Raw genomic sequence first — 60948 nt, forward strand, 5'->3', positions numbered from 1 at the left:
CGCGCGCTATTAACTTATGGCGCCATCTCCTGATAGGAGCAGCGGGCAGACAACTGAGGGCGTCGTCTGCCCACTGCGCCTACTGGGAGATGGCGCCACAAGTTCATAATGTCTAGGGTGCCTCCATCTGCCGGCCGCTTCCGCTGACAGGATGGAGACTGTGGAGACACCAATGGAGCGCCACAATATGGCGCCTGAGGTCAGTATTAGATCCACATTGGGTGTGGGTCCTGTAGAGTGTGTGTGACAAAGTCGTGGTGTCAAAACGTTGTGTTTAGCGAAACTTCTGGGAAGATAGACGAAATATGACGCCAGTGAGAGCATCGCAAAGTTCCACTGTCTCCACCCTGTCAGCGGAGCGGCAGGCAAATGGAGGCGCCCTAATAACGTCGCTATCTTCGTCCAGATCATGGTGGTCCAAACGCAACCGACGGTATACACCTTTCCAAGAAACACTCGACCCCAGGAGCAGCAAACCGTTTTCGAGCCCAGTCACTGGGTTTGAGGCTAGACGCTCACCGGCGTCCCTGCTAACCCTAACCGAGTGGACTGTGTTTCGATAGGCGCCACCTGCGTAGGCGCAGTTTCAAGCACTGCTAGCGGCTAAGTTCTCGTCTTTTCCCGCTGTATTTTGTGTTCCATGGTGCCTGTATTTTCCCGAAGTCACTGAGAAAGCATTGTACCACGTTTGAAAAAAAAACAAAAAAACGAAGCAATAAAAAAATCTATAAGCTATTTTTGTTGGGTACGCTCGCGACAGAATGAATGCGACCAAAATGTATACTTCTAGGTTTTCTTGTTTTTTTTTTACGATAAGTTTTGACGGCGCCGCGCGATTCGCCGCGTGTCAAACGACAAAGCGCTTAAATTTATAACAGAAGCTAGCCGCAAGGCATGCACTTTTCACGCTCACAAATAACGTATTTACCGATGGACAGGACACGGACATACAATTTAGCAAGTGTTAATATTCGAACAATATATTCTACGTATCACACAATGTAGCGTTATTTGAAAATTTATTTGAGAAAGATCTCAAATTACTGTCTCAGTCAACGACAGTCACATCTTGACGATCGGACGGAATCCAAGATTACTTCGTTTTGGGGGAGAGCTTCCTTTTTCACACCAGCACCAAGGCAAAGGAACGACCGCGACTGACCCGTTTCCCACCCCAACCTGAACAACTATTTTTGGAGATCACTGAGAAGGGCTCTGCGCGGATTGTCTCTGGGAGGGGTGAAAACAGTTGTCATTGTTGGCAAAATCGCGTCGAGGGACGTAGGGACGTTCGACGTCCTTTCCCTCCTTCGTTTTCTGTGAATGTCAAGCAGAAACGCTTGAATGGCCGGGCAGTTACCAGCCCTATTTCTCACAGTGGAAGATAACACAGAAAGGGTACGCAGCATGAATCAGAAAAATTAAGTAGAAGCTTTCAAGAGGGACCAGAAAACGTCGAATGCAAAACCGCAAAACGAGGGTAGAGAATCGCGCTGAGCGGGTTTTCACAGTCCAAGAGAGTGGCCGAAATTTTCTAGCTGATAGAGGGGGCGAGAGTCGCACCACCTGCGTCAGCATTGGCAACATGGCGGCGGCCTAGGACAACACCTCCTAGAAGAAAAGGCCGTGGCGCTCCGAGTGGTTACGTCACAATGTCAGAGAAGAAAGGCCATGGCGCACCCACGAGAGAAAATATCTGGTATCGACGTGAAAAAAAAAAAAAAAAAAAGTTTCTTGTCGGGCGGCGCGATGGTATTTGTGCGCGTTTATTCGACATTGATATACGTTTTAAAAGCGCAGTCTTGTGCAATTTATCATATATATGTAATATAAACGTAATATACAACGCCTTACCAAGGCTGAAAGTACCACATTTATATTTGTGATTACCCCCATAACCGCGGGACCACGTGCAGTCCCGCAGCTCCCCACACTTTTTGAATGAACCGGCCCAGGTGCGATATTTTCTTCCCTCAGACGGGCTCCGATTCTGGTAAATTTGCGTTGTGTGTGAGCTGCTGACTGTTTGAAAAGGAACGCTAAGACGTTTCAGTAAAGAAGGGAACCGAAAACAATGCAGTCATTGCAACAGGGAGCGCATACGAGTAAGGGACTGCTGCCGCTGCTCTCGTGTGTGGTTCTTTTGATACTTCTTCCCGTCATTTTTCTGTCGTCACCGCCAGACTTGTACGTAATCCGTTACAAGTAACGAAATTACTTGTAATCCTTTACATTTACCAGTAATTTGGTAACGAAATAATTACATATTTTCTAGAGTAATTTTAAAGTAATTCCCTTACATTTTTTACGTAACGGATTCCTTGCAATCCGTTACGTTTTTTTGTTTTTTTTTAAACCAACCAACCCCCCCCCCCCCCCCCCCCCCCGCTTTCTAAAGAAAGGAATGTTTTTATTTTGGTAAAGTCGAGCGCAGTGACACTGTCACGCGAGTTGATAAGCGCAAAGGTAGGATTGGCACTCTTCAGTTCCTCACGGCCTTTTTTTGCGACGCCAAGCCCCTGAATCTACGCCGCGTCCTGTCCAGTTCTCCCTTCGTTTTTTGTCCCTGTTGTTTTGGCGTATTACGCCATGATGCAAAACCAACTAGCCCAACTCGCCACCCTTACCCTGAATCTATTTTTTAGACCTTAACAACAATGTAAATAAAACCAAATGAGCATTTCTACAAACAAAAAGGGGGGGGGGGGGAGGGGGGGGGGGGCAAGTTATGTCCGCTTTTTTCGGTCCCTTTGTTTTTTCTTTGCGATCGAAGACGGGGATAGGAGGACACCAAGTTATTGTGTGCCTCTTCGAGAAGATTGAGGCGGTGAGTGCACCGACGAGAATTAACAATGTCCTTCTCAGTTAGAGTGACTACGACCATTTTCATAATGTCACAACACGAGACACCCCCCCCCCCCCCCCACCAACGCTCCCTCTACCCTAAAATTTACTAAAGGAGATGTGATAATATGTGAAGGTGTTATTGCACACTTACATTCTCTTAAAAAACAAGATGTATTTTTTTCTTATTCCTTCATCTTAATGTCCTTGCTTTATAAGTTACTTTTTTTCTTTTTTTTTTTGTAGTCCAACTTCTAGGGTTGGCCCACTTTATCTGTTAATTCCAGCCAGGTTATCTGCACCTCAGTCACCCTTTTTGTGAGTCAGTTTTTTGCGAGCACTTCGAAAATGGTAATAGTCTTCCTGTCTTCTTCTTGTTGTTTTTACCCCAGTAGGACAGATCATATCTAAAGCAGATATTTTTACAAATAAAACATAATGGTGGCTGACCTAGACTTGAGATTCTGGGCTTGAAGAGAGAGTGAAACTCCTCAGTGGGGCCATAGCACGGCTTACTTAGTACTCTGCCCCTCGCTGCCCGTGGCATCAGCGGACGTCTATATGGAGAACACAGGAGTAAACCGCAGTCGGTTCGTGCTCCGTGCGTTTTTGAACGGCACCGAGAAAGGTACACACGGCAAACATGCATTTACATTTCCTTGTTTTAACCGACGTTCTAATTAATTGTTGTTATGAGTGTCCTTTTTTTCGATTACTTATATTTATATGCTGGAAATTTTTTTTTATTCACCAACGTCTCAACAAAGGCTCGACCTGTTCAGAACCAAAAGAAAATTTATATCGAGCCAAACCTTATTTATTATTTAATTTTAACCTTGATGTTACAACTATGTTTTGCTAGTGTCTGGTAATATATGCCGGTATGGTAAGATGGACATAAATCAATTCTTATTCTAGTTTTGGCTAGATTAATGGTGACTTCTACAGCTTCGCGATTACGACAATGAAGAATTTTAGTAGATCGGTCCGATGACTCCGATAGCGATACCCGATACACTACCGCCGTCTTTGCGCATTCATCATATCGTTAGGGGGGGGGGGGGGGGGAAGCAGCGGAAGTATCGGAACGATCTATTAAAACCCTCAAGTATCATGCAACGGCTGCCACGAGGAAGCATTGCTCTATCTTCGAGGTAAATAGAACTTCCATTGCTTCGCTGAAAAAGCTCAGTGCAGAGCATAAAACATTCTTGAGGCACAATATGGCACTCCCATCCAGTGCCTGAGTTCAAATGGTGTTCAGCGTGCAGTCGACCTATTGAGTAAGAAATAACGAAAAATGTCTGACGAGACTTTCGAGAGTCAGCTGTTGCTCAAAATACTCAAGGTCATTAAATGAAGCAGATTGCAACAGTAAGAACTTGAATAACCCTCTTCCTTCTGTTTCTTAATTGAAGACAATAATGTTGAAAGTAACGCCAGGAAAGTAACGGATTACTTTTTGGGGTAGCGGTCACTTATTTTTATGGAAGGGTAATTGTAATTGTAATAAATTACAATTTAGCTTTGAGTAATTGTAAATGTAATTCCTTGCTATTTTTCAGTAACGTGTACAAGTCTGGTCACCGCAATCTCGGGTAGTTCTTTTTTTTTTTTTTGTATTTGGTTGATATTACGGCATTTACGTGGAATCGCGGAACAAGTCCTGCTACGGTTCGAGTGACGTGTGTGGCAACTAGTCAACGATGACACTGGTCGATTATCGATAGACCTCTCTTTCGACAGAGAGGGTCTTCTTGGAGTTCGTGTTTAAATGTTTGCGTGGCAAATATTGCGGGACGTATGGATACGACCGACAGGTGAAAAACAAGTTAGGTATTTACAGGCTTTCTTGGTCATGTGGGACGCAAATAAAGTGCCTAGTTTTTTTTGTGTTTTTTTTAAATTTTGTAATAGAATGGCATTTTGTTCTTCGCCGTTATCCGCGTGTAGTTGCGTCGACATTTGTAAATATGCGTGGTAATATTCTAGTTTTCACTGGAAGGTGAATAAACAGATTGTGTGAGTATTGAAAGTGCGTTGTTTGTGTTTTTTATACAGTTATTTTATTGACTTTACCACGTTTATGCTACCATATTAACTGTGTTAAGGTAATAGTATTATTGTATACAAAATAGATTATATTTTCTTCTAAGGCAGCTCGAGTCCATAGGGAGAACTAAATTAGTTGACGGTAAATAGTAAGTTTAGAACCCCTACTACACGGAAAGTTAATATATTTTAATTAAATGATATGGGATTTAATCAGCTCGCGGTCTTGAGTGATTATACGAGCGTCACAAGCTGACTTGTCGACCTCATTATGTCATTCGATCGAAATTACATTAATTTTACCATGTGGCCGGAGTATAATGCAAGAATTCAGTGACTGCACGGGATAACATCGCTAACATGATCGTAAGTGACACTTGTCTAGCGGTGTCCGCGTTGACTACGTCTACCTGATTTTTAACTGTGATCTGTTTTGCTGTGTCCAATAGTGAAAGCTCTTGTCCAAATAGTTTCACATGATTTATTCCATCCCGTCGTGTCGAGATACAACCTTCCGTCACCACGCCCGATCCCCAACCTAGCCAAAAAACGTGTGTGTGTGTGTGTTCGTCGTTTGGTTTTAATCGTCACCTAGGTTAACCTAGCACGGGGTAGCTGGCATGGGCAGGTAACGAAAAAAAAAATTTTAAAGTCGGGTTATGGTTTTTGTGTCTCGTAGAAATGCCAACATGGCTTTCAGGGTGTTCTGACACTTTCGTCCGGAACCGTCGGGTGCAAGGATGTCATTTGTTGTGAGGTCGCTCTTGCCAAGTCTTTTGCGCAGTGCTGCTCGTTGAGTTTCATATGCTGGAACACAGAATGTGTTCCACCGTCTCTGCGGAGTTACACTGGGAGCAAAGTGGGTGCTGCCCCTTACCTATCTTCGTAAGGAAAGCATTCGTGTAGGCCGTGTTTGTGCGCAGGCGTCGCACAAGAGTCTGCGCCGTCCGAGATAGGCCGGACAGCGCACCTCTTGGTAGCGCCGGTTTTGGCTTGCTGTCTTGAAGGTGCCAGTGGACGTTGAGTGCCGCCTGCTGTGGGTGTGGTGGTGTGGGGACAGTGCGAGGCGCTAGGTGAGCTTCACCGGCCAGACTGTCAGCCCGTTCGTTGCCCTTAATGCCAGTGTGTCCTGGGATCCACTGGAAACATACCGTAGATCCGTGGGTTAACAGGAACGATAGAGTTCGTCTCGCTGCAGTGGTCGCGGGATCCGCGCACTCTGCATTGGCCAGTTTCTGGAGGGCACAGCTTGAGTCGGTGAGGAGCACCATCCGGTGAGGTGACAGCTGGGCAGCCGCTTGGAGGGCCTTGTCAACAGCCACTAGCTCGGCCGTCGTGGAGGATGTAGGCGCCTGTAGCCTGCCGCACCATTCCAGGGCTAACTCCGGGATGTAGAAAGCTGCCGTGCTGGATGTTCTAGCCTTGTTTACAGAGCCGTCCGTGTATATCTGCAGCCAACCACCGTAGCGTTCTTCGATGTGTTTTTCCACAGCTTCTCTGAGAGCGTTGATCGGTCCAACTTTTTTGGCTCGCAGGCGCTTGATCCGTAGCTCGATGGATACCTTGGCAACTTCCCAGGGCGCTACCCTTGCTTCGCTCGTCATCGTCGGTAGCGGGCCGGCTATGTTAAGGAAATCTTCTACCGTGTCGTGCCATGACCCTTTGGTCCGAGCTTGGATTCGCTGCAGGAACCACCTGCCTGGGAGAGTCGTAGAGAGCCGGGCTAACTGGGAGAGTCTTCTGGCTCTGGCCTGGACTGTAAGCGGCTCTGCTCCCGCCTCCTGGAGTACCACAGCATTCTTGGCCGCGTTGGGAATTCCCAGTGCTGTACGTAGCCCGCGCCTGTGCCCTTGCTCCAGCCTCTCCATATCCGTCTGGGACGGGAACATGTAAGGAAGCCGGTACAGGATTCTAGACGTCACCAGCGCGGACTGGGCGCTAGTGATGGTCCGTTCTGTGCAACCCCATGTGGTACCCGTCATGTGGCGGACAGCGTTCATGGCCGGCCTGCATACGGCGGTTGTCGCTTTCACTGCTTGTGCCCAGCGCAACCGACTTGTGATGACAATTCCTAAAAAGCGTTGTTTGTTCACACACGTGAGGGGTTTTCCTGCCAGTCTGATGTCAGGGGGGCGAAAACGTCGACCATTTCCGCGTACCGGCATCCAGACAGTCTTATCCTGGGAGAGGGATAGCCCAGATTTGGTCAGGAAGGTGTCTACCGCTTGAACGGCGCTTTGTATGCTGCGGTGGATCTGCGTGGTGTAGATGCCCGTAACCCAGAGGCAGATATCGTCTGCGTAGATCGACACCTGAACCGGGAGAGGGGTCGAAGGAAGAGAGTGCCGTAGTGGTGCCATAACCATGTTGAAGAGAATCGGGCTTAGCGCGCTTCCCTGAGGCAGTCCTCTGTGAAGCAGTCTTGGCGAGGATGCCGCGCCTTCAGCTTGAATCTGGATCTTGCGTCCGGTAAGAAAATTGGCCAGGAAGACTTGAATTTTTCCGGTCAGTCCAATCTCAGTCAATCTCCGGAGTATTAGCCCCGAGAGCGAGCACAAGCGTCGCTGCGGTCGCCGCGCCCGGATTGGGTGAGGTCTACTGTGACGTCAGGGCGAGTACTCCGCTCCGCGATCTCCCATCGGCTCGCCTCCCAGCACCGGTTTCCTGTTTGGCGTTGTGTGCCGCAAGCTCTTCGAGGAGCTGGGCTTCGTTTACCTGGCGGTATTGACGTGCTTCCGTACATTTTATAAGTTTGCTTGTCCCTTTTACATTTAAAATTGGGTTACAAATCCCGAAAGCTATCGGCGGAGGCAATTCGATGTACCTCCCCGTCCGTCGACGCGACACAAGGCAATCTTGCGAGGGGTCGGTGAAGCGATGGCGCGTGCGTTTCAGACGCTGGAATTCTGTTCCTTGCACGTTCATGATTTAAGACGATATTAGATCCCGCTTTCAAGGCATTTGAAGTGGCATTTATATCATGGGCCTTTGGGTGGTCGGCAAATTAGCTCGCGACCCTGACTCTGCGCTGCCGCTCTGCATGCGCTGGTTCGCAGATGTTTTAATGGCCGTGCGTCCGATGATCTTGAAAGTGCTCGTGGAACAGGGTTGTTTTACATAAATGCAGCTTCTTCGCGAATTAATTATATAGTTTATACACGCATGAAGGCATATTTCTTAGAAGCTGCACAATCACTGGAAATTAGTTTGTATGGTAGCAGCAAAAACGGCCGAATTGCCCCCAGTTGTATGTATGATATGTATTGAACTGCCAAACTATGCACGGCAATAGTGCCGTAATATGAAATGTTTATACTTTTTCTTGACATTCTTTATTCCAGCCTATTCCGAAAATACACCGTTTAGTCTGAATTGTCATTTCCAATTAAAAGAGACACTGCTGCAGGTCCCCAAAAGCTTTCTCAGCCTCCAAACTCCCTACAGCTGGACTTTCTGACATCAGAGGAAAACAGGAGTAAAAGCAAGCATTCGAACGTCTGTCCAGTGGTAGACGCAGCACTAGCAGCAAAAAATGTGTAACATGTAAAGGGCGACAGTCTGCGTGAGAAAAGCTTCTGGTATTTTAGCTTCAGGACAATTCGATTTAAGTAAAATCTCAATTTTAGGGCTTAAGGGGCTAATAACGAGCTAGACACCTTCGCTTACGTTTGTTATACATTACTTGAGGGTTGATATAAACAAGTCCACAAATACCACCCGTGTAGTCCATTGAAATACTTTCCGAATCCAGCAAAGGTCAAATGCAAGCAGTGTATATAATAAATGTTCCTTGTTTGTATTTTTACTTTTCTCCTGCACTTGGGCTGTCTTACTTGTGATTCTTTCTTGATGGCCCAGACTGTATTTAACATGTTGCTCGAGCAGCATGCAGCTTTTCTGCTTCGGCGATCTTGTTTAAAAACAGGAATACAAAAAAAAAAAATAATATACATAACCTGCCAATTCATTCAGACCATCAGCAGAATTTATTGTGCGAGATGTAAATCTATAGTGATGCTCCTGCAATTGTGGCCATATTTCCTTATTTTCATATACCAGCTGTGATTCACGCGTTGCCTGCTCCGTCAAGCATGCTTCAAATGTTGGTTGAAGTTTCGCCTGTAGCTACAGGCCATACCTCAATAAAGGTTCATATAAAAATTTACACTTACTACGAAAAACACGCGAAAAAAAAATGAAATAGAAACGAGCGCGCCGACAGCTAGCGTCGTCACAGCCTCCACCGGGCGAGCGGGCCGAGTCGGGGAAAAATTCTCTCCTCGCCGTGACGTCACCCCGGTTCGCCGTAAGGGGGCGCCACGCGAACTTCTCGGGGCTAATAGTGGATGGCGGCACGCCGTCGTAGGCTCGTTCCACGTCGAGGAAGACTGCCACCGTGTTTCTCCGCCTGTTCTTGTTTTCCTCAAGGTCGCTCGTGAGGTCCAGGATGCTGTCTTGTGCTGCCAGCCCTCTCCTAAAGCCAGTCATGCACTCCGGGAGACACATGCGTTCTTCCAGGTACCACCGAAGGCGCCACTGCACAAGTCTTTCGAACAGCTTACTTATGCACGAGGTCAGCGAGATTGGGCGGTAAGACTCAGCTTTGTCTGGGGGCTTCCCTGGCTTCAGTAGTGGAACAACCGTTGCTACTTTCCATTCTTCTGGGACGTCGCCAGAGTCCCATATGGAGTTGAACCAGGTGAGGAGGGCCTCGAGTGCATCGTTCGTTAGGCTCGTGAGCGCCTGGTAAGGGATCCCGTCGGGCCCAGCTGCAGTCTTCTTACGACACTTCCGGAGGGCGCTTTGGAGTTCCGGTGCAGTAAAGGGGGCATCTAGGGGCCCAGGCGCAGCGTCGGGTGCCAGCGGTCGTTCCGTCGCTTCTGCGGGGGCGTAGAGTGCGCCTAGTCTCTCTGCTGCATCCACGAGTGTTACGTTAGCCGCAAGCGCTAGGACTTGCAAAGCGTGTCTTGTCCGACGTTTCCCGGTCATTGCCCCCAGTACCGCCCACAACTTCGCGAGGGAGGTGGGTGCGTTGACGTCTTTGCACATGAGCTTCCATCTATTTCTAACCAGCGCTTTAGCGTGTCTTCGCAGCTTGGCTGATATTCTGTTGAACTTGGACTTATCCGCTGGATTGTTTGTCCTGCGGTACTTCCTCTGCGCCCTGGTACGTGCCGCTTGGAGATTGAGGAAAGTAAGGTCCGGTTTGGGGAGCCATTCCGAGACACGGGACGTGCGCGTTGCCGCCTGCAGCGCGTGAACGATGGCTTCTGGGATGTCTGTTTGGGTGAGGTCCAAGGATGAACGGAAAACGTCCCAGTTCGTCACCTTTCGGGTCGTCACCTTTCGGGCCGCCTGGCACCCCTTTATCGTGATATGAATGGGGAAGTGGTCGCTTCCTCTGGTATCTGGTGCTGTTTCCCAAGTCAGCTCGAGCGATGGTGTGTGTGCTGTGACCATAACTCGGCAAATTCATTCATGAAATCGCTCATTCACCTTCATTCACATTCACGGCGTGAATCTGGATGGCATTGAATGAATTCTTAAAATTAAAAAAAATTATGATGTGATGGTGAATGACTTGGTGAATTTGAATGAATTCGTGATGTGATGGTGAATGACTTCGTGAATTTGAATAAATTCGTGATGTGTTGGTGAATGAAGCCATGAAGTCGTGATGTGATGATGAATGACTGTGAATTTTTTATGAATTCGTGATGTGATGGTGAATGAAGTCGTGATGTGATGGTGAATGAATTCGTGATGTGATGGTGAATGAAGTCGTGATGTGATGGTGAATGACTTCGTGAATTTGAATGAACTCATGATGTGTTGCGATTGTGAAGGACTTCGTGAATTGAATAGAATTCATTGTGATGTGAATGTCTCAATGAATTCGTGAAGTGATGGTGAATGGCTCGTGAACACGATGAATTTGTGATGTGAGTGGCTCTTGAACGTGATAAGTTTGTGATGGGAAGTAATATCGTGAACTTAATTCTCGACGTGATAGGGAGTACGGTTATGAATTCAGAATAGGCGGAAAATATGTTACGCAGGTGCTTGTTTGCTTGCTGGTTGTTTTCATCCTCCACCGCAAACGACAGGGACCCATTTGACTTTAGCGGTTTAGGCATCAGCCTCGCTGCGTAGCCGTGCGCGCCTCAGCGCGGTGGCCGTTTGTCGAGTCAGGTCCTGGTTTCAAGTGGCTGACACAAAAAGGCGCCACAGTCCTATTCCGCAAGAACTGCGAACTCGTGAAGGACTACCAGCAGCGAAGTTAAATTTAGTCAGCATGAACCTGAATGACTTCGTGAATTATGCGGATTTCATGATGTGATGGTGAATTCCGGTGAATTCGTGTTGACCGTGATGGTGAATAACTTCGTCAAGTGATGGTGAATTCAGATGAATTCGTGAAGTTATGGTGAATTCAGATGAATTCGTGAAGTGATGGTGAATTCGGATGAATTCATGATGTGATGGAGAATTCCGATGAATTCACGATGGTGAATTCCGATGAATTCGGGGTGATGGCGAATGAATTCGTGAATTGGTGATGTGATGGTGAATGCCTTTGTGAATTGGTGATGTGATGGTGAATGACTCCGTGAACTTGTAGGCGGCGGTGCTACGATGGGGATGAATTCTCAGCGCGGTTGAACAACGTGATGTGAAGGGGATGAATTCTCGGCGGAGATTGAAAGCCGTGATGTGAAGGGGATGAAGTTTTGGCGCGGTTGAACGCCGGGATGTGAAGGACCGCGACTCTGGGAGGTTGGAGTACCTTGTGACGTGAATGCGAATGAATTTGGAGACGTGATTTTGTTCGTGATGTGATGGTGAAGGAAGGGACTCTAAAATGCCGACCTATGGCTGTGACGTCGAGGACACTATACGTTCGAGGGGGCCTGAAGAAGGTAGGCGCACCGTTGTTCGCGACAACCAGTCCGAGCTCTTCTATCATTTGATTGAGAGCGTCTCCCCGCTTGTTGGTTTTCTGACTTCCCCATACATCGCAGTGCGCATTGAAGTCGCCGCACAGTAAAAGGTCTCCCTCAATGCCTTTACACCACTCTACAATGTCCTTCGTCGGCAGCGGCGTACCATCGGGACGTACGTATCCGACGAGTACATGCAGCGAGCGATTTCCGGGGCTGACTTTTGCGGCCACGAATTCCGCCGATAATGTACTATCGCGGACAATATGAGCTGAAACAGCGCTCCGGCCGGCGGACGGTACTACCTGCGCCGCCTGTCGCCTTGCTCCGCACACATGGCGCACCCTGAATCCGAGATATTTTCTCACTTGCGCTCGCTGCGCCACTGCGCTCTTCCGGCTGTCTGCAAGCGAGAGGGTAGGCGCGACAACTGTGGGCGCGACAGCGGGCATGTATAGTAGGGCGGCGGGGGGAACAAAAGATTACACTTGTCGTTCCCCTTTTGGGATTGATTTACTTTACTGTATCGCGTAAAATCCCGTAGAAAAAACGCTGACTGGTGAAGAAAAAATATTGAAGTGTCTTAATTTTCAACTGCGATTACCGTTTTTGAAAGTCATATCAAAATACGCTGCAGGTTGTTTTTGTTTGATTATAGGTGCATGCACAAAAGGGGACATCGTAAAATACAGGCCAAAATCTGTATGCCGGATTTAGTCCGGCTCCACTGTATTTATTCTTTTTTTCCCTTCCACTGATCACATATGTTCAAAAAACGGTAAGCATACAAGTTACTGAGAAGGTTTTGTAACCTTGATTAGTATGAAAAGGTATAAAAATATTATTTCTTCATTACTGGGCTCACGTGTTTGTTTCAAGCAAAACAAGTTGCTGACGAGATACCAGTTTTTTGTTTACGAATTCCTAGCCTTAATAAGGTGGGAAAAACAGTCATATATTTGTCAAGAGAAGGAGATTGAAACTTAATCGAAAAAAAATTTGTTTGAGGACATTGTCAGACACAAAAGATTAATAGTCGACGTAGAAGTTCAACTGCACTATACAATAAGATCGGGATGAAAGAGGCACCCCTCAAAAGTATGCGTGGTTAACGGCGTCAAACGGGGTGTCACAACCGTAGGATCAAGCTTTGTTCCAATCGGCAAAACTCCAGTTCAGGGGTCCCGAGGCGCAGTAAAACTTGCAAAATAATTTATTACCACGTCATTCTCCCTTGACTCCCGACCACGGCGCTCATCCTGTCTGGAAAGAAATCATAGAGCGCGGCCACGAAGTCTGGCTCAGCCCCGAAGCCACTCCTATTCACCTTTCATTGCTTTCCACAATTTGTAGGCAGTGGCGCGGTGGAGGGGATGCCGTGACATAGCTACCATGATGCGCCTCCAAATGTTTTCGATGATATTCAGATCGGCTCCTTTTATGGGCCAAGGCAGCTTCGTCAGGCAGCGCTCCTCGGGGAGATACGAGTGTGACAGCGCATTTTCCACTTCGGCGCTTTCTTGAATTAAACTGAAATTCATGGTAGCTGAAGACGTGAACATTGGGCTAGCAGACGGCCGGAAAAGCGCAGTGGCGCAGTGAGGGCAAGTGATAATTTATCTCGGCCTCAGCGTCCGCCGTGTTTCGGGAGCGATGCGACAGGCGGCGCAGGTAGTACCGTGCACAGGCCGGAGCGCTGTTTCAGCTCATATTGTCCACGATAGTACACAGTCGGCTGGTGTCAACTGGGACGTGAGGCACCCCTCGTCGAATAAAAAGAGCCGCGCTCCCATGGGGGAAACTTGGTATGGATTGGGTTGCAAGTTTCACGTATCCAGGTAAAGTTTGCTTCCCTGGTAACCCTGCTTCTGCGAGTGCCAGCACAGGGCTGGGATAGCGTTGCAGGTGCAGGCTGAGCTCACTGTGTTTGACGGAGAGGCCTCGGCAGTTCCACTGCAGCACAGTTGGTACGTCACTCCGCCCAGGGTGGGACTCTTCCTTAGGACAACGGGTTACTGTTGTGGGAGATTGGTGTTGTGGGCGCATGGTGGGTGCTCAGGCGGACTGTGGGGCGATAGCCTCGAGACTTTCGCTGACGGCGTCAAGAACTTCCAGTGCGAACTTTGCTTCTGGTGTGTGGCCCCGTGCTTGGGCCAGTTGCCTTACTGCGCGAAACAAGCGTGATACCATTCGGAGCAAGGCGACGTCAGCTGTCTCCATCGTCGCAGGAACTTTGCCCTGAGCCCTTCGTGCGACCTTGGCATAGCGGCAGCCCTTGTCCTCCATCGTAGTGTCGTCCGACCGGAGACCGCGGCTGTGATTCTTCTTTGGAGGGTGAGTGGTATCATGGTCCCTCCTTTTCTCCCTCCCTTCGGTCTGACTCCCTGGCAGCGGCGGGAAATCTGTTAAGGATAGCCTCTGTTGAGACCTCGCCTTGCGAAGTTCTGTGCCCGCTGCTTGCGCAGCGTTTCGGTGACCCTTGCCGGTGTTCTGCTTGCGTATAGCCGCTTTTGCTTCCGAGTGGGTGTACGCCGTTTTGGCGCGCATCTTGCACACACGGCGTTCTTTCCTCAGGACTGAACACTGGCCGGAAGTTGCTGCATGGCCCTTTCCGCAGTTGATGCAGCGAGAAGTTTCACTGTCACACGCTGTGGATTCATGCCCGTCCGAGCACTTGACGCACGTCTGCTCCTTTTGACAGGCCGCTGCCACGTGTCCGATTCTGTTGCATCGAAAGCACTGCAGTGGTCTTGCCACGTAGAGCGTGACTGGGTGACGCACGTACCCCATGTGGACGTAGTGCGGCAGGTCTTTGCCTGCGAAGGTGACTCGGATTGTGGAGCTCTTCCCCAGACGCCGCACGTCGAGGACTTGGTGATCTGGGGCCCGCAGGGCTTCGAGAATTTCTTTATCCGTCAGTGCCTGGTCTACATCACGGACGACTCCCGCGATGTGGCGGACCTTCCAGGGTACGCGTGCGTCGACAGGCGTCTCACAGATCTTTTGAATTTGAAGGAGCGCTGGCACAGCTTCTTCCGTCAGGACGTCGACTGCTATCAAATTTTTCCTGCCGTTGACCCTTATCTCCTTGACCTGTTGGGAAGCAATGGAGCCAAAGAGGGCATTCAAATGAGGTCTGCTGAGCGCCCGGACGCTGGTCTTGTCTGTCGGTCGGAACAGCACCGTGTGTCCATTGGCCGCGTTTTTAGATGACGTGCGAGACCCCCAGGAGACCACGGTGTCACCGCTGTTTGTCGAGGCTCGCCGACTTGTCTTGGACCTTACGGGGATGAAACCGTCGTCGGTGTCGTCCCTGTCACTGGTCAAGGGTATCGCCGCTTCTTCCATGCATGACTCGACGTCGGAGAAAGATGCATCCGACATGACCGACGAGGGTGGAGACCTGGCGTGGCAGTCCCTTTTCCGGTGCTGCCGTCCCGGAGTTACCGGTAAGGCCGGGATTTGATGTGTCCGGCCAGGTCTTGCAGACGCGCCTCCGGAAGCGGCGGCCATCCTCTTCCGCTCTTGATTGCGTTGCCTGCAGCTCTTTCAGCAAAAAAAAAAAAAAAAAAAAAAAAAAAAACTGCAGAGCGAAAAGAGACTTGAAGGACACGATGCGTCCGAACTGTTAAAGTGAAACAACTCGAAACCTGACTGAATCCCGTGACTTCGTTCGTAAACTGCGTCTAGAAAGTTCCAGACAAGCGCGAACGTCGGTGGTTGAATCGTAACTCCGTAGCCAAAAAACCCTTTTTTCGGCTTATTTATCAGCCTGTTCCATCCGCTATCAACATCACCCTCGTGACCGCTTGAGCTCGCTTCTGATAACCACTGATAGCACACCTACCAGTCATGCACGCCTAAGCGTGGCATGACATGTCTATCCTTCATCTGAAACCCTTTTTTTATATACATTATTAGGATAACAGAGGCCTACATACACAGCATCTACACAAATCACAATACATAGTAGAAGACATCCCAATGACGAGGAAAAATAAACAATAGTTACAAAAACAGAGTCACTTTACACTTTTTTTCCAACAAATACAATACATATAGTAGAAGAGACCCGAATAACGGGTAAAATAAACGATAGTTACAAAAACCGCGTCACTTTGCACTCTTTTTTTTTTTTCAGCAAGGCGCATCGAGTGACGATAGAGGTGTAGACTGGTTAACCCGACTGTTTCGTCTCGCTACACCCCCAAAATGCTCAGGCCCGACCCAGTCGAGATAGCGCTTATGGTCAAGAGGTCCAACGAGTTAAAAGGTCCAACGAGTCAAGAGATCCAATAGCCACGTGACAGACGAGTCAAAAGGTCCAATTCGAGTCAAGAGGTTCAACCAGTGAAAAGGTCCAATTTGTGTCAAGAGGTCCAACGCATCAAGAGGTCCATCGAGTCAAGAGGTCCAACGCGTCAAGAAGTCCATCGAGCCTTATTTTTATCTTCTCTGTTTATAATGATATTGCCATTAATGACTGCTTGTGACGGTTACTGACTGTTTGACCTATTTGAATCGTTTTGGAGAATACAAGTACTATATAGGCCATGGGAGACAAATAGACAGATACTATTTGCCACAATGTATATGTATTTCAGTGTTAAATAATGGATAGTGCCTGGCGACATATTTTGGACTTGTAGAACTTAATATTGGTGTTCCAGTCTCTCTGTCCTAGTACTCATTTATGCAATTTCTACGGAAGTGTCTCTCAAATTCCCAAGATATAAAATACAAATGCACCTCAGCCATCTCGCGTTTAGCCTTTCCTTTCATGTATCTCAGTATTTGTAATCGAAAATACTTCCTTGGGTAACTTTGTCCAGTCCTGGGTTCTCGTATGTTCTCTTAAAAATATGATGCACTACTATTTCATGCTTTAGTTTTTATTCACTGAGTTCACCGAATCACCAAAGAGGTAAATAACACAACATGGGAAGAAGCTCAAATAACATTGGAGGGTAAACGAGCCCAGATTATGCCACTTGGCGTCCAATAGAGTGTGGCAAATGAATGCGAGCCTTGTCTCCTTGAAACGTTATGACCGGTGCAAGCTATAGCGAGTTAATTTGGGCCGTTGGCTTACTCCAAAGCACGGAGCAGACAGAAATTCTTATGCTAGTGATATGTAACTCCTTTACTGCTCTTTATTCTTGAGAATGCTATAAAATAAACCATGAAACTGAACGTTTCATGATTAAGCATTCTTGACACGAATTACCGAACCGTTGTCTGTCGATATCATTTATTTTTATAGTTAAAATTACGCGATGTGTTATACTCCGCGACAACTTTTCTTGGCAATGCAGTGGAAGGTACAGGCCCGCGTCCCCTCTCCCATTTTGAGTGTGCGCGGGCTCTCCTCCTCTCCCCGGAAATGGGGAAGGAGGAGAGCCTGCGTACACTCAAAATGGGAGAGGGGACGCGGGCCTGTACCTTCCACTGCATTGCCAAGAAAAGTTGTTGCGGTGTATAGTCGGTTGGAATTGTAAGATGGTGGTTGCTCAATAACTTTTAGAAAATTGGATTATAAAGACTGAAGTTGATTGCAGGACTGTTCATGTCGGAAAGCACGTCGATCTTTGAAGCTGATAGATCAAGTGTGTCCAGTGCTAGGCCACGGCGAACGGAAAAAATGACTAACTTTACACGCCATGCTGCGCCAGGCCAAACTGTCTCTTCAAGCTCCTCGAAGACTAAGGACTTCAAAATATCAAGGTAGCTATTTTGACGGGACGCGAACAAATTAAAATAATTACTGCAGCTTTTAAAAATAATGACACAGAAATTTAAAAAAAAAAAGAACTATGTTCAGTTATGCTGACGTCAAACGCCGTAATAGTGCTTTAGTGTGATGGTAGACGTCGAAATAGCAAATAACTATGAACATATCTTTCGTATGTGATGAAAGATGTGTTCAAAATATATGCTTTACAATTATTTCGAACCCGGATGTCGAAGTAGTCACTTCCTAAAAAAAAAAAGAAAAGAAAAGGGCTTCTCAAATCGTGAAAGGTTAAAACCTTTCCGTTTACGTGTTTGATATTCGCGGGGGAGAGCAACACGGGAGATGCAGATTTACGGCTTTGTGGTCAGGGGTAGAAGAGAGAAGGCACACAGGTCCCCAACAAACGAATGTTGCTATAAGCTTGACAGTTTATAACAATGATTTCCGGTCTTTACAAATCCAGTGCCCAGCATGCGATCCCCACAGCCCAGCGCGCGCGTATCTGTCGCTTCAGAAACCAAGCAAATCACGGGTCATACGCACAAACACTGATAACATCACCGGCTAGAAACGATTTATCAAAGCCGTGTTCGTGAGATCCCCCCTGCCGTGTGGAAGTCTTCAGAGCTCCACTTTTTGCTCTTTTTCCAACATTTTTCTTCTCCGCCTTTATTGTTAGCATCTCTGTTGTCTGCTTTTTTTAATGCGTGAGCATTACCCGGCTCAGTCAGTGAAAAAGCCGTCGTCAAAATCCGTGACTTGTCCAACACAATCCAACATAATAATAATAAGAAAACTCTGGTTACGTGATATCTTTGGCCACGTGATCCCTCTGGTCACGTGACCTGTCTGGTCATGTGACAAACACCCCCTTCCCCCAAGAAAAAGGTCTGTGGTCACGTGACCAAAAAAGAAAAAAAAACTCTGGTCGCGTGACCTCCCTGGTTACGTGAGCACGAAACCATCCCCTGCCTGGTTGCGAACCTAGGCCCTATAGACCCCTTTCGGAATTTTGGCAACACAAAAAAAAAAATTTGCCGGAATAGTAAAACATAAAGCAACATTGGGTGATCGCCGCCATTACGCAGGGTTCGACTCGTTCGACCGGTCGGCGTGCAGTGTAGCCGCCGTAGCGTTTTGAGCTATGGCTTGTGCGGGTGTTTTCTTGATCACCTGTTGGTCTAATGATCCATCGATACTGCCACATATAAGCGACAGAGAGGTGGAGCACTATTACAGGAGCCGGTCAGGCGCAGACCGGTGCATGGAAAGAAGCTACAACTTCTTCGTCGAAGCATACGTGGTCCCCGCATCGATAAGGGCTGACTACTCACGGAACAGGCAAGTTCTTTCTTGTTTTGTAGTGATTTTTTAGTAACATTCCATAATTTTAATACAGTTGATCATAGTGATCGCGCTTTTAGCGTGGCCACTCTGAACGACCCGGTACGCTGCCCCCGTCGTGAGCTTGTCGTTCGGTGACAGCCGAGAACTCGCTCGTTTGGTTTTTCGTACCCCTCCAATAAACTTACGACCGCGTACCAGTAACTGCAAAAGGTGCCTCACGAGTCACAACCTTGAGTGTTCAAGAAATCGCAATCGCAAATCGTACAGAACAGCAGAAAAGGTTGAAGGGGTGGGTGGCAGGCAGCATTTTAAATTCCTTCCTCGGTAACCTTTTGAAGACTAAGAAGTTAAGCGGTTTGTGGCATTCCTCACGAAGCTACAGAGTATACTTTCCAGAACCACTGATGTATTGGGTTTATTTCACGGCGTTTGTAAACGTACCACGTTTGCTTGAACCCACTCAAAATGCGACATTGCAAAAAAAAAGTGTGCTGGAACTGATTTTTATTTGCACAGAAAATATGCACAGCTGTTTGGAGTGCAAAACCGGTATATATATATATCATGTTGGATATATATATATATATATATATATATTTTTTTTTTTATCCCATTCAGTGCAGGAAGTTTCTTCATCAAGGGTTCCTGCTACCGAAGCAAGAATAACAACCGTTGAACAGAATAACAATTGTTGAACATGCTCTAAACACACACTCTTTGGCTGCATTCTCACAAAGTTCCAAACTGATTAGTAGCGTAACGTGCCTAAACGTCTAGCGGTACGGTCATGGCACTCTGTTCAGGCCACCACTCCAAAAGTTCCCACGATCGCAAGGCGGGTTCGAGTGATCTTCAGATTTGGTGTGCTCTGCATTTAGTCTGTACACCCACTCCACCCGATGTCTGTTTTCTGGAAAACTCCTTACCGGCGCGAGTAAAGGAAACGAACTTGCGGAAGAAGTAATCTAATCTTGCATCTACACGCCGACCAAGTACCTAAAATGGCCTCGGTTGCAGCGAAGAAGCACTGAAGGAGGGAGCCCCTCGCGCATGCGAGCCGCGCACTGAACCGCGGCCGTACCACTCTAGTTAAAGACGCGACACACGGCCACACTACTACAACATAAAATCGTTTGCGATGCTTTCGCTTACGGATGATAAGAGCGTTTTCTTGTCTAACCCGCGAAAGTTTTGTAAACAACACGGCAACACAACTCGGGAAAAGGTAGCGCTCGCGCATTCTCACATCGTAAGAGAAAGCTTAGGTGCCCTCATAGTTGTTTTTTCTTTTTTCTTCTCTTTTTTGTCTGTACTTATTTCACACCCTTTGCCCGTACACCAAAAGATGCAACGGGTCAAGCTATCCAATATTCGACCTCTTGACGCGTTGGACTTCTTGAGACATCAAGGTACGAGTCAAGAGATCCAATATGGGTCAAGAGGTCCAACGCGTCAAGAGGTCCAACGAGTCAAGAGATCTACGGCGAGTCAAGAGGTCCAACGCGTCAGGAGGTCCAACGCGTCAAGAGGCCCAATATTGGATCTCTTGACTCGTTGGACCTCTTGACGCGTTGGACCTCTTGACGCGTTGGACCTCTTGACGCGTTGGACCTCTTGACGCGTTGGACCTCTTGACTCGGAATCTCGAGATAAAGCGTCTGCCGGCACATTTTTGGTCACGCTCCGTGCGGGACCTATAGGGGGCGCTTTGAAAAACGCGCGTAGCGCCGCTAGCGGAGGAGCTGGCGTTCGACAGTGAGGAGCGCTCAGCAGCCCGCGGCGCCTTTTCGCGTGCGAAGCTGTGGCGGCGGAAGCGCGCACGGACGGAACTTTTGCTTTTTAAGCCGATAAGTTGAGGGTGACGTTGCATGAGTGCTGGGAGAGATTTAAGATGAGCATTTAGCTGTTCTCCGCTTCTTATATATTGAGCTTGAGTCGTTATTAGGGGTAATTTCTTTAGTTGCGGTCGAAAAAGGGGTTTGAGCAATTTTCCGAAAAGCAAGATGGCCGCCCCCGCATAATTGCTCTCGGTGGGATATTTATTTCGCTCTTCGCTGTAAACGTAGGACTGCTGGGACGATGATATTTGGAGGCGAGTGAGATGTTCACTAAGTTTGTGCACTAAGTGGGCCAAGTTTTATTAAGACAGTGGGTGCGGAAGTTATGGTTCGAACGAATAAAGGAATAAAGCTGTCAGGAATGTCCCATATTGGACCTAAAATGTTGTGTTATAACCGGGCTGTGCGAAGTGAAAATTTGGATGCACAGGTTCTTGGACATGACCGTAACTCGACAGAACAGTTATAATACCAAAAATAGGTGGCATACGGAAACCAGGTGTAAATTTGGTTTGGGCGGCGTAACTGAGGGGAAACGGTTTTGACCGTGAAAGGGCTGTCAAGAGAATACCACTCGTCGTGGGAGATGGAGACTTTACAGGTAGGAAGGAACTAGTGCATTGTACTTCCAATAGAAACAACTTTACGAAAGATGGCTCCAAAGCCGAGAAAACCAAGTTGCCGGCCAACACACGGTTTGGCCGTCAAAGGCTTTTGCGTCAGCTGTTGTGTAGTAATCTGGTTGTGTGAAGTGCTGATTTCCGGCAGACAGGTACTTGGACAACCGTAACTTGACAAAACACTTATTATACCTAAAGAGGTACCATAGTTTAACCAGGTGGAAATATTTTTGGGCGGTGTAACTAAATAGGAACCGGTTTTGACCGTCAAAGGCTCTCAAGAGAATACCACTCATCATGGCCGGGAGGTGAACACTTTACAGGTGGGAAGGGACCAGTGGACGGTACTTCCAGTTCGAACAACTTTGCGATAGGTGGCTCTAAAGCCAAGAAACAAAATTGTTGCCTACAAGACCCGGGGTGTCAGCGTCTCCACATCCAAAAGAAGGCTGATCAAAAAAGAAAGCACATCACATAAGGTTCCATAGTCAAACATCGATTGTCCATTGATTCCAAGTTTCATTGTAGTTTTTCTTAGATTCATATTTGTAACTTTCTGTACCGTCCGAATCTTTCTTCATGAAGTACAGACTGCGTGCCATACTGGACCGGAAATATCATCGACACGTACGATGGGGACGAAACTTCCTTGGAGGGCATGCATTCCTTTAACGAAATTCGCACTGCATACCCGCGAGTGCGGGATGGCATTTCAGTTCGAGCTGAGATATGTAGGCGTTACTGGTACGAAAACAAACGCAGAGCGCAAAGCGGCAGAGTAGAATATGTCAGCCGTGCCAGACATGATCGGGAGACCAAATTTCTCGCGTCGTACGGCACGGGTCCATCGTTGTCGCTGTCCCGCAAAACATCGGCGAGGTGAAAACTGTGAAACTTCGTCCCCACGAGATACGACGCCTAACTATTGGAGCACTTAACGACGCAGCAGTTCATGCTATCAACCCAGCGCAACCACGCCGCTCCGACTTCAATGCGTACCAATGTACGCGGCGTGGTTTCGTCGTTTCGTTTCGCTGGGGCTCTCACTGCCTACCTTTGGTGACGGCCGCGCGGCGGCGCGCCGGTCGCGTCGCACGGAGTGTTACAAGTCAAGAAGGTAGCGGCAAATGCCCCTCAAAGGGAATCACATATCCCTCCGGCACCTCCGCACCCAATAGCGTCCCTTCGTTTCCGTGACGTCGCGGCCAACGCGCGAGGAGGGTTTGGCCTTTCTGTACATATTTGCTTTATCTTTCGACTTTGACTTAGCATTGTGGAAGCCACGAGAGGGAGATTAGAGTTTACCCCCTCCAGTGGAAACATACGACTTTCGGGGATTAGCTTCCCTCTCCGATGGATACAAAGGCTGCTTTCAAGGGCTCGGTTCCACCTCCGATGAATACAATGGTCGCTTTCTTAAAAAGTGGGTTCGGAGACAAGTTGGCATCACTCTGTAGCCAATATCTATTCATTGAAGCGGAACAAGGAGCGTTTCCAGTGAACTCTTCTTTCTACTGCGGAGGGATTTGAAACCGGCGCATCACGCTTGTGGGAGGAGCTTCTCCTACCTTCTTGACTTGTAACCGACTATATCTGTAAACTATACTTTTGCAGGAACAATGCCCAGCGTGTTAATCATGCGCTGTTTGGCGACGATGTTCCTACATACCGCAATGGATTGTGATAAGAGCGAACCAAAATTTTCGATCCGAACAACCAAGTTTCCAACTGTTCTAGTGCCCATACAATTGCAAATGCTTCTCTCTCGATTGTTGACCACCTACTCTGTGTACCACTCAACTTTCGGCTCAAGAACGCAACCGGCAGTTCTTTCCCGCCGTCGCTCTTTTGCGATAAGCACGCGGCGACCGCTTTCGCCGACGCGTCTGTCGACAGAATAAACCTCCGCGTCAACGATAAGGCTGCAAGTTTCGGCAGTTCCATCAATTTCCTCTTCGCCGTTTCAAAGGAGTCTTGTTCTTTGTCACCCCATGGGAGTGCATTCGGTACTTCCTTTCTCGTCAACACTGTCAGTGTGAGTACTATCTCTGAATACCCTTCAATATAGTCTCGATAATAGTTAATCAATCCTAAGAGACTCCTCAACTGTTTTTTGTTCTCTGGCAGTCTTAAGTTCTGAATCGCGGCAACCCTTTCTGGGTCTGGTGCGTGAAATCCAGAGCATATTTCATGGCCTGTACTTTACTCAACCTTGTCCGAACCGACATTTTTCCAGGTTGATTGTAAGCCAGGCAGCTTCTGTGGCTAGCATCTTGCCAAGCTTTTCCACGTGTTCTTGCCAACTGCTAGAAAGAACTGCGATTTCATCAATGTATGCGGAGGCATACATTGCGTGAGGTCTTAACACCTCGTTCATTGTTCTTTGGAACTTTCGCTGCTGAATTTTTAAGCCCATATGGCATTACAGTCCACGCGTACTGGCCTTGATCAGTTACGAACGCGGTACAGTGCTGAGACTTTTTTTCCATTTTGATTTGCCAGTACCCTCTGGTTAGGTCCAAGACCGAGATGAATTGGGCTTTTGCTACGCGCCACAACAGTTCTTTTACGTTTTGCATTGAAAAGACGTCCGTTTCAGTTACCGAGTTTAATTGCCTATAATCTATACACAACGTAACTTTCCCGTCCCTCTTGGCGACACATACAACCGGATGTGCAAAAGTGGACTCTGTTGGATAGATCAGTCCCCAACCTATCAACTGTTGTATCTGACGATCCACTTCTCGAAGTTTCATGGGGACCCGGTAGGGATAGATCCTTTTCTTTGTAGCATTTTCGATCAGCGTTATTTTGTGCCGTCCCACCGCGCTCCTTCCTGGCGTATTTGAAAATTCCGCTTTCCGTTCCTTTACCAAGTTGAGTACCAGTTGCCTCTGTCCCTCACTCAAGTTCGTTAGCTGGATACCCGTCTGACATACCGTGCTACTTTTCTTTTCTGTTTCGTCACATGGGTTCCTCCTCCACGCTCCCAAAGTCCCGATCTTCAAAAATCACCCCCACAGCGCTTGTTCTTGCATAGTAGGGACGCAACTTATTTGCATGTACCCACTTCCTCTGTCCTCCCTTTAGCTCAACAACGTAGCTGTTATCTCTCTTCCGTTCAAGAATCGTTATCGGACCCACCCACCTGGCCTCCATTTTGCTTGTAGCTTCTGTATTTAACATTAGCACCACTTCTCCTTTTTGAAATGACTTTGGCACTGCCCTTAGGTTGTACTGTGTGGCATATGCCCGTTGCTGTCCCTGCGCCCGTTCGTCCGCTATTTTTGCTAGACTCATCATTTGCCTCCTCAGGTCCAGGAGATATTTTTCTGCGCCTTGATTTAACGTCACTGGGGGGGTCCATTCTCCCGTCCAGGATTTTCTAAGAATAGCCAGAGGACCACTAGGGACACGACCATACATTAACTCGAATGGCGACACACCTGTCGTTTCGCTTGGTGCTTCTCGGTATGCCCACAGCAGGCAGGGTACATACCTGTCCCATCCTCTCCCATGTCCAGCAATTACCTGTCTCAACATTCCCTTGAACGTTTGGTTCCATCGTTCTACCAAACCATTACTCTCTGGATGACCCGGTGTAGAAAACCTTGGAGAAACCCCAAGCCGAGCAATCAGTTCTCGTGTCAATCCGGCTGTAAAGTTGCTACCTTGATCAGAAGAAATAACCTCTGGGGTACCCCATTCGAGAAAAAACTTCCAGTAAGGCATCGCAGGTTGCTTTAGCTGTGAGAGATCGCATGCATATGACTTCCGACCACCGGTTACACACATCAACAATACAGACAGCGTATTTGTAGCCTTTAGATGAGGGTGGATCTATGGGCCCCACGCAGTCCTTTACTACCGTCTGGAAAGGAACCTGTGGTCTTGTTAGTGGATGTATCGGTACCCGATCCTTTGTCCTCTCTCTTGCTGTCAGTTGACAGCTTTCACAGGTCCTGCAGTACTCCCGTATGTCCTCATCCATTCCCGGCCAATAAAACGAATTCTTTATTCTTTGTTTCGTCTTTTTGAAAGAGAAATGGGCCCCCTACCGGCAAGTCATGTGCTAACTGCAACACTTGTCTGTGCCTGTCTTTTGGCAGCACTACTTGCATGACTAACTGTTTATTCATTGACTCTTGCCCTGTTGGTAAATCTCGATGATGGAAAGACGATGAAAAAGGCTCATACAAGCATAACCGTAATATGGGACGTCCTATACAAGCGAAAAGGCGACTCCAGTATAGTGGATTAAGCCGTAACGATACAGGTTGCGGAACCATACAAGCGTGTCGTATTATGGGGCATCCTATACCAGCGTAGTGGATTAGGACGGAACCATACATGCGTAACGTAATATGGGACATCCTATACCAGCGAAAAGGCGATACCTCCATGGTGGAGCCATGTGGCTCCACCATGCCGGTATCGCCTTTTCACTGTTGTACAGGGCGATTTAGTTTTAAGCTTTACATATATGTTTAGAAAGGTTCGTGAACTCTAAATTAATGCGGTTTGTGCAGGCGAGTTGTACGGCCAGGCGTACGTAGTATAGGGACCTAATCGTAACGATCAGTCGGATAATTAAATACAATTTGTTAATCAACTTTTTAATTAGTGAAAATGAACACATGGTTTCAATTAGCAACTTGCTGAGTCATTGGAAACCACAAAATCAACTATTTTTAGGATATAATGCAGGGGTAGCATTGTACGTGCTCTGTAAAAACGCTTGATTTGGACAAGTATCTACGTTTCAGTTCCTTATCGGAGCGCATCTCTGCGACCACGGTCCTGTTCCCCAGGGGCTTAGACGCGCAACACACGTGCGCCTTGCTTCCCTCCATCCTATACGAGGGACGTGAGTGGGTGGCATTGCACTGCGGCCACCGGGCAGCAGAATCGCAGGCGCAAAGATGCGCTCTGGTAAGAAACCGAAGTCTGGAAACGCGTCCAAATTGACTATTTTTTTAGAACGCCGTAAAATGCTGCTCTTGTCTTATATCTTCAGAAAGAAAGTTGATTTTGTGTGTTTTGATGCTACTTAGTAAGTTTCTAATTGAAACCATGGATCTATTTTCACAAACTAAAATTTTAAGAAACATATTATACTTAAAGGGAGGCTGAAGCGGTTTTTCATTTAAGGAAACACATTAAAATCTTCCTTTTGACCTCCAGGATATCAAATATCAAAATTATTTCTCAATTTGGTTAATCGAGGCTGCATAGAATCATTTTTAAAGTACTGCTGGAGGCACTTCCCTGGAGAGCGACGGCACAAAAGCAGCTTTCGAAATCTTTGCTCACGCATCTTCAGCGCCTATCAAAGCTATGCACGCACATGCTATTTTTTAAAAGGGCAGAAAAATATGTCACGACTAGTGCCAGTTCGGGAGAATATACTTAGAAAACTTGTGATTGGACGCGCGGCCCTTAAGCGACACACTCTTGGCGGCAGAAAGGTCTTCTTAGGATGTCACTACTGGTAGGATGTTTTTTTTTTTTGTGTTTTCTCACGTTTAGTTATATCTTTGTGGAAAACGAATGGGATATTCAGATTCGCGGGATAAAACTACGCTAGAATGAACCTCCATCTAGTTTTCTGAAAGAAGTCTGGCACTTCTCTGTAATAATTAAGCCGACTGATCATTACGAATTAGCCTTTTATACTATGCCGCCCTGGCCATATAACTCACGTGCACAGACCGCGTAAATGTCGCTTTTACGGCTTTAAAAAAAAAAAAAATCTGTAAAACATACAAAAAACACCCTGTAGAATGTCCCCCAATACGGTATACGATTGTATGGTTCTTTCCCCACTTGTATCGTTCAAAGACTTGCGGACACCCAGCCTTTCATTGGAATGCTGGATGTCAGCGAGTCTCTATACCAGTGAGTGGTTTTAAACAAGCATGATGTTTGCACACCAGTAAGCTCTTACCGAGGCCCTCCAGGAGCACTAAAAGCAGAGGCGAAATGTAGTGACCCGGTAAATTTGGTTGCAGGTATTTATTTTTAGAAGAATCGCATGCAGCAAAGTTTAACTTTGCTCAAAAGAAGATAATTATAAATTCAATACTGAACAATGGTGTCCCTTGAGCTGTCAGACCGAACTCCCAGTCTTGCCACTCAGGAGTTCCTAACTTGTGCGTAAAGGATCAGCACGAGCCAGATTTGTGCTGCGAGCGCACCTGCAATATAAAGTTGAATAAACATGAGATGAAAAATGAGACGTTTACAATTCTCTGTAATGTGAAACTAGAGCACAGATCTTGAAAAGGAGGATGGGAGGGTATGCCCCTCCTCCTCTTCTGCTCCCTCCCATTTAGCGGGAAATTTCCCTTTAATTTAGCGGGAAAATTTCCCCGCTAAGTTTAGCGGGTTAAGTTTCCCACTAAATTTAGCGTGGAAATTGATGTCACGTGACCTCAACACCAATGCAGTTTTCCCGCTAAAAGTAGCGGGGAAAATGAAGTCCCATGACCGTGTCACGTCATACATAAAAAAAATCAGTTTCTCAGCTAGACTTAGCGGAAATATTAACGTCACATGACCTCAGCATTAATTCAATTTCCTGCTAAGTTTAGTGGAGCGGTTACGCCGACAGCGACGCCGCGAAATGCGGAAACAGGTGCCTAAGAGCTGCGCTCAAAAAACTAAATGCCTCAGGTGAAATAAAGTGAAAATTAGAGATAAGACAAAGAAAAGAGAATCTAAGATGCCATTCTCAGATCCTTCTTTTTGTCCGTTTTCAAATGTTTTGATTTCAAGAAATGTTTATCTCTTTATTCATACCCAGGGAACCCCTCCCAGTTTCAGCAGCATGAATGCAATAAATCAATGCAGACTAGACCTTGTGAACTATAATGCACATGAAAATGAATGTTTGCCACATAGTCATGTATAAGTCGGTGGCTCAGATCTCTAAATACATTTGTAGTGAGGAACATTCTTGAATAAAACTTCTAGCCTTCGAATTCAACAGTTTGAATTTCCATAAGGAACACTGTACGGCAGATTTTTTTTTTGTGACACATCAGAAACGGTACAGCATTCTCATCCTTGCATATACCTAACCAGAATTTGCATTTTTTTAGCATGGCATGTGCTATTCTAATGCCCATACAGCCCCCTTTAAAAAAAATTCCTTTGTAGAGCTTTTTATTGGTTCTTACTTAACTCGCACAACAGATTAAGTACCTTGAATTCTCACTCGGCATCAACAGTTTTATAAATTGATGTAATAGCGAAAGATAAGATGTATGAGCTTGAGTACGGCTGAACAAGCACAGACGTTTGAAAAAAGTACTGTCGAAAACTCAAATGTCAAAATAAAAATTGGGTAGAATGTGGATACAATTATGAATATGGTCATGAATGCAGTTAGCAGATTCAATATAAAGAATATGTGTTAGACGCACGCCCAAAGAAACCTGTTGCATCTATATTCATTCAAATTACTTCGCAGAACCCAGCGCTGCAGTCTCAGGTGGGAGTTCGCTCAATGAGTCTACCGAAAATGAGTGTAGACGGAAAAAGGAGTTTGATATGCGACAATGAGCATTACACAAGTGACATGCCATTATTACTGCTACAGTGCCGAATGTTTCAAATTGTCAGTCGCGTCATTCTGTGCGTTTCCTCCGTACATTACAGGGTTTGGCTCTCTCGAATGCTTTGCGAGAAAAATGATGAACTGGAAATATCTAGAGTAGTTCAAGAAAAACTATTTCCGGAATCTTATCTCAGCATCGTAAAGAATATAAAAACATTTCTATAGACAAGGTTAGTGCAGAAGTTGAATAAACTAAATACCTCGTTCTGCGAAACCATCTTGCCGTAGTAAACGTATAAAGGTCCCCAAGGTAGAGCTAGTCATTACGGATGATTGTGCTCATTGCGTACCATAAAAATTTAATTTGCGACCTACAATATTTACAGACTAAAGCAACTCTGAATAAGTGGACCACTTGGCATTATAGATTGGTCTCACCATGACAGTCTGCAAACAACTATATAATAATTTCCATGAACCTATGTATTTCAAGAAAATATTTGGTGCGAGCTGCTTAAAACACAACAGCACTTTTTAGCACTAATAGAAAGCCTGTAGTGGGCCACAACTTAAGCAGTTTTCACTTCATTATGAAGAGCAATTACACATATGTGAACCATGAATATAGGCCTGCACTGAATTGTTTTCTTAGGTTGAACGTGCTATGCTCTGTTTACTATATAAATCTTTGCAGAGCTGACAATATGCAAGTTCCTGTTTTTTTTATATTTCCCATCTCCCGACTGCTGGGTGTGATAGGTGCATAAGATTGATGACACCAACGTAACACAATGATTATTTTAAGAATTTTTTTGGGTATAGCACGAGCAAAGCGATCTGCGGAAAGTTATTTCTGTGACACCGACGAACCTACATCCACGGGCTTTAAGTTCACATGTTAATCATGTCTGCAGACTCTTTTTTCTAATTGGAACTCCATCCAACCCAAAGTTTGAATATGTTTTTTTGCATTTTAGGCTTATTAGTGCTTTTGCTGTTCTATTAATAGGTAAGAAGAATGCTTATTTTAACTGGCATACCTAACACCTGGTGGCACGAGGACTCCCCTGTCGTGACGCTGATCGAAAGTCACAGGCAGAGAGATACGGTGATGCTTTGTTGCTGGGATTACCTCCCCCATGGTCCTGGCCGGACCACAGAAGAAGATTGAGTCCCAGCTTGTGGCAACTAGGATCTCCAGATCTTGAGGCCACCCAAGTAGCTGACAATAAAAACAAATCACAATCAAGTACTTGGCAGAGCTACATCAGAATGGCTAGCATATTCTTTTGTGATCAGCACATAGATCCTTTTATTTTAGTCATAGTCACCCCCCAGGACAAGGCCACGTAGGCCTTAAAATGATGGGTACCGAATTAAGGCGAATGATCAAATGCATTTATTTAACCCACTTTCGCCACAACCTGAGAGATTTCTGTCAAATATTCACATTCAACTGTAAAGACTATAAAAAAGAAACAACTACTGCAATGCAGAGCCGTATAGTGGGAGAGTTTAGCCAGTGGGTGTGGCGACGAAGGCGCCGGAGAGGAGGAAAGGGAGCAGAACGCCGAAGGAGAGAGAGAGAAGGCAGCAAAGAGACAAAGAGGAGACGACCGCCATTTTGACGCAAAGCTGTCGGCACGGAGCACTGTTGAGGCTACGCGATCTGCTACCGGCTTATTTCTTTTTTTTTTTTTTTTTTCCTGAATAAAAGTTTGCGCTCAAACATGGAGGAACGTCTTTTTTTAGGTTTTTAAGCCACCGAGGAATAACACTATCATTTTATTGCCAGAGCCTGCCAAATAAAAGGAAAGAACCGAAATTCAGATATCGATCCCATGCCGGGCGAATGAATGAAAATGGCGGCCCTCCCCGCTCAGCTGGGAGCAGCGGGTCCATATCACAAGAGCGAATGACATTTTAGCGAACGGCGACATTTGAGCGAATGGTCGTTTTAGCGAATAACGGGGGCGCGCGTTAACCCATCCGTCGCGCTGCGCTTTACGCCGCTTCGCGGCGACAGTCTGCGGCAACTCATTACAAAAATATGAACTCATTTGGCCCACCCAAAAACGCCGCTTCGCGGCGTCCGACTATTCGCTAAAGTGTCGTTCGATGAAACGTGGGCGTTCGCTAAAACGTCATTCGATCAAGTGAGTGCCTCCCGGGAGCAGCCTAGAGTTCACGTGCATGCGCTCACGCCTCTCGCTCTGTGCCGCGGGCTGATTAGCTCACTCGGAAGGGAGACGTTACGGCAGCGAAATCATAGTCTGCCAGGCTCTCCCCATATATGGCCATACACGGCCCATATATGGCCGTGTGACTATTGTTAAGAATGGAACCTTCGGCGACCTTCTCCCGAGTTTCAACGCTGCGGAAACGAGTCAAGACGAGTCCGGGACCGTCGCCCGCTTGTCGGGGCCTGCGCGAAACGAGTCCCGACGAGTCTGGGACCGTCGCCTGCGTGACGGGGCCTGCGGCAACAAGTCTCAACGCGCCCGTGACGTTAGCGGGACGTGTGTGTGTGCGTGGTGGTTGGTGCGCTCGGGAAAGGGAGAGAGGCATGGCCTAACTGCGGAGAACTTTGGCTACGTCGCACTGGACGGCGGACTTCGCTGCATCGCACTTGACGGCGGGTTGCTGCATCGCACTGGCTGCCCTGGCAAGGAGTGAGGGAGAAACGGACCCTATATAAGGCGGAGCGCGAGGCTGCTCCGTTGTTTTCTCGGATTTGACGACTGTATCGCTACCATGTAATTAAACCGTTCGTTACGTTACCAATTCTCCCACCTCCACTGGACCCCTGGGTTCTTCACTTCGGGGAATGGACGTCGTCTCGAGCCAGGAAGCTTCCGGACGTGCGGCCTAAACCCCGCCTCGAACAACTGGTTGGCAGCAGTTGGGATCGGACCATGCGACATCGTGCTACATCTGTGGGTGAGCGTTTGGACTTTGCTTTGAGATTCGCCAGGCTTCAGATTATGGGTAATTAATTTTGAACTGCTGGGAATCCTTAGTGTTTGACTCGTGCGCTAGGTTTTTGTACAACCTCGCGACAAGTTTTATAGCAAAGCCAAGGCTAAAGAGCAACGATCATGGATCTAATGAGGTTACTGAGAACAGATTTACTCTGTTTATGTGAAGAATTGGGTGTGGAGGTGGAGCAAAAGATGAAGAAATCTGAGATCAGTAAAGCAATTTCAGAGAGCGCGGAAGCAGAGGATATTAAAATTGCGTGGGAATTACTTCAGAACGCTAAAAGTGAGGCTGCAGCAAGAGAGGAACGAGCGCAGGCTGCAGCGAAAGAGGAACGAGAACAGGAGCAGGCTGCAGCAAGAGAGGAACGAGCGCAGGCTGCAGCGAAAGAGGAACGAGAACAGGAGCAGGCTGCAGCGAGAGAGGAACGAGCGCAGGCTGCAGCGAAAGAGGAACGAGAACAGGAGCAGGCTGCTGCGAGAGAGGAACGAGCGCAGGCTGCAGCGAGAGAGGAACGAGCGCAGGCTGCAGCGAAAGAGGAACGAGAACAGGAGCAGGCTGCAGCAAGAGAGGAACGAGCGCAGGCTGCAGCGAGAGAGGAACGAGAACATGAGCAGGCTGCAGCAAGAGAGGAACGAGCGCAGGCTGCAGCGAAAGAGGAACGAGAACAGGAGCAGGCTGCAGCGAGAGAGGAACGAGCGCAGGCTGCAGCGAAAGAGGAACGAGAACAGGAGCAGGCTGCAGCGAGAGAGGAACGAGCGCAGGCTGCAGCGAAAGAGGAACGAGAACAGGAGCAGGCTGCAGCAAGAGAGGAACGAGCGCAGGCTGCAGCGAAAGAGGAACGAGAACAGGAGCAGGCTGCAGCGAGAGAGGAACGAGCGCAGGCTGCAGCGAAAGAGGAACGAGAACAGGAGCAGGCTGCTGCGAGAGAGGAACGAGCGCAGGCTGCAGCGAGAGAGGAACGAGCGCAGGCTGCAGCGAAAGAGGAACGAGAACAGGAGCAGGCTGCAGCAAGAGAGGAACGAGCGCAGGCTGCAGCGAGAGAGGAACGAGAACATGAGCAGGCTGCAGCAAGAGAGGAACGAGCGCAGGCTGCAGCGAAAGAGGAACGAGAACAGGAGCAGGCTGCAGCGAGAGAGGAACGAGCGCAGGCTGCAGCGAAAGAGGAACGAGAACAGGAGCAGGCTGCAGCAAGAGAGGAACGAGCGCAGGCTGCAGCGAAAGAGGAACGAGAACAGGAGCAGGCTGCAGCAAGAGAGGAACGAGCGCAGGCTGCAGCGAAAGAGGAACGAGAACAGGAGCAGGCTGCTGCGAGAGAGGAACGAGCGCAGGCTGCAGCAAGAGAGGAACGAGCGCAGGCTGCAGCGAGAGAGGAACGATAACAGGAGCAGGCTGCAGCAAGAGAGGAACGAGCGCAGGCTGCAGCGAAAGAGGAACGAGAACAGGAGCAGGCTGCAGCGAGAGAGGAACGAGCGCAGGCTGCAGCGAAAGAGGAACGAGAACAGGAGCAGGCTGCAGCGAGAGAGGAACGAGCGCAGGCTGCAGCGAAAGAGGAACGAGAACAGGAGCAGGCTGCTGCGAGAGAGGAACGAGCGCAGGCTGCAGCGAGAGAGGAACGAGCGCAGGCTGCAGCGAAAGAGGAACGAGAACAGGAGCAGGCTGCAGCAAGAGAGGAACGAGCGCAGGCTGCAGCGAAAGAGGAACGAGAACAGGAGCAGGCTGCAGCAAGAGAGGAACGAGCGCAGGCTGCAGCGAAAGAGGAACGAGAACAGGAGCAGGCTGCAGCAAGAGAGGAACGAGCGCAGGCTGCAGCGAAAGAGGAACGAGAACAGGAGCAGGCTGCAGCGAGAGAGGAACGAGCGCAGGCTGCAGCGAAAGAGGAACGAGAACAGGAGCAGGCTGCAGCGAGAGAGGAACGAGCGCAGGCTGCAGCGAAAGAGGAACGAGAACAGGAGCAGGCTGCAGCGAGAGAGGAACGAGCGCAGGCTGCAGCGAAAGAGGAACGAGAACAGGAGCAGGCTGCAGCAAGAGAGGAACGAGCGCAGGCTGCAGCGAAAGAGGAACGATAACAGGAGCAGGCTGCAGCAAGAGAGGAACGAGCGCAGGCTGCAGCGAAAGAGGAACGAGAACAGGAGCAGGCTGCAGCAAGAGAGGAACGAGCGCAGGCTGCAGCGAAAGAGGAACGAGAACAGGAGCAGGCTGCAGCAAGAGAGGAACGAGCGCAGGCTGCAGCGAGAGAGGAACGATAACAGGAGCAGGCTGCAGCAAGAGAGGAACGAGCGCAGGCTGCAGCGAAAGAGGAACGAGAACAGGAGCAGGCTGCAGCGAGAGAGGAACGAGCGCAGGCTGCAGCGAAAGAGGAACGAGAACAGGAGCAGGCTGCAGCGAGAGAGGAACGAGCGCAGGCTGCAGCGAAAGAGGAACGAGAACAGGAGCAGGCTGCAGCAAGAGAGGAACGAGCGCAGGCTGCAGCGAAAGAGGAACGAGAACAGGAGCAGGCTGCAGCAAGAGAGGAACGAGCGCAGGCTGCAGCGAAAGAGGAACGAGAACAGGAGCAGGCTGCAGCAAGAGAGGAACGAGCGCAGGCTGCAGCGAAAGAGGAACGAGAACAGGAGCAGGCTGCAGCGAGAGAGGAACGAGCGCAGGCTGCAGCGAAAGAGGAACGAGAACAGGAGCAGGCTGCAGCGAGAGAGGAACGAGCGCAGGCTGCAGCGAAAGAGGAACGAGAACAGGAGCAGGCTGCAGCAAGAGAGGAACGAGCGCAGGCTGCAGCGAAAGAGGAACGAGAACAGGAGCAGGCTGCAGCAAGAGAGGAACGAGCGCAGGCTGCAGCGAAAGAGGAACGAGAACAGGAGCAGGCTGCAGCAAGAGAGGAACGAGCGCAGGCTGCAGCGAAAGAGGAACGAGAACAGGAGCAGGCTGCAGCAAGAGAGGAACGAGCGCAGGCTGCAGCGAGAGAGGAACGATAACAGGAGCAGGCTGCAGCAAGAGAGGAACGAGCGCAGGCTGCAGCGAAAGAGGAACGAGAACAGGAGCAGGCTGCAGCAAGAGAGGAACGAGCGCAGGCTGCAGCGAAAGAGGAACGAGAACAGGAGCAGGCTGCAGCAAGAGAGGAACGAGCGCAGGCTGCAGCGAAAGAGGAACGAGAACAGGAGCAGGCTGCAGCAAGAGAGGAACGAGCGCAGGCTGCAGCGAAAGAGGAACGAGAACAGGAGCAGGCTGCAGCGAGAGAGGAACGAGCGCAGGCTGCAGCGAAAGAGGAACGAGAACAGGAGCAGGCTGCAGCGAGAGAGGAACGAGCGCAGGCTGCAGCGAAAGAGGAACGAGAACAGGAGCAGGCTGCAGCAAGAGAGGAACGAGCGCAGGCTGCAGCGAAAGAGGAACGAGAACAGGAGCAGGCTGCAGCAAGAGAGGAACGAGCGCAGGCTGCAGCGAAAGAGGAACGAGAACAGGAGCAGGCTGCAGCAAGAGAGGAACGAGCGCAGGCTGCAGCGAAAGAGGAACGAGAACAGGAGCAGGCTGCAGCGAGAGAGGAACGAGCGCAGGCTGCAGCGAAAGAGGAACGAGAACAGGAGCAGGCTGCAGCAAGAGAGGAACGAGCGCAGGCTGCAGCGAAAGAGGAACGAGAACAGGAGCAGGCTGCAGCGAGAGAGGAACGAGCGCAGGCTGCAGCGAAAGAGGAACGAGAACAGGAGCAGGCTGCAGCGAGAGAGGAACGAGCGCAGGCTGCAGCGAAAGAGGAACGAGAACAGGAGCAGGCTGCAGCAAGAGAGGAACGAGCGCAGGCTGCAGCGAGAGAGGAACGAGCGCAGGCTGCAGCGAAAGAGGAACGAGAACAGGAGCAGGCTGCAGCAAGAGAGGAACGAGCGCAGGCTGCAGCGAAAGAGGAACGAGAACAGGAGCAGGCTGCAGCAAGAGAGGAACGAGCGCAGGCTGCAGCGAAAGAGGAACGAGAACAGGAGCAGGCTGCTGCGAGAGAGGAACGAGCGCAGGCTGCAGCGAGAGAGGAACGAGCGCAGGCTGCAGCGAAAGAGGAACGAGAACAGGAGCAGGCTGCAGCAAGAGAGGAACGAGCGCAGGCTGCAGCGAAAGAGGAACGAGAACAGGAGCAGGCTGCAGCAAGAGAGGAACGAGCGCAGGCTGCAGCGAGAGAGGAACGAGAACAGGAGCAGGCTGCAGCAAGAGAGGAACGAGCGCAGGCTGCAGCGAGAGAGGAACGATAACAGGAGCAGGCTGCAGCAAGAGAGGAACGAGCGCAGGCTGCAGCGAAAGAGGAACGAGAACAGGAGCAGGCTGCAGCGAGAGAGGAACGAGCGCAGGCTGCAGCGAAAGAGGAACGAGAACAGGAGCAGGCTGCAGCAAGAGAGGAACGAGCGCAGGCTGCAGCGAAAGAGGAACGAGAACAGGAGCAGGCTGCAGCGAGAGAGGAACGAGCGCAGGCTGCAGCGAAAGAGGAACGAGAACAGGAGCAGGCTGCAGCGAGAGAGGAACGAGCGCAGGCTGCAGCGAAAGAGGAACGAGAACAGGAGCAGGCTGCAGCGAGAGAGGAACGAGCGCAGGCTGCAGCGAAAGAGGAACGAGAACAGGAGCAGGCTGCAGCGAGAGAGGAACGAGCGCAGGCTGCAGCGAAAGAGGAACGAGAACAGGAGCAGGCTGCAGCGAGAGAGGAACGAGCGCAGGCTGCAGCGAAAGAGGAACGAGAACAGGAGCAGGCTGCAGCGAGAGAGGAACGAGCGCAGGCTGCAGCGAAAGAGGAACGAGAACAGGAGCAGGCTGCAGCGAGAGAGGAACGAGCGCAGGCTGCAGCGAAAGAGGAACGAGAACAGGAGCAGGCTGCAGCAAGAGAGGAACGAGCGCAGGCTGCAGCGAAAGAGGAACGAGAACAGGAGCAGGCTGCAGCGAGAGAGGAACGAGCGCAGGCTGCAGCGAAAGAGGAACGAGAACAGGAGCAGGCTGCAGCGAGAGAGGAACGAGCGCAGGCTGCAGCGAAAGAGGAACGAGAACAGGAGCAGGCTGCAGCGAGAGAGGAACGAGCGCAGGCTGCAGCGAAAGAGGAACGAGAACAGGAGCAGGCTGCAGCGAGAGAGGAACGAGCGCAGGCTGCAGCGAAAGAGGAACGAGAACAGGAGCAGGCTGCAGCGAGAGAGGAACGAGCGCAGGCTGCAGCGAAAGAGGAACGAGAACAGGAGCAGGCTGCAGCGAGAGAGGAACGAGCGCAGGCTGCAGCGAAAGAGGAACGAGAACAGGAGCAGGCTGCAGCGAGAGAGGAACGAGCGCAGGCTGCAGCGAAAGAGGAACGAGAACAGGAGCAGGCTGCAGCGAGAGAGGAACGAGCGCAGGCTGCAGCGAAAGAGGAACGAGAACAGGAGCAGGCTGCAGCGAGAGAGGAACGAGCGCAGGCTGCAGCGAAAGAGGAACGAGAACAGGAGCAGGCTGCAGCGAGAGAGGAACGAGCGCAGGCTGCAGCGAAAGAGGAACGAGAACAGGAGCAGGCTGCAGCGAGAGAGGAACGAGCGCAGGCTGCAGCGAAAGAGGAACGAGAACAGGAGCAGGCTGCAGCGAGAGAGGAACGAGCGCAGGCTGCAGCGAAAGAGGAACGAGAACAGGAGCAGGCTGCAGCGAGAGAGGAACGAGCGCAGGCTGCAGCGAAAGAGGAACGAGAACAGGAGCAGGCTGCAGCGAGAGAGGAACGAGCGCAGGCTGCAGCGAAAGAGGAACGAGAACAGGAGCAGGCTGCAGCGAGAGAGGAACGAGCGCAGGCTGCAGCGAAAGAGGAACGAGAACAGGAGCAGGCTGCAGCGAGAGAGGAACGAGCGCAGGCTGCAGCGAAAGAGGAACGAGAACAGGAGCAGGCTGCAGCGAGAGAGGAACGAGCGCAGGCTGCAGCGAAAGAGGAACGAGAACAGGAGCAGGCTGCAGCGAGAGAGGAACGAGCGCAGGCTGCAGCGAAAGAGGAACGAGAACAGGAGCAGGCTGCAGCGAGAGAGGAACGAGCGCAGGCTGCAGCGAAAGAGGAACGAGAACAGGAGCAGGCTGCAGCGAGAGAGGAACGAGCGCAGGCTGCAGCGAAAGAGGAACGAGAACAGGAGCAGGCTGCAGCGAGAGAGGAACGAGCGCAGGCTGCAGCGAAAGAGGAACGAGAACAGGAGCAGGCTGCAGCGAGAGAGGAACGAGCGCAGGCTGCAGCGAAAGAGGAACGAGAACAGGAGCAGGCTGCAGCGAGAGAGGAACGAGCGCAGGCTGCAGCGAAAGAGGAACGAGAACAGGAGCAGGCTGCAGCGAGAGAGGAACGAGCGCAGGCTGCAGCGAAAGAGGAACGAGAACAGGAGCAGGCTGCAGCGAGAGAGGAACGAGCGCAGGCTGCAGCGAAAGAGGAACGAGAACAGGAGCAGGCTGCAGCAAGAGAGGAACGAGCGCAGGCTGCAGCGAAAGAGGAACGAGAACAGGAGCAGGCTGCAGCAAGAGAGGAACGAGCGCAGGCTGCAGCGAAAGAGGAACGAGAACAGGAGCAGGCTGCAGCGAGAGAGGAACGAGCGCAGGCTGCAGCGAAAGAGGAACGAGAACAGGAGCAGGCTGCAGCGAGAGAGGAACGAGCGCAGGCTGCAGCGAAAGAGGAACGAGAACAGGAGCAGGCTGCAGCAAGAGAGGAACGAGCGCAGGCTGCAGCGAAAGAGGAACGAGAACAGGAGCAGGCTGCAGCGAGAGAGGAACGAGCGCAGGCTGCAGCGAAAGAGGAACGAGAACAGGAGCAGGCTGCAGCAAGAGAGGAACGAGCGCAGGCTGCAGCGAAAGAGGAACGAGAACAGGAGCAGGCTGCAGCGAGAGAGGAACGAGCGCAGGCTGCAGCGAAAGAGGAACGAGAACAGGAGCAGGCTGCTGCGAGAGAGGAACGAGCGCAGGCTGCAGCGAGAGAGGAACGAGCGCAGGCTGCAGCGAAAGAGGAACGAGAACAGGAGCAGGCTGCAGCAAGAGAGGAACGAGCGCAGGCTGCAGCGAAAGAGGAACGAGAACAGGAGCAGGCTGCAGCAAGAGAGGAACGAGCGCAGGCTGCAGCGAAAGAGGAACGAGAACAGGAGCAGGCTGCTGCGAGAGAGGAACGAGCGCAGGCTGCAGCAAGAGAGGAACGAGCGCAGGCTGCAGCGAGAGAGGAACGATAACAGGAGCAGGCTGCAGCAAGAGAGGAACGAGCGCAGGCTGCAGCGAAAGAGGAACGAGAACAGGAGCAGGCTGCAGCAAGAGAGGAACGAGCGCAGGCTGCAGCGAAAGAGGAACGAGAACAGGAGCAGGCTGCAGCAAGAGAGGAACGAGCGCAGGCTGCAGCGAAAGAGGAACGAGAACAGGAGCAGGCTGCAGCAAGAGAGGAACGAGCGCAGGCTGCAGCGAAAGAGGAACGAGAACAGGAGCAGGCTGCAGCGAGAGAGGAACGAGCGCAGGCTGCAGCGAAAGAGGAACGAGAACAGGAGCAGGCTGCAGCGAGAGAGGAACGAGCGCAGGCTGCAGCGAAAGAGGAACGAGAACAGGAGCAGGCTGCAGCGAGAGAGGAACGAGCGCAGGCTGCAGCGAAAGAGGAACGAGCGCAGGCTGCAGCGAAAGAGGAACGAGAACAGGAGCAGGCTGCAGCAAGAGAGGAACGAGCGCAGGCTGCAGCGAAAGAGGAACGAGCGCAGGCTGCAGCGAAAGAGGAACGAGAACAGGAGCAGGCTGCAGCAAGAGAGGAACGAGCGCAGGCTGCAGCGAAAGAGGAACGAGAACAGGAGCAGGCTGCAGCAAGAGAGGAACGAGCGCAGGCTGCAGCGAAAGAGGAACGAGAACAGGAGCAGGCTGCTGCGAGAGAGGAACGAGCGCAGGCTGCAGCAAGAGAGGAACGAGCGCAGGCTGCAGCGAGAGAGGAACGATAACAGGAGCAGGCTGCAGCAAGAGAGGAACGAGCGCAGGCTGCAGCGAAAGAGGAACGAGCGCAGGCTGCAGCGAAAGAGGAACGAGAACAGGAGCAGGCTGCAGCAAGAGAGGAACGAGCGCAGGCTGCAGCGAAAGAGGAACGAGAACAGGAGCAGGCTGCAGCAAGAGAGGAACGAGCGCAGGCTGCAGCGAAAGAGGAACGAGAACAGGAGCAGGCTGCTGCGAGAGAATAACGAGCGCAGGCTGCAGCAAGAGAGGAACGAGCGCAGGCTGCAGCGAGAGAGGAACGATAACAGGAGCAGGCTGCAGCAAGAGAGGAACGAGCGCAGGCTGCAGCGAAAGAGGAACGAGAACAGGAGCAGGCTGCAGCAAGAGAGGAACGAGCGCAGGCTGCAGCGAAAGAGGAACGAGAACAGGAGCAGGCTGCAGCAAGAGAGGAACGAGCGCAGGCTGCAGCGAAAGAGGAACGAGAAGAGGAGCAGGCTGCAGCGAGAGAGGAACGAGCGCAGGCTGCAGCGAAAGAGGAACGAGAACAGGAGCAGGCTGCAGCGAGAGAGGAACGAGCGCAGGCTGCAGCGAAAGAGGAACGAGAACAGGAGCAGGCTGCAGCGAGAGAGGAACGAGCGCAGGCTGCAGCGAAAGAGGAACGAGAACAGGAGCAGGCTGCAGCGAGAGAGGAACGAGCGCAGGCTGCAGCAAGAGAGGAACGAGCGCAGGCTGCAGCGAAAGAGGAACGAGAACAGGAGCAGGCTGCTGCGAGAGAATAACGAGCGCAGGCTGCAGCAAGAGAGGAACGAGCGCAGGCTGCAGCGAGAGAGGAACGATAACAGGAGCAGGCTGCAGCAAGAGAGGAACGAGCGCAGGCTGCAGCGAAAGAGGAACGAGAACAGGAGCAGGCTGCAGCGAGAGAGGAACGAGCGCAGGCTGCAGCGAGAGAGGAACGAGCGCAGGCTGCAGCGAAAGAGGAACGAGAACAGGAGCAGGCTGCTGCGAGAGAATAACGAGCGCAGGCTGCAGCAAGAGAGGAACGAGCGCAGGCTGCAGCGAGAGAGGAACGATAACAGGAGCAGGCTGCAGCAAGAGAGGAACGAGCGCAGGCTGCAGCGAAAGAGGAACGAGAACAGGAGCAGGCTGCAGCAAGAGAGGAACGAGCGCAGGCTGCAGCGAAAGAGGAACGAGAACAGGAGCAGGCTGCAGCAAGAGAGGAACGAGCGCAGGCTGCAGCGAAAGAGGAACGAGAACAGGAGCAGGCTGCAGCGAGAGAGGAACGAGCGCAGGCTGCAGCGAAAGAGGAACGAGAACAGGAGCAGGCTGCAGCGAGAGAGGAACGAGCGCAGGCTGCAGCGAAAGAGGAACGAGAACAGGAGCAGGCTGCAGCGAGAGAGGAACGAGCGCAGGCTGCAGCGAAAGAGGAACGAGAACAGGAGCAGGCTGCAGCGAGAGAGGAACGAGCGCAGGCTGCAGCGAAAGAGGAACGAGAACAGGAGCAGGCTGCAGCGAGAGAGGAACGAGCGCAGGCTGCAGCGAAAGAGGAACGAGAACAGGAGCAGGCTGCAGCGAGAGAGGAACGAGCGCAGGCTGCAGCGAAAGAGGAACGAGAACAGGAGCAGGCTGCAGCGAGAGAGGAACGAGCGCAGGCTGCAGCGAAAGAGGAACGAGAACAGGAGCAGGCTGCAGCGAGAGAGGAACGAGCGCAGGCTGCAGCGAAAGAGGAACGAGAACAGGAGCAGGCTGCAGCGAGAGAGGAACGAGCGCAGGCTGCAGCGAAAGAGGAACGAGCGCAGGCTGCAGCGAAAGAGGAACGAGAACAGGAGCAGGCTGCAGCGAGAGAGGAACGAGCGCAGGCTGCAGCGAAAGAGGAACGAGAACAGGAGCAGGCTGCAGCGAGAGAGGAACGAGCGCAGGCTGCAGCGAAAGAGGAACGAGAACAGGAGCAGGCTGCAGCAAGAGAGGAACGAGCGCAGGCTGCAGCGAAAGAGGAACGAGCGCAGGCTGCAGCGAAAGAGGAACGAGAACAGGAGCAGGCTGCAGCAAGAGAGGAACGAGCGCAGGCTGCAGCGAAAGAGGAACGAGAACAGGAGCAGGCTGCAGCAAGAGAGGAACGAGCGCAGGCTGCAGCGAAAGAGGAACGAGAACAGGAGCAGGCTGCTGCGAGAGAGGAACGAGCGCAGGCTGCAGCAAGAGAGGAACGAGCGCAGGCTGCAGCGAGAGAGGAACGATAACAGGAGCAGGCTGCAGCAAGAGAGGAACGAGCGCAGGCTGCAGCGAAAGAGGAACGAGAACAGGAGCAGGCTGCAGCAAGAGAGGAACGAGCGCAGGCTGCAGCGAAAGAGGAACGAGAACAGGAGCAGGCTGCAGCAAGAGAGGAACGAGCGCAGGCTGCAGCGAAAGAGGAACGAGAACAGGAGCAGGCTGCAGCAAGAGAGGAACGAGCGCAGGCTGCAGCGAAAGAGGAACGAGAACAGGAGCAGGCTGCAGCGAGAGAGGAACGAGCGCAGGCTGCAGCGAAAGAGGAACGAGAACAGGAGCAGGCTGCAGCGAGAGAGGAACGAGCGCAGGCTGCAGCGAAAGAGGAACGAGAACAGGAGCAGGCTGCAGCGAGAGAGGAACGAGCGCAGGCTGCAGCGAAAGAGGAACGAGCGCAGGCTGCAGCGAAAGAGGAACGAGAACAGGAGCAGGCTGCAGCAAGAGAGGAACGAGCGCAGGCTGCAGCGAAAGAGGAACGAGAACAGGAGCAGGCTGCAGCAAGAGAGGAACGAGCGCAGGCTGCAGCGAGAGAGGAACGAGAACAGGAGCAGGCTGCAGCAAGAGAGGAACGAGCGCAGGCTGCAGCGAAAGAGGAACGAGAACAGGAGCAGGCTGCAGCAAGAGAGGAACGAGCGCAGGCTGCAGCGAAAGAGGAACGAGAACAGGAGCAGGCTGCAGCAAGAGAGGAACGAGCGCAGGCTGCAGCGAGAGAGGAACGATAACAGGAGCAGGCTGCAGCAAGAGAGGAACGAGCGCAGGCTGCAGCGAAAGAGGAACGAGAACAGGAGCAGGCTGCAGCAAGAGAGGAACGAGCGCAGGCTGCAGCGAAAGAGGAACGAGAACAGGAGCAGGCTGCAGCGAGAGAGGAACGAGCGCAGGCTGCAGCAAAAGAGGAACGAGAACAGGAGCAGGCTGCAGCGAGAGAGGAACGAGCGCAGGCTGCAGCGAGAGAGGAACGAGCGCAGGCTGCAGCGAAAGAGGAACGAGAACAGGAGCAGGCTGCAGCAAGAGAGGAACGAGCGCAGGCTGCAGCGAGAGAGGAACGATAACAGGAGCAGGCTGCAGCAAGAGAGGAACGAGCGCAGGCTGCAGCGAAAGAGGAACGAGAACAGGAGCAGGCTGCAGCAAGAGAGGAACGAGCGCAGGCTGCAGCGAGAGAGGAACGAGAACATGAGCAGGCTGCAGCAAGAGAGGAACGAGCGCAGGCTGCAGCGAGAGAGGAACGAGAACATGAGCAGGCTGCAGCAAGAGAGGAACGAGCGCAGGCTGCAGCGAGAGAGGAACGAGAACATGAGCAGGCTGCAGCAAGAGAGGAACGAGCGCAGGCTGCAGCGAGAGAGGAACGAGAACATGAGCAGGCTGCAGCAAGAGAGGAACGAGCGCAGGCTGCAGCGAAAGAGGAACGAGAACAGGAGCAGGCTGCAGCAAGAGAGGAACGAGCGCAGGCTGCAGCGAAAGAGGAACGAGAACAGGAGCAGGCTGCAGCGAGAGAGGAACGAGCGCAGGCTGCAGCGAAAGAGGAACGAGAACAGGAGCAGGCTGCAGCGAGAGAGGAACGAGCGCAGGCTGCAGCGAAAGAGGAACGAGAACAGGAGCAGGCTGCAGCGAGAGAGGAACGAGCGCAGGCTGCAGCGAAAGAGGAACGAGAACAGGAGCAGGCTGCAGCGAGAGAGGAACGAGCGCAGGCTGCAGCGAAAGAGGAACGAGAACAGGAGCAGGCTGCAGCGAGAGAGGAACGAGCGCAGGCTGCAGCGAAAGAGGAACGAGAACAGGAGCAGGCTGCAGCGAGAGAGGAACGAGCGCAGGCTGCAGCGAAAGAGGAACGAGAACAGGAGCAGGCTGCAGCGAGAGAGGAACGAGCGCAGGCTGCAGCGAAAGAGGAACGAGAACAGGAGCAGGCTGCAGCGAGAGAGGAACGAGCGCAGGCTGCAGCGAAAGAGGAACGAGCGCAGGCTGCAGCGAAAGAGGAACGAGAACAGGAGCAGGCTGCAGCGAGAGAGGAACGAGCGCAGGCTGCAGCGAAAGAGGAACGAGAACAGGAGCAGGCTGCAGCGAGAGAGGAACGAGCGCAGGCTGCAGCGAAAGAGGAACGAGAACAGGAGCAGGCTGCAGCAAGAGAGGAACGAGCGCAGGCTGCAGCGAAAGAGGAACGAGCGCAGGCTGCAGCGAAAGAGGAACGAGAACAGGAGCAGGCTGCAGCAAGAGAGGAACGAGCGCAGGCTGCAGCGAAAGAGGAACGAGAACAGGAGCAGGCTGCAGCAAGAGAGGAACGAGCGCAGGCTGCAGCGAAAGAGGAACGAGAACAGGAGCAGGCTGCTGCGAGAGAGGAACGAGCGCAGGCTGCAGCAAGAGAGGAACGAGCGCAGGCTGCAGCGAGAGAGGAACGATAACAGGAGCAGGCTGCAGCAAGAGAGGAACGAGCGCAGGCTGCAGCGAAAGAGGAACGAGAACAGGAGCAGGCTGCAGCAAGAGAGGAACGAGCGCAGGCTGCAGCGAAAGAGGAACGAGAACAGGAGCAGGCTGCAGCAAGAGAGGAACGAGCGCAGGCTGCAGCGAAAGAGGAACGAGAACAGGAGCAGGCTGCAGCAAGAGAGGAACGAGCGCAGGCTGCAGCGAAAGAGGAACGAGAACAGGAGCAGGCTGCAGCGAGAGAGGAACGAGCGCAGGCTGCAGCGAAAGAGGAACGAGAACAGGAGCAGGCTGCAGCGAGAGAGGAACGAGCGCAGGCTGCAGCGAAAGAGGAACGAGAACAGGAGCAGGCTGCAGCGAGAGAGGAACGAGCGCAGGCTGCAGCGAAAGAGGAACGAGCGCAGGCTGCAGCGAAAGAGGAACGAGAACAGGAGCAGGCTGCAGCAAGAGAGGAACGAGCGCAGGCTGCAGCGAAAGAGGAACGAGAACAGGAGCAGGCTGCAGCAAGAGAGGAACGAGCGCAGGCTGCAGCGAGAGAGGAACGAGAACAGGAGCAGGCTGCAGCAAGAGAGGAACGAGCGCAGGCTGCAGCGAAAGAGGAACGAGAACAGGAGCAGGCTGCAGCAAGAGAGGAACGAGCGCAGGCTGCAGCGAAAGAGGAACGAGAACAGGAGCAGGCTGCAGCAAGAGAGGAACGAGCGCAGGCTGCAGCGAGAGAGGAACGATAACAGGAGCAGGCTGCAGCAAGAGAGGAACGAGCGCAGGCTGCAGCGAAAGAGGAACGAGAACAGGAGCAGGCTGCAGCAAGAGAGGAACGAGCGCAGGCTGCAGCGAAAGAGGAACGAGAACAGGAGCAGGCTGCAGCGAGAGAGGAACGAGCGCAGGCTGCAGCAAAAGAGGAACGAGAACAGGAGCAGGCTGCAGCGAGAGAGGAACGAGCGCAGGCTGCAGCGAGAGAGGAACGAGCGCAGGCTGCAGCGAAAGAGGAACGAGAACAGGAGCAGGCTGCAGCAAGAGAGGAACGAGCGCAGGCTGCAGCGAGAGAGGAACGATAACAGGAGCAGGCTGCAGCAAGAGAGGAACGAGCGCAGGCTGCAGCGAAAGAGGAACGAGAACAGGAGCAGGCTGCAGCAAGAGAGGAACGAGCGCAGGCTGCAGCGAGAGAGGAACGAGAACATGAGCAGGCTGCAGCAAGAGAGGAACGAGCGCAGGCTGCAGCGAGAGAGGAACGAGAACATGAGCAGGCTGCAGCAAGAGAGGAACGAGCGCAGGCTGCAGCGAGAGAGGAACGAGAACATGAGCAGGCTGCAGCAAGAGAGGAACGAGCGCAGGCTGCAGCGAGAGAGGAACGAGAACATGAGCAGGCTGCAGCAAGAGAGGAACGAGCGCAGGCTGCAGCGAAAGAGGAACGAGAACAGGAGCAGGCTGCAGCAAGAGAGGAACGAGCGCAGGCTGCAGCGAAAGAGGAACGAGAACAGGAGCAGGCTGCAGCAAGAGAGGAACGAGCGCAGGCTGCAGCGAGAGAGGAACGAGAACATGAGCAGGCTGCAGCAAGAGAGGAACGAGCGCAGGCTGCAGCGAGAGAGGAACGAGAACAGGAGCAGGCTGCAGCAAGAGAGGAACGAGCGCAGGCTGCAGCGAGAGAGGAACGATAACAGGAGCAGGCTGCAGCAAGAGAGGAACGAGCGCAGGCTGCAGCGAAAGAGGAACGAGAACAGGAGCAGGCTGCAGCAAGAGAGGAACGAGCGCAGGCTGCAGCGAAAGAGGAACGAGAACAGGAGCAGGCTGCAGCAAGAGAGGAACGAGCGCAGGCTGCAGCGAAAGAGGAACGAGAACAGGAGCAGGCTGCAGCGAGAGAGGAACGAGCGCAGGCTGCAGCGAAAGAGGAACGAGAACAGGAGCAGGCTGCAGCGAGAGAGGAACGAGCGCAGGCTGCAGCGAAAGAGGAACGAGAACAGGAGCAGGCTGCAGCGAGAGAGGAACGAGCGCAGGCTGCAGCGAAAGAGGAACGAGCGCAGGCTGCAGCGAAAGAGGAACGAGAACAGGAGCAGGCTGCAGCAAGAGAGGAACGAGCGCAGGCTGCAGCGAAAGAGGAACGAGAACAGGAGCAGGCTGCAGCAAGAGAGGAACGAGCGCAGGCTGCAGCGAGAGAGGAACGAGAACAGGAGCAGGCTGCAGCAAGAGAGGAACGAGCGCAGGCTGCAGCGAAAGAGGAACGAGAACAGGAGCAGGCTGCAGCAAGAGAGGAACGAGCGCAGGCTGCAGCGAAAGAGGAACGAGAACAGGAGCAGGCTGCAGCAAGAGAGGAACGAGCGCAGGCTGCAGCGAGAGAGGAACGATAACAGGAGCAGGCTGCAGCAAGAGAGGAACGAGCGCAGGCTGCAGCGAAAGAGGAACGAGAACAGGAGCAGGCTGCAGCAAGAGAGGAACGAGCGCAGGCTGCAGCGAAAGAGGAACGAGAACAGGAGCAGGCTGCAGCGAGAGAGGAACGAGCGCAGGCTGCAGCAAAAGAGGAACGAGAACAGGAGCAGGCTGCAGCGAGAGAGGAACGAGCGCAGGCTGCAGCGAGAGAGGAACGAGCGCAGGCTGCAGCGAAAGAGGAACGAGAACAGGAGCAGGCTGCAGCAAGAGAGGAACGAGCGCAGGCTGCAGCGAGAGAGGAACGATAACAGGAGCAGGCTGCAGCAAGAGAGGAACGAGCGCAGGCTGCAGCGAAAGAGGAACGAGAACAGGAGCAGGCTGCAGCAAGAGAGGAACGAGCGCAGGCTGCAGCGAGAGAGGAACGAGAACATGAGCAGGCTGCAGCAAGAGAGGAACGAGCGCAGGCTGCAGCGAGAGAGGAACGAGAACATGAGCAGGCTGCAGCAAGAGAGGAACGAGCGCAGGCTGCAGCGAGAGAGGAACGAGAACATGAGCAGGCTGCAGCAAGAGAGGAACGAGCGCAGGCTGCAGCGAGAGAGGAACGAGAACATGAGCAGGCTGCAGCAAGAGAGGAACGAGCGCAGGCTGCAGCGAAAGAGGAACGAGAACAGGAGCAGGCTGCAGCAAGAGAGGAACGAGCGCAGGCTGCAGCGAGAGGAACGAGAACAGGAGCAGGCTGCAGCAAGAGAGGAACGAGCGCAGGCTGCAGCGAGAGAGGAACGAGAACATGAGCAGGCTGCAGCAAGAGAGGAACGAGCGCAGGCTGCAGCGAGAGAGGAACGAGAACAGGAGCAGGCTGCAGCAAGAGAGGAACGAGCGCAGGCTGCAGCGAGAGAGGAACGATAACAGGAGCAGGCTGCAGCAAGAGAGGAACGAGCGCAGGCTGCAGCGAAAGAGGAACGAGAACATGAGCAGGCTGCAGCAAGAGAGGAACGAGCGCAGGCTGCAGCGAGAGAGGAACGAGAACATGAGCAGGCTGCAGCAAGAGAGGAACGAGCGCAGGCTGCAGCGAAAGAGGAACGAGAACATGAGCAGGCTGCAGCAAGAGAGGAACGAGCGCAGGCTGCAGCGAGAGAGGAACGATAACAGGAGCAGGCTGCAGCAAGAGAGGAACGAGCGCAGGCTGCAGCGAGAGAGGAACGAGAACATGAGCAGGCTGCAGCAAGAGAGGAACGAGCGCAGGCTGCAGCGAGAGAGGAACGAGAACAGGAGCAGGCTGCAGCAAGAGAGGAACGAGCGCAGGCTGCAGCGAGAGAGGAACGAGAACAGGAGCAGGCTGCAGCAAGAGAGGAACGAGCGCAGGCTGCAGCGAAAGAGGAACGAGAACATGAGCAGGCTGCAGCAAGAGAGGAACGAGCGCAGGCTGCAGCGAGAGAGGAACGAGAACATGAGCAGGCTGCAGCAAGAGAGGAACGAGCGCAGGCTGCAGCGAAAGAGGAACGAGAACATGAGCAGGCTGCAGCAAGAGAGGAACGAGCGCAGGCTGCAGCGAGAGAGGAACGAGAACAGGAGCAGGCTGCAGCAAGAGAGGAACGAGCGCAGGCTGCAGCGAGAGAGGAACGAGAACATGAGCAGGCTGCAGCAAGAGAGGAACGAGCGCAGGCTGCAGCGAGAGAGGAACGAGAACAGGAGCAGGCTGCAGCAAGAGAGGAACGAGCGCAGGCTGCAGCGAGAGAGGAACGAGAACAGGAGCAGGCTGCAGCAAGAGAGGAACGAGCGCAGGCTGCAGCGAAAGAGGAACGAGAACATGAGCAGGCTGCAGCAAGAGAGGAACGAGCGCAGGCTGCAGCGAGAGAGGAACGAGAACAGGAGCAGGCTGCAGCAAGAGAGGAACGAGCGCAGGCTGCAGCGAAAGAGGAACGAGAACAGGAGCAGGCTGCAGCAAGAGAGGAACGAGCGCAGGCTGCAGCGAAAGAGGAACGAGAACAGGAGCAGGCTGCAGCAAGAGAGGAACGAGCGCAGGCTGCAGCGAGAGAGGAACGAGAACATGAGCAGGCTGCAGCAAGAGAGGAACGAGCGCAGGCTGCAGCGAGAGAGGAACGAGAACATGAGCAGGCTGCAGCAAGAGAGGAACGAGCGCAGGCTGCAGCGAGAGAGGAACGATAACAGGAGCAGGCTGCAGCAAGAGAGGAACGAGCGCAGGCTGCAGCGAGAGAGGAACGAGCGCAGGCTGCAGCGAAAGAGGAACGAGAACATGAGCAGGCTGCAGCAAGAGAGGAACGAGCGCAGGCTGCAGCGAGAGAGGAACGAGAACAGGAGCAGGCTGCAGCAAGAGAGGAACGAGCGCAGGCTGCAGCGAAAGAGGAACGAGAACAGGAGCAGGCTGCAGCAAGAGAGGAACGAGCGCAGGCTGCAGCGAAAGAGGAACGAGAACAGGAGCAGGCTGCAGCAAGAGAGGAACGAGCGCAGGCTGCAGCGAGAGAGGAACGAGAACATGAGCAGGCTGCAGCAAGAGAGGAACGAGCGCAGGCTGCAGCGAGAGAGGAACGAGAACATGAGCAGGCTGCAGCAAGAGAGGAACGAGCGCAGGCTGCAGCGAGAGAGGAACGATAACAGGAGCAGGCTGCAGCAAGAGAGGAACGAGCGCAGGCTGCAGCGAGAGAGGAACGAGAACATGAGCAGGCTGCAGCAAGAGAGGAACGAGCGCAGGCTGCAGCGAGAGAGGAACGATAACAGGAGCAGGCTGCAGCAAGAGAGGAACGAGCGCAGGCTGCAGCGAGAGAGGAACGAGAACAGGAGCAGGCTGCAGCAAGAGAGGAACGAGCGCAGGCTGCAGCGAAAGAGGAACGAGAACAGGAGCAGGCTGCAGCAAGAGAGGAACGAGCGCAGGCTGCAGCGAAAGAGGAACGAGAACAGGAGCAGGCTGCAGCAAGAGAGGAACGAGCGCAGGCTGCAGCGAGAGAGGAACGAGAACAGGAGCAGGCTGCAGCAAGAGAGGAACGAGCGCAGGCTGCAGCGAGAGAGGAACGAGAACATGAGCAGGCTGCAGCAAGAGAGGAACGAGCGCAGGCTGCAGCGAGAGAGGAACGAGAACAGGAGCAGGCTGCAGCAAGAGAGGAACGAGCGCAGGCTGCAGCGAGAGAGGAACGATAACAGGAGCAGGCTGCAGCAAGAGAGGAACGAGCGCAGGCTGCAGCGAAAGAGGAACGAGAACATGAGCAGGCTGCAGCAAGAGAGGAACGAGCGCAGGCTGCAGCGAGAGAGGAACGAGAACATGAGCAGGCTGCAGCAAGAGAGGAACGAGCGCAGGCTGCAGCGAAAGAGGAACGAGAACATGAGCAGGCTGCAGCAAGAGAGGAACGAGCGCAGGCTGCAGCGAGAGAGGAACGATAACAGGAGCAGGCTGCAGCAAGAGAGGAACGAGCGCAGGCTGCAGCGAGAGAGGAACGAGAACAGGAGCAGGCTGCAGCAAGAGAGGAACGAGCGCAGGCTGCAGCGAAAGAGGAACGAGAACATGAGCAGGCTGCAGCAAGAGAGGAACGAGCGCAGGCTGCAGCGAGAGAGGAACGATAACAGGAGCAGGCTGCAGCAAGAGAGGAACGAGCGCAGGCTGCAGCGAAAGAGGAACGAGAACATGAGCAGGCTGCAGCGAAAGAGGAACGAGCGCAGGCTGCAGCGAGAGAGGAACGATAACAGGAGCAGGCTGCAGCAAGAGAGGAACGAGCGCAGGCTGCAGCGAAAGAGGAACGAGAACATGAGCAGGCTGCAGCAAGAGAGGAACGAGCGCAGGCTGCAGCGAAAGAGGAACGAGAACAGGAGCAGGCTGCAGCAAGAGAGGAACGAGCGCAGGCTGCAGCGAAAGAGGAACGAGAACAGGAGCAGGCTGCAGCGAGAGAGGAACGAGCGCAGGCTGCAGCGAAAGAGGAACGAGAACAGGAGCAGGCTGCAGCGAGAGAGGAACGAGCGCAGGCTGCAGCGAAAGAGGAACGAGAACAGGAGCAGGCTGCAGCAAGAGAGGAACGAGCGCAGGCTGCAGCGAAAGAGGAACGAGAACATGAGCAGGCTGCAGCAAGAGAGGAACGAGCGCAGGCTGCAGCGAAAGAGGAACGAGAACAGGAGCAGGCTGCAGCAAGAGAGGAACGAGCGCAGGCTGCAGCGAAAGAGGAACGAGAACAGGAGCAGGCTGCAGCAAGAGAGGAACGAGCGCAGGCTGCAGCGAAAGAGGAACGAGAACAGGAGCAGGCTGCAGCAAGAGAGGAACGAGCGCAGGCTGCAGCGAAAGAGGAACGAGAACAGGAGCAGGCTGCAGCGAGAGAGGAACGAGCGCAGGCTGCAGCGAAAGAGGAACGAGAACAGGAGCAGGCTGCAGCAAGAGAGGAACGAGCGCAGGCTGCAGCGAAAGAGGAACGAGAACATGAGCAGGCTGCAGCAAGAGAGGAACGAGCGCAGGCTGCAGCGAAAGAGGAACGAGAACAGGAGCAGGCTGCAGCGAGAGAGGAACGAGCGCAGGCTGCAGCGAAAGAGGAACGAGAACAGGAGCAGGCTGCAGCAAGAGAGGAACGAGCGCAGGCTGCAGCGAAAGAGGAACGAGAACAGGAGCAGGCTGCAGCAAGAGAGGAACGAGCGCAGGCTGCAGCGAAAGAGGAACGAGAACAGGAGCAGGCTGCAGCAAGAGAGGAACGAGCGCAGGCTGCAGCGAAAGAGGAACGAGAACAGGAGCAGGCTGCAGCGAGAGAGGAACGAGCGCAGGCTGCAGCGAAAGAGGAACGAGAACATGAGCAGGCTGCAGCAAGAGAGGAACGAGCGCAGGCTGCAGCGAAAGAGGAACGAGAACAGGAGCAGGCTGCAGCAAGAGAGGAACGAGCGCAGGCTGCAGCGAAAGAGGAACGAGAACAGGAGCAGGCTGCAGCAAGAGAGGAACGAGCGCAGGCTGCAGCGAAAGAGGAACGAGAACAGGAGCAGGCTGCAGCGAGAGAGGAACGAGCGCAGGCTGCAGCGAAAGAGGAACGAGAACAGGAGCAGGCTGCAGCAAGAGAGGAACGAGCGCAGGCTGCAGCGAAAGAGGAACGAGAACAGGAGCAGGCTGCAGCAAGAGAGGAACGAGCGCAGGCTGCAGCGAAAGAGGAACGAGAACATGAGCAGGCTGCAGCAAGAGAGGAACGAGCGCAGGCTGCAGCGAAAGAGGAACGAGAACAGGAGCAGGCTGCAGCAAGAGAGGAACGAGCGCAGGCTGCAGCGAAAGAGGAACGAGAACAGGAGCAGGCTGCAGCAAGAGAGGAACGAGCGCAGGCTGCAGCGAAAGAGGAACGAGAACAGGAGCAGGCTGCAGCGAGAGAGGAACGAGCGCAGGCTGCAGCGAAAGAGGAACGAGAACAGGAGCAGGCTGCAGCAAGAGAGGAACGAGCGCAGGCTGCAGCGAAAGAGGAACGAGAACAGGAGCAGGCTGCAGCAAGAGAGGAACGAGCGCAGGCTGCAGCGAAAGAGGAACGAGAACAGGAGCAGGCTGCAGCGAGAGAGGAACGAGCGCAGGCTGCAGCGAAAGAGGAACGAGAACAGGAGCAGGCTGCAGCGAGAGAGGAACGAGCGCAGGCTGCAGCGAGAGAGGAACGAGCGCAGGCTGCAGCGAAAGAGGAACGAGAACAGGAGCAGGCTGCAGCAAGAGAGGAACGAGCGCAGGCTGCAGCGAAAGAGGAACGAGAACATGAGCAGGCTGCAGCAAGAGAGGAACGAGCGCAGGCTGCAGCGAGAGAGGAACGATAACAGGAGCAGGCTGCAGCAAGAGAGGAACGAGCGCAGGCTGCAGCGAAAGAGGAACGAGAACAGGAGCAGGCTGCAGCAAGAGAGGAACGAGCGCAGGCTGCAGCGAAAGAGGAACGAGAACAGGAGCAGGCTGCAGCGAGAGAGGAACGAGCGCAGGCTGCAGCGAAAAAGGAACGAGAACAGGAGCAGGCTGCAGCAAGAGAGGAACGAGCGCAGGCTGCAGCGAGAGAGGAACGATAACAGGAGCAGGCTGCAGCAAGAGAGGAACGAGCGCAGGCTGCAGCGAAAGAGGAACGAGAACAGGAGCAGGCTGCAGCAAGAGAGGAACGAGCGCAGGCTGCAGCGAAAGAGGAACGAGAACAGGAGCAGGCTGCAGCAAGAGAGGAACGAGCGCAGGCTGCAGCGAAAGAGGAACGAGAACAGGAGCAGGCTGCAGCGAGAGAGGAACGAGCGCAGGCTGCAGCGAGAGAGGAACGAGCGCAGGCTGCAGCGAAAGAGGAACGAGAACAGGAGCAGGCTGCAGCAAGAGAGGAACGAGCGCAGGCTGCAGCGAGAGAGGAACGAGCGCAGGCTGCAGCGGCAGAGGAACGAGCGCTAAAAAGGCTAGAGCTCGAAATTGAACAACAGCGATTAAACTCGCAGAACAGTAGAGTTGGGGCTCCGGTACGAGCAAGTGAGGCCGAGTCGTATCAAATGAAGAAGCTCCTGCAGCCGTTTAAAGTTGGGGAAGACGTGGGCCTATTCTTAGTTAACTTTGAGAGGACATGTGAGAAGTTGAGCTTCGCCCCAGAAACGTGGCCGCAACGACTTTTGACTTTGTTGCCCTGTGAGGCTGCAGAGGTTGTCGCGCGCCTTAGTACTAGAGACGCGGACGACTACGACAAGGTGAAGTCGAGCCTTTTGAAGCGGTATCGCCTTTCTGCCGAGGCATTCCGTCAAAGGTTTAGAAACGCATCCAAAAAGAGCAGCGAGGGCTACTCGGAATTCGCGTACGGGCTTAAAACCAACTTGATAGAATGGTTGAAGAGCGAGGAAGTGTACGAAAGCCGAGACAAGGTAGTCGAGTGTGTGTGCCTCGAACAGTTCTTTCGTAGCATACCGCAGTCAGTCAAGCTCTGGGTGCAGGATAGGGTGGGAGTCGACTCTGTCGAAAGGGCTGCTGAGCTAGCCGAAGAGTACGCAACGCGTAGAAAGCTGAGCGGAGAGGACAGCGAACCCGGCCGGAGCGATCAGCGCAAGCCCTTCCGACAGGGAAACGGCTCGCGAGAAAAAAGGCACGAGAAGCCAGAAACAGGACAAAAGGTCCCAGAAAAGAGCGGAGATCCCTCGAACGGAGATCCCTCGAGCGGAGATCCCTCGAACGGAGACGAGGCACGGAAAAGCCAAAAAGGGCAGTTCGAGGCAAGGAAGCCGTTCCTGTGCTACAACTGTCAGGAGCCGGGACACACAGCGGCCAGGTGTAACAAACCGCGGGTTGTGTTCTCGTACGTGAGCGGTAGTGACAGGGACCTGGAGCTTCTTCGTCCCTATCTTCACGAGCTCCAGGTAAACGGAAAGCCGTGCAGGGTGCTTCGTGACAGTGCAGCGACGATGGACGTTGTTCATCCGTCGTATGTAACGACATCCGACTTTACTGGAAAGGTAGTTTGGATCAAGCAGCTGCTCGAGAAGCACAGTGTCTGTCTGCCTATGGCGAGAGTAAGGATAACTGGCCCGTTCGGAGAGCTAGTGACAGAGGCGGCTGTCTCGCAAACAGTCCCGTTGGAGTATCCCTATTTGTTTTCTAACCGGTCAGATTTCCTGCTGCGCGGAAGGGGTCAACAACTGGGAGGAGGACTAGTTCAGTCGTGTACGAGGTCCAAATCGCGTCAGCTCGCCCCTTTGTTAACGAGTGATCCAGAGCGAAAGGCAGCTGACGGGGAGCAAGCACTCCCAGAGTTGGAGGCAGAGAAACGGGATGAGGGGGTCCGGGTTGTAGAACAGCCCGACCTCGTAGCACCAGAAAGCGTACGCCGTCCCAACGCGCCGGCGAAAAAGGCGGAGGAAGACGGGATCATCAAAGGATCTCTCGTAGCTCCGGCGTCACGTAACTTTGGTCCTCTGTTACGAGTAGACAGTGTCTTTGACAGTCGAGCAGAAGAGCGACCCTAGTGTGTCAGGGTTTCGCGGTACTGCTCAGGAGATTGCTAGGACCAATGTGACGGGGCATGAAAAAGGCGGATTGTTTTATCGGCGCTATAAGGACCGCATTTTCACGTCTAGAAATCACGTGAAAATCGATCACTATGACTTCAGCGTAAGAAAAAGGAAAGGCAAATTTAACGGCAATGCCGATGGGTTGAGCAGATTTTTCTGATATCACCAAAAAGAGTAGGAATGATCTCAGAGGTTTTCGTCATCCACGGGAATGAGGATCTAAGTGGGGGCACTTCGTTAAAACCCCAAAAGGACCTCACAAATTGCGAAGAGTTTTTTGTCTTGTATTTTGTTCACAGTGACCTCGTTGGAAAAATGAGTTTTGCTTTGGCGACAGCGGGTCTCGATACCCGAAATTGTCCTAAGGTTTTAAATTGCATTGTTTTGGCAAATTTTGGTAATCCGTAATCCAGTCTGGCGGGTCTCTGGTGGATTCCGAGCGTTTGACTGCGGTGTGGCGTGGTGTTGTGGGGGACGTTTCCGCTGATGCCTCCGTTGTGAGAGGTTTGGGAGTTTGCTTAGTGCTTGCAGCATCTTCTCAAGGCCTACTCCAAACCCACCTCTTCAGGCCAGCGATAGTATCACCGGCCATTCGAGGTTTCCCTGGCCCCGGAGGGGCTGTTAAGAATGGAACCTTCGGCGACCTTCTCCTGAGTTTCAACGCTGCGGAAACGAGTCAAGACGAGTCCGGGACCGTCGCCCGCTTGTCGGGGCCTGCGCGAAACGAGTCCCGACGAGTCTGGGACCGTCGCCTGCGTGACGGGGCCTGCGGCAACAAGTCTCAACGCGCCCGTGACGTTAGCGGGACGTGTGTGTGTGCGTGGTGGTTGGTGCGCTCGGGAAAGGGAGAGAGGCATGGCCTAACTGCGGAGAACTTTGGCTACGTCGCACTGGACGGCGGACTTCGCTGCATCGCACTTGACGGCGGGTTGCTGCATCGCACTGGCTGCCCTGGCAAGGAGTGAGGGAGAAACGGACCCTATATAAGGCGGAGCGCGAGGCTGCTCCGTTGTTCTCTCGGATTTGACGGCTGTATCGCTACCATGTAATTAAACCGTTCGTTACGTTACCAATTCTCCCACCTCCACTGGACCCCTGGGTTCTTCACTTCGGGGAATGGACGTCGTCTCGAGCCAGGAAGCTTCCGGACGTGCGGCCTAAACCCCGCCTCGAACACTATCCGTGCGGTCGTTAGTATTACTAAGGGGGGGTAGCGATATCTGTGACGGCTTCCGACTACCCCAAATGTTGTACCCTACGACTACCCTTTTGTTGAGAGTGCATCCGCTATCAACATCACCCTCGTGACCGCTTGAGCTCGCTTCTGATAACCACTGATAGCACACCAACCAGTCATGCACGCCAAAGCGTGGCATGACACCAATCACCGCGTGTCTCGCCATTTTGTCAAAATATTTCTGTATAAAATATTCATTCCTACAGCAATAATTGCATGACTCGATGTTTTCGACTGAAAACAATCACATTTTTCTATAGACGCCTCATACGCATACCTCGTGCCATCTCGTGCCGATTATTTAGCGATGTAATATTTTGCCCGTGTAATAAAATGTTTTCTAGACCCGTTACTATGTGCAGCTTTCATTTTAGCTAATAAGACACGCGTATGTAACTAAAAGCGCGTTACGACGGTGGATCCGCGCGCGTTGCCTTCGCTTGGAAACGCGCCCCCGATGGCCTTCCTATGTGACGTCATGAGACGAGCGCTTTTTTCGGAAAGGTGAAAGCAGACGGAATGCTGGAGATGGGTGGAGGTTTCCCCCTCTCTTCTCCAGCGTCCTGTCTGCTTCATCCTCCCCGGCCTTTCTTTTCTCGCCTGGTCCTCCACTGCCCTCCTCTCCCGTCCCGACTTCTATACACGAACTCAACTCTCCTACGTCACGCCGCGGTGGTGGCGCGTCGGGCGCGCATCCGGTCTGGGGCGGTGGGCAGAAGTCGCCGTGCGAGACATGCATTCCTGTGTTCTTTTGGGAGAAACCAGACAGAAAACCTGCCTTCTCGTCAAAATGCTGCGACGGGGACTGTGCCAAGAGAGTCTGGAAAGGTTTGAAGATCAGTTTTCATGTGTTTCTGCCTACTCGTTCGTCAGAGAACGTGGATAGTAACCGTGAAAAGGGCAAACCAGACGCTGTCAAACTACGATTGCTTGTGCGGGCAACACTTTGTGGTCGCCAGATGTATTTGTTTTGTTCCAACATGAACGAGAGAAAACCGCCAAGTTGTCCGGACCATCCACGGGTTCAGTGCGTCATCAAATTCACACGGCCGCCTGATCGTTCGAACTTTCGTCTGCTCTTTCAAACTTGTCTGCTTTTTGTCGTCTGCTCGTTCAAACAAAAGCGGCCCGTAGACCAAACTTTGACCCGGCGATTGCAATAAAAAGTAATTGCAGGCCTCAAAAGACTTAAATAGGCTCGGTGTAAACAGTAGATACCAGATGTTGATCATTGGTACCAGTGGCCATCACCGACTTGTTACGCTTGGTCTGTTCCCGCTTCTGATTCTCAGTATCGACGTCGATCATCGCCGCTACCTTCTACACTTATGCAGCACGAGCGACGTCGCGACCGAAAATAGCTAGAAGAATCTCATCATGGTTTTTGGCGTCCATTCTGCGGCGTTCATGCGAATGAATCGCCGCACGTCAAATTATTTACGTAGAGTTTAGCGGCGTAACGAGCCTTGATAACTTCGCTCAAGCGATTAAAGGGGTAAGACATTGCTATGAGGACTAGAATCGACAATTCGAACGCGAAAAAGAGTATGCAGACTCACACAGACGCCAACAACGTGACATTACATGGGTTTGTTGACGTGGGACCGCGATGCTTCTCGCTTGCACTCCACTGCGCATGCGTTCGAACTGTCGTCTGCTCTTTCAAACTTGTGTAATTTTTGTCGTCAGCTCGCTCAAACAACAGCGGCCCGTAAAGCAAACGTTGACCCGGTAATTGCGATAAGAACTAAGTGCAGGCCTCAAAACGCTTTTGAAGGTTGGTTAGGGTAAGTATAGGCTAAGTGTAAACAGTAGATACACGAAGATGTTGATCATTGTGACCAGTGGCCATCACCGACTTGTAATGCCTGATTCTACTTGCGGTTTTCAGTACCGACGTTTACCATCTCAGCTACGGTCCACGCTTTTGCAGCCCGAGCGACGTCGCGACTGAAAATAGCGAGCAGGATCTCATCGTGGGAGTCAGGCATTAGTGCCCATTCTGCGGCGTCCACGTGAAATGGATCGCCGCACGTCACAATATTCATGCAAAGTTTTGCCTTGTTAATTTTGCTGAAGCCGCTCAAGTAGTTAGACATTGCTAGGAGGACGTAGAATCAACGATTCCAACACGAAAAAAAGCACGGGGACTCCCACCGACGCCGACAACAACGCAATTCAATGGTTTGTTTATGGGCGACGGAGGGCTTCTTGCCCACCGTCCACCGCGCATGCGCGGCACCGGTGGCGTCCGCTAGGGGCGCTCCGGTTTGTTTGTAAGCATGAGTTGGTGAACTTTTCCTCTCTTCGCCTGGCGTTGCCTTCGCCTGCACTGCACACAACTCGTGACACGTCCTGTCCTTCGACGCGCCGGACCGCCGCTATGGTGACTGCAAGGTATTCTATGGAACACGTACGTTTTGAAGCACAGCGTCTAGATGGCGCTCCAGTTATTTAGTGACTCTAGCTCTATGCAGAGCCGTATATGTAAAGAGTTTGGCCAGTCTATGATCTCGCCGCCGTAACGCCCGTCTCCCGAGTGAGCCAATCAGCCCGTGGCGCAGTACGAGAGGCATGAGCGCATGCGCGTGAACTCTCGGCTGCTCCCAGCTAAGCGAAGGGGGCCGCCATTTTCATTCATTCGTCCCGCGGAATGCATGTAAATGACATCTAAATTTCGGTTCTTTCCTTTTATTTGGCAGGCTGCGGCAATAAAGTTATTCCTCGGTGGCTTAAAGGGATGCTGAACCGAAATCTGGATTCCACAAAACAAACCGGCAAAAACGCGCAACGGGATGCTGCAAACACCAAAACATCACTCAAACAGCGATATCTCGGACGGATGACCGTATTTTGAAAAAAGGAGGCGCATTTGACAGAAATGTTCACTTCCTGTTTCTCCGAGAAGGAGAGGGAACAGCCTCGCGCGCGTCTTCTCCGCCTCGCCGCCTTGAGGCCACACCACCTAAAGCAAAGGCCGCAGCGCTCGGAGTTGTGACGTCACAGATTCACGACGAGTGGGCAGACCTGAAAGGAAAGCTTCTCCGCAACACACGCTCTTCACGAGGACGCCAAGCGGCAGATGCTCCGGCCTTTTTTTGCTTTTGTTTTTAGCTTTCTCCAAGCCCAGGGTACTCCCGGGGCAGTTGCCCAGTGACAATTTTTGCCTCCTTTGCGCACGGCGGCTTGCACAAGCCTCGCGGCGGGAGTGCGCGAACTGCTCTAACCGTCTCTCTTTTGCAGTGATGTTCCATGCAGGGAATTTTCCCTTTTTCAGGGAATTGCCGGTCTCCATTTTGGTGAAAAGGGAAATGGGAATTTTAACACGTTCGCAGGGAATTTTGAGAATTAACGAGGATATCCGTGAAAAGCTCTAGAGGGAGCTAAACACACTAAAAAGTCGAGCGGTCCAAAAGTCTTAAAGGGACACTCAAGCGGTTTTTGGAGAAGCTACTTTTTGGTGCGATGGTGTTAAGGAAGTGTCAGTGAATGAGTATCTTCAGTTTTAGAAGGCAGAAACGCCTATTAATCACGCAGGAATAAAATACGTGCGGACTCTTTTCTGTACTTGCGAGAACCAATGAAATTATCGTATGTTTGAAAATTGTGGCGGTCTTTTTAAAGTTTCGCTAAAAAAACAATTTTCAGTTCATTTAAATATGTTGTGCATGATAATTTCACAAGACGTAAAATATTTCTAGTTTAGAATATGCGATAGCGCAATTATCGTTTCACAAACAAGGGACTACGTTTTCTATTTGCCTTCCTCCGCGGGGGGTGAATTTCCCGTTCCCCAGGGATGCGCGGAAGCGCACGTATCTCCGCGCGTTGCAGGCCGGCTCCTTCTATCCGCAAACTTGGCGTCGGTGGTGATCGTCGGAATGGACGGCCTGGTGAAAGCTGATCGTTCCGCCTAAAAGCGCTATCCTTGACTGTGAATTTTCGTCGTGTTTCGCTATGATAACCCAGCACGTACTAGAAGGGAACATCCACCTACTCGTGCGGCGATGTCGTGGCGGCACTCTCAAGATAGCAGAAACGCCCGTGCCGTCGTGTTTGTTTACTTCGACTACAGTGGTGCTTTCTAAGCATTTGTGTCCTCGAGCATCGCCCGGATTTCTGATTTGGCGCATTTCATGCGTGTGCTCAAGTTCAAGGTTTTACTGGCGCGTACCGTATAAAGGATACGAATTTTCACGCGTTTTCATCACCGGAGAAAAGTGATTAGTGTTAGCAATCCTGAACGCTCGCAACGTCTATCTGATCACGAAATCATATTTCTACGTTGCTATATCGCTGCTAAGATTACATTGTCTTTTATAACCGTAGAAAAGGCGTGTGGCGATATTTGTACTATTGCAATGTCGTGTATTAGAGTCGTGATCGTCCAAGACGGCGCTGCATCTTTTTATTTTATTTTTTTCATTCGCTGTACCCTGCAAGCCTATCAAAAAAAAAAAAAATAATAAAGCTTTAGACTACAAAACTGTCTGTCTATATTCTGTTACGGCATTGAGTAGCAGTGCGTCCCCTTTTTTAGAGGGGCCGCTGACACAGCTGACGGCGGCGTACAGAAGCGGTCGCCGTGCTGACGACCCGCTGCGCTTGTTGTAGTGGTTGCAGGTGTGTGTACGCGCGGCGCAGTGCGGTCGTTCCGGTCGCTCCGGTTGCAACGGACGCAGTCGTAGGTACGCGCTCGTTGCACATGTCTGAACCAGCCTTCCCCCCGTTCTCCCGAGGCGAAAGTCAACGTGGCGACATCGTTTGACATCACGTACCAGAGGTAACGCTGCGATGTCAAACGTTGGTTTGGTCACGACTTGCCCCGACCGCAAATCGAAGAACGCCCGAAAAGGTCTGCGTTTCGTCGTCCTCGGAACCCGAACATGACTCCGAAGCGCTGCTATCGTCCACATCGCACGT

At 52.3% G+C, this 60948-nt stretch overlaps 1 pseudogene; it reads left to right on the top strand.

Moving 5' to 3' along the window:
* The first annotated feature begins 53192 nt into the window (after positions 1 to 53192).
* Positions 53193 to 54966, top strand: LOC120847431 (annotated as a pseudogene).
* The last annotated feature ends 5982 nt before the right edge of the window (positions 54967 to 60948 follow it).

Source organism: Ixodes scapularis, unplaced genomic scaffold (assembly GCF_016920785.2).
Source record: "Ixodes scapularis isolate PalLabHiFi unplaced genomic scaffold, ASM1692078v2 PGA_scaffold9__187_contigs__length_104089568, whole genome shotgun sequence".
Classification (NCBI taxonomy): domain Eukaryota; kingdom Metazoa; phylum Arthropoda; class Arachnida; order Ixodida; family Ixodidae; genus Ixodes; species Ixodes scapularis.